The sequence below is a fragment of the Dipteris shenzhenensis genome, chromosome 3 (assembly GCF_047967505.1).
Source record: "Dipteris shenzhenensis isolate YYH24624 ecotype China chromosome 3, Dip_SZ_1.0, whole genome shotgun sequence".
NCBI classification, from domain to species: domain Eukaryota; kingdom Viridiplantae; phylum Streptophyta; class Polypodiopsida; order Gleicheniales; family Dipteridaceae; genus Dipteris; species Dipteris shenzhenensis.
The window spans coordinates 18,567,303-18,633,058 of record NC_141598.1 but is presented as its reverse complement, the minus strand read 5'-3'; the positions used below and the strand labels follow the sequence as shown (position 1 = coordinate 18,633,058).

The following is a 65,756-nucleotide window of genomic DNA, read 5'->3' as shown; positions in this document are numbered from 1 at the left end:
CAGCAGAAAAGTTTGGGTGCATTTTATGAAAAAGAAAAGTGAAGCGTTTGGGCATTTCAAAGCTTTTAAAGCTATGGCTGAAAAAGAAACAGGCCTGCAAATAAAATGCCTAAGGTCAGATGGAGGGGGAGAGTACCTCTCAAATGAGTTTGCAAATTTCCTACAAGAGCATGGCATAAAGCAGCAATATTCATGCAGTCATACCCCATAGCAAAATGGACTTGCAGAAAGGAAAAATAGGCATATTGGAGAGGTATCTCGGGCCATGCTAAATGAAAAAGACCTACCAGATTATTATTGGGCTGAAGCAGTTGCTACAACAGTTTACATAATGAACAGGACTCCCACTACAGAAATACATGGCATGACGCCAGAGGAGATGTATACTGGTAGGAAACCAGATATTTCTCATTTGAAAATTTTTGGTTGCATTGCCTATGTTCATGTGCCAGATGAGTTGAGGTCCAAGTTGGATCCAAAAGCTGAGAAGTGCATCTTTATTGGTTATTCTCTGCAGCAGAAAGGGTATAGATGCTATAACCCTTCTATTCGTAAGTTTACAGTAAGTAGAGATGTTGTTTTTTATGAGATGAGCAGCTGGTATAAACCAGTAAATGTGATTGGTGATATAGATGCACAAAATGGTAATGCTGCATAGAATTCACAGCATCAATCACAAAATATTAGTGGACCTGCAGTGTCCTCTAACAGTGGTTCACATACTTTGCCATGGACAGGCAGATTGAGATCAGGAGAATCTCCTCAAAGCAATGCAGATAGTGGTATGCAGGTATCACGAAAAGAAAAAGAGAAGTTAGATCAGCCCATGTTTGATGTGAATGTAGGTCACTCTTATGTGGATGGTGAATCCAGTGGCTCAGAACAGATTATTGATGATGAGTTGGGTATTCCTTCTATTGTTACACCTGGAGTAAGGAAGACCAAGGATGTTTTGAGAGCACCTAGAAGTGAGCCTATTTTGCGCAGGTCTACCAGAGTTAGGTATCCTGTGGATAGGCTGAAATATGATGGATTTACAGCCATTCACTATGCCTATATGGTCAAAGTGATACAGGAACCAGAACCCACTTCTTTTGAGCAAGCAATGGGAAAAGAAAAATGGGAGAAAGCCATGGATGAAGAAATGGATGCCTTGGAAGCAAATGCTACATGGGAATTGATGCCTTGCCTAAAGACAAGAATGCAATTGGCTGTAAGTGGGTTTATAAGGTGAAGCACAATGCAGATGGTTCTGTGAACAGATACAAGGCAAGATTAGTTGTCAAGGGGTATGCACAGAAATATGGCATTGATTATGAAGAAACATTCAGTCCAGTTGCAAGGATGGCAGCCATAAGAGCAGTCATTGCTATGGCTGCATCAAAGGGATGGTCTTTACATCAGATGGATGTAAAGAATGCCTTCTTGCATGGTGATTTGCAAGAAGAGGTCTTTGTCGAGCAGCCACTAGGTTATGTTCATGCTGTTCATCCTAAGTTTGTTTGCAGGTTGAAGAAAGACTTGTATGGCTTGAAGCAAGCACCTAGAGCATGGTCTAACAAGATAGGACAATATCTTGTCACTATTGGCTTTCAGATTTCCAAGGCAGATTTCTCAGTTTATGTGAGAAAAACAGAGAAAGGTATTATGCTGCTTGTCATTTATGTTGATGATTTGATCATCACAGGTGATAGTGATGAAGATATCCTTCATGTAAAAATGCTATTGAAGCAGAAGTTTGAGATGAAGGATTTGGGAGAGCTGTGTTATTTCTTGGGCATTGAGGTGATTAGATCACCAAGTGGGATACGGCTCTTGCAGAGGCAGCATGGATTGGACATGCTGTCCAAATATGGGATGACAGGCTGTAAGCCTATTTCAGTTCCTTTGGAGCAGAATGTGAAGTTGAGCGCAGATGCAGGTGAGCTTCTAGAAGACCCTACTATGTACAGGCGCATAGTAGGAAGTTTGATTTATATGACTATTACCAGGCCAGATTTGAGCTATGCTGTTGGATTGGTAAGTCAGTTTATGCAAGCTCCAAGGAAACCGCATTTGGATGCCGCCAGAGGCATACTCAGGTATGTGAAGTCCACATTGCAGTATGGACTATTTTATGAGGCTGGGGTTTAGATACAGTTGCATGGATACATTGATGCTGATTGGGCTAGTAGTATTTCTAATAGACGATCTACCAGTGGATATGTGTTCTCTTTTGGGAGTGCTGCAGTCACTTGGAGCAGCAAAAAACAACCTACAATTGCCTTGTCGAGCACAGAAGCTGAGTACAGGGGTGCAGCAATGGCTACATGTGAGGTAGCTTGGTTGCATAAGCTACTTTATGATATGCATCAGTCTACAGATGGGCCAGTTGTCATTTATTGTGACAACATGAGTAGTATAAACTTGGCAAATAACCCAGTTTATCATGCTAGAACAAAGCACATTGAGGTGCATTATCACTATGTGTGGGAGAAGGTTTTACTAGGTCTTATTGATCTAGTTTATGTCAGCACAGAGGATCAGGTAGCTGACATATTCACGAAGGCATTGGGCGCAGAGAAGCTGTGCAAGTTTAGAGACCTGCTTGGTGTACAGGAATTGGGATTGAGCTCAAGGGGGAGTGTTGAGATATCGAGCTCCACTCGTGATATGCCAGGTTGACCATTGTGCATTTATGTCACCGACTTGTTAGCTGCAGATGCAGTTGGTACACCGCCCATGAATAATAGTTGGATGATAGCTATCCTTATGTACTCTAGTTCGTGGCTCAATTAGTATGCCACCTTAGTTAGCTGAGTTTGGTTTGAGACCCACATATAGGGTTCTTCTATTTCTTTGTACTAGAGTTCTTTTGGCTTTCACAACTAAGAAGAGGAAAACTGTTTTCAGCCTCCACATTTGTGTGTATTCCCCCATTGTGTATGTGAGAAAGCCGCAAGTGAGACTCCTTCCTTCTCTCCCACTATCTTCACATAATCATCTCATTCAAGATGCCAATCGTGTGATGGTTTGATCTCAGATTCAAGTTCAAAATGTGTACATTAGCTTAAACACAAAGTTTGCCAAATTCTATTGAGCAATTCATAAGTCACAAATTGAGCACTTTATCCATATGCAATATATTGGCTACACCCAATGATGTTGTGGCCCTACAATGGTACTAAATAATTGTTTTTTTCTCCTATCTCATAAGTTTGATGTCCTCAAAGAGGGAATAAATATTGAAACAATAGATTAAAGGCCATTCAAATATGTAAAATGTATATGATTCAAAGAAACATTCCATTGTCTTATTAAAGTAGGCCCCCCCACTAGTGGAGGTGAGATTTATGTTCATTGAATAATTGATGACACTTTAGAATCATGAAATATAAAGTAAGGAAAATAATGTCTAGTGTAAAGAGACTTACTTTAGGTTGATGAGGCAATATGAAGCATGGGATAATAGAATGGAATTTTAAAAGAGATTCTAGAAGATTTGATTTGGTTCTTAAGGAAATTCACAAGTACAAATGGTGGTGGGATATCAACTTTGATTTGTTGTATTGGTGCTAAGATTGCTCATTTTTGAGACATGTAAAGAGCAATATGCATCAATATCATATTAAAGTGATGATACTTGATGCACATGCGCCTGCACATGCATGTGCATGTGCATGTGTATTTATGTATGTATATATGTATGCATGTGTGTGTGTGTGTGTGTGTGTGTGTGTGTGTGTGTGTGTGTGTGTTTGCTCATTTTTGAGACATGTAAATTGCAATATGCATCAGTATCCTATTAAAGTGATGATACTTGATCCACATGCACCTGCACTGCACGTGCATGTGTATTTATGAATGTATATATGTATGTGTGTGTGTGTCTGTGTGAGAGAGATGCATGGTTGGAATTTTTCCAGTGGGAGTGAAATTGGCTCAAAGAAGGATTGCCTCTCCTCTTTGTCCAAGATATCATCATGCTCTTGAGAGTATTTAGCACTTATTGTGGTTTTGTTCATATTCCAAGGACCTTTTGGACAGGATCACCTATTTTTTATTTCTCAGATTTCCAGCAACAGGTTCTCGAGGTTTTTCTAGATGTTTGGCAGATTACTAGCTCCTTTGTCCTAGTACTCTCTTTTCTTTCATTGGATCAGACACTGGGCGCTATGGACCCTTTGGCTTCAGCAAAATCACGCATTTTTGGCTTCATCTCTTCAACACCCTTATGAGTTCTTCCGGGCCTCATTGCGACAGTCCTTATATGAAGCCTTGCATGAGGAGGATTTGGATGTCTCTTGCATTGAGCTTTTCTTTTACTATTTATGATAGATACGGTTTGGCTCTTTTCTAGAGCCCTGCCCTATTGTAAAATGGTTATTTCATAATATAATGTTCATAATTTCACGAAAAAAATATGTGTGTGTGTGTGTGTGTGTGTGTGTGTACACATGTACACATACAGATAGGGTGGGTTACGGCATGCTGTTATTTGCCTTAAATGTTTTTCCCAAAGATTGATAATGTCGGTTTCTTTTATTTTTAAGTGTCAAAATTACCCCATCAATATAAACATTGGTAAAAGAATAGAACAAACTCATTTTGACTCTAATTTTGGTAACCTATTTTAATGTTTCTAAAGACCCTAATCCCTTTGACAAAAAAACCTTGATGTGATGATAATTTGGGAAGTTAATTAATGTAACTTGGGGCTTTATGTTAGCATGTAAGATTCATGACTTGATTTAGATTGTGCCAATGTTCTTACCATATGAAGCAAGAGCTATATAAAAGATGTTGACACATGTTCATGCCGCTTTTTAAGGATTATTAAGGGTCAAGGTGTGCCCTTTAAATTATTTTAGGTGCAATTGTATTGCATAGTTATCTTGGTCTTGTCTTCCAACTTTTAGACCTATTTATAAGTTTGATGTGCTCAAGGAGGAAATCAATAAATATGTAAAATGTATATGATCCAAATAATTGCTCCATTGTCTTGTTAAAGTGGGGTCCTCGATGAACTTTACTAGTCATTGAATAATTCATGACATTTTATAATAATGAAATTTCAAGTAAATAAATTAATCTCTAGTGTAAAGAGTCTTTTGAGTTGTTTTTCTAGGTTGGTGAGGCCATATGAAGCATGGGATAATGGACTAGAATTTAAAAGATACTCTAGAAGATTTGATCTGGTTCATGAGGAGTAAATGATAAATTGAGTAGTGTATATGGTGGTTGGATATCAACTTTCATATCTTCTATTGGTGCTAAGCTTGCTCATTTTAGACACACATAAAGGGCAATATGCATCACCATATTGAAGTGATGATAATTGAGTAAGCGAAAGAGCATGGCTTTCATATATGCAAAAGAGGAGTTCATGTGTAAAGTAGGCCTTGTGAAAGGACGGGGTGGTGTGGCGGGGCATATTATCTTATTTTATGGAAAGAAAGAAGACAAAGCATATGCCAAGGTAGATTTCGATAAGGGAAGAATATTATGAAATCGATATGCCAAGATAGAATTTTATAAGGGAAGAATATTATGAAAGAATATGTAGAAGGTTGGGAATCATCACCTTTAGTGCTTGCGCTTGTAATTGGTTTCTTTTATGAGGAAGATTCCAATCATTTCCATATTTTCATACTTTATGGCATCCCCATTACTTGTACAAAATGAGTTTAGAAGGTCTATTTTGAACATGATTTTGTAAGAAGGGAATTCTTTAAGCAAGCAATTTCTATGCCACTCTAGGTGGCAATTTTGTATATTCTCCCACTAATTTTCTTCCCATCTCTACCGCCACACCAACTTGAAGGTGCCACTAAATACACAACGAAAAATTTTGTATACGTGGCCAACTAAATATGCTAAGATTAAGACAAGTTATGACAACTATACATTCTTATTGGAGACCTAGGCATTTATTGTAAGTACGCTTAATGTTCTTTATATAAATAAATGAAGAAGACAAACATATCATGATGCTTAAAATTTGTTAGGTAAAGTAACTATGGACCTCTTTCCATGGAAAATGGGTTGTTTCAAATCTCTTAAGAAAGGTTACATCCACATATGATTTAGTTAAATCTCCTAATGCCTTGCAAAGAATGCTTGTAAAAAATTTCTTCTAAGTAGCATTTCCACCACTAGAAATTATGCTAAATGTCTTTAAGTATTTGTAATTTCTAGGGAATTTGAGGGTGACGATCAACTCAACATTAAACAACATGGTGAATTAGAATGTCCACATGCTTACTTCAAACTAGACTCTTAGACTGCTAGTTAAACATTTTATGGTTTCACATGCTTGCTTCAAACTAGGCAATTAGACTGCTAGTTAAAAAGCTCTTGAAAGGAATAAGTCCTTTCACAACTAAAGAAGGTTGGGATATGACACTTGGGATCATTGTGACTGAATTAGTCAAGGTTAAAAGCTTTTCTCCACGAAGGAACATGGCATGCATATTTTAGAGATCCCTTAATCCTCTTCCCCATGCATATTTTAGAGATCCCTTAATCCTCTTCCCATTTCTAGCTGGAAGAGTTTGCTTTGCCAATTGGTTTTCCCTTTACCATCTTCCAATTTTTGCTAGAAGAGTTTGCTTTGTCAATTGGTGTACCCTTTATTGTGAGCTTCCATTTTTTAGAGATCCCTTAATCCTCTTCCCATTTCTAGGTGGAAGAGTTTGCTTTGCCAATTGGTTTTCCCTTTACCATCTTCCAATTTTCGCTAGAAAGAGTTTGCTTTGTCAATTGGTGTACCCTTTATTGTGAGCTTCCATTTCTTGCGAGAAGACATTGCTTTGCCAAGTGGTTTTTCCTTAGCTTAAGATATGAGGAAACTTGGTATTTACTTAAGTTCAATCGATATCTAAAAAATGAGCTCTTCGCCTTCCTGTCTGATGGTATGCATTCGTTTTTATCGTCGTCGTCTTCTTCAGCGTTTCGTATTCCTTCATCGTCTTCTTGAGCGTCTCTATTCAACCACTTCTCGATTCTTGTGGCCAAAGAGAGCTGCCGAAGCTCTCCATCTTCCTCCAATTCATTCATTCTTTCACGTAGTAAGTCCCTCCATCTTCCTAGAGCTTTCTCCTCCGTCATCTTGGGTGGCATTGTTTCCCCACTGTGCTTTTTGTCACGTTCTTTTTTGGGTCGTTGCTTGATTAGCCCTCTAAGAATCGCAGGTTCATCTGCTCCCTCGAATTCTCACCTTGTGCCTTTCTGGGTTTGTTTCCTGAATCGACTAGGTGACCCTGGCCGCTCTCGTCTTCTTCTTGAGGTCCTGCTTTTGGGTGCAGATAATCAAAACTAAGATTTCGAGGTTGGTTTGTATTCCCTTCTTTGATAAACACACTTTTGTCAGTTTGGGCGCTAACAAAAGCTGTTGTGCAGCTCTCTGCACCACATGCTTCCCATAAAGAGAGGCGCTGGGGGAGAACTGGGGAACGGCTCGAAGAAACTGTATCCCGAAGATGCCGCAGCAGCAGCAGGCGACGTCATTATGGCAGCTGATGGCAGTCCATCGGACATAGAGATCGATGAAGATTTGCACAGTCGTCAGCTGGCTGTTTACGGCAGGGAGACTATGCGCCGTCTCTTCGGTGCAAACGTTCTGATCTCTGGCCTTGGCGGTCTTGGGGTTGAAACAGGTATAGATTTATTCTTCTGTACGTGTTTCATTCAAAGAGTAATTCCCTCCGAGTTTTTTTTGGCCATAAAAGATAGCTGCAAGTATGAGCTTAGGTGGTTATTCTCGTAATTATTAAAGCACAAATATTTCCATCAACCAATACAGACTGAAGATGTTTGAGACGTTGATCCCACTATATTTATTTCGTCGTCGTGAATCTACTGTTGACTTTTGTCAAACTTAAAGTAGGGACCAACGTGGGGGCTTTTATTGCCTTCCAGGCAGCGCACTGCCTTCCATGCAGTGCTCTAGGTACACTTTTGTTAAAAAGTGTCTACACACTTTGTTGCCACGTGGCCCCTTGTATTTTGGTTCTTTCTCTCTCACACACGCACTCACACACACTTTCTTTTTGGCCTTCCCTGGGGAAAGGGAAGGTCTTAGTGAAGGGTGCGTTTCCTTTGAGATGGGAAAATGCTAATTTTGGAGTGGGTGCATGGTGTCGTCTGATCGTTGGGCCCGAGTGCGATTGCATATTTCCACTTTTTTTGGGATTGGTCCATGTCCCAAGATTCTATTTTTAGTCCCTATTTTTTCTCCCTTCCATTCTACTTACTATTTTACCCACAGGGCAGGCCATTTGAATGACGAAAGTCAATGAACTTGTTTTAAGAACTCTCTCTCTCTCTCTCTCTCTCTCTCACACTTTTTTTTTTTTGTGGGAAGAAATCTTTTATTGATGTAGAAAAATTACATTCATAGTTACTTCAAAAAAACGAAGTAACTACTACTCAACTGAAGATCTCAGTATAAGCTGTATATACATCCTGATCAATCAAACGAGTCTGAAGACAATCATAAAAAGATTGTTGCAGAGATCGTTTGAAAAAAAGAAAAGATGAAAAAAGTGGATCACCAAAGACTCTATGATTTCTGTCCATCCATAAAGTCCATAGTGTCCAATAGCGCACCCATACAAAAAATAAATCAAAACCTTGTCTCTCTGGATGAAAGCCAAACAACCAGAAAAATCTGCCAAAAGTAACAGTAGGAAATCGCTGTCGAAGCCTCTGTCTGATAAGAGCAATGAGATCAGAAGTGTTTGGACAGGACCAAAAGATATGAAACATTGATTCAGTAGAGTGCTGACATCGGTGACAAACAGCTGAAGCTATATGTCTGTGTGCGAGTAACTGTCCGGATGGAAAAATGCCAAGAAGAACTCGCCATAGGAAAAGCTGTTGTCGTAGAGGGACTTTGTAATGCCAAAGAAGACGCAGCCTTTTTCTCCACCACTTCATTGGGCGATCTATATGCCAAACAGTATTTGCTTTGTGGGAAATCCAAGGCGGAGGTAATAACACTTTATACAGTGATGACACTGATATGTGAGAGCTTCATAGGACGGGCATATAAGGAAGGAGAGCGTAAGATCCAATCCTCAAGCCGATTCTGAAGTTCCAAATGGGGTACCGGCAAGTACGGTTGGAGCATTGTTGATATTCGATGCCATAAAGGGCGATAATGAGCTCCCAAGCCATATTTGCGAGCAGCCATAGAAAAAGATAAGATTGTGCCATCATCCCGAAGTACATCCGCCACAGATGAAATGCCTTTGAAGGAGAGAAAATAAGAACGTCGGGGTTCTTGTATGGCCAAAGGGGGGTGGAAAACTTTAGACCAAAAAATATTCTCTACCCTCAAGGAGTTGCCCGAGAGAGAGTCCCTGCCATGCCATTCCAAATGGGATAGAATATGTTTCCAATCAAGAAGCAGACGAGAGACAAAAGGGCATCCTCTGATCTTGCCTTGGATAGAGCCAAATAAAAAATCCCACTGAGTAAGCTGCCAATGCCCAAAGGCAGGTGTATGAAGATGTAATAAGAGAGAACGAATCATGTAAGCCCAAGGCTGATCTCCTTGCATAAACTGTATCATCATTTTCCCTCTGTGAGCAAGTAAATGCATTTGAATATCAAGAATGTTCAGACCTCCGTGCATCTTGGGAGAACAGAGACGATGCATAGAGAGTAATCTGAGACTTTTCTTGCCATGTTTTGAACGCCAGAAAATTTCCATGATAGCTGACATAAATGAAACCAGATCTGCCTTAGTGAACATGGTGAGAGGCAGATAAAATTGTATGTATGCTATCAAAATGGATTGCGTGATTCGCAGGCGAACATGTAATGGCCAAGTTGCAAGCTTCCAATATTCAAGTTTTGCCCTTAATTTTGCTAGCACCCAATCAGTTTGTTGTGAGCGGGTGAGTCCCCAGCCTAGAGGATAACCAAGATGTCGAATAAAATGAGAAGTGGGGACAATTTCTCCAGGCCACAGAAGGTTGTGCCATTCCTGTGCATGTAATGGCAGCAATTTTGATTTCTGAAAATTGACCCGAAGGCCAGCAGCCAAACCATATGTAGTAAGAGTATGCATAATCATGGACAAATCAGCCCGAGTATTTTTTGGAGTAAAGAATGAATCATCAGCATATGCCTGAGCAATCATGCTGCGACTACCAAGAATCTCCAAACCGTGTAACTGATCAGTGTCCAAAAGGTGATCCAAATATTGAAGCAGTGGATGGGTGGCTATAGCAAAAAGTAAAGCACTCAGGGGACATCCTTGCCTGACAGAGCAAGAAAGAGTCCAGGATGGGGAAATATCTCCTGAGAGTATACAGGCAGCTTTACTATCTTGATATAGCCAAGTGATGAGCTGCTGCATTTTTGTGCCAAAACCCAATGCTTGCAGAGTCGATGAAATAAAATCCCATTGAATAGTATCAAATGCTTTGGCAATATCAATTTGCAGTAACAAAACATCCTGCTGTGTATATTTAGCATATTCAATCCCAATGTAGGCATTAGCAATGTTATCGGTGATGTGCCTGCGCGGGACAAAGCCATATTGAGCAGGATGCAACCCATCATGTAAAATCCCCTTTAGCCGATCAACAACCATTTTGGTGGTGACTTTGTAAATTACAGGCATAAGAGTGATAGGTCTCCAATCTGCCAAAGACTCACAAATTTGTTTTTTGGGAAGGAGCTTAACAAGACCTCTCTTCCATGTGTCTGGCATTTTCTGATTTTGCCCATTCACCATACATAACAAAGAATGCTTCAAAATAGGCCAGTAGTCTAGAAAAAACTCTACTGTTAAACCATCCCATCCAGGGGATTTCCATCTGCCACATGATTTGATCGCATCTGACAGTTCCCTCTCAGTAAAAGGTTCCTCCAATTCCAAAGCTTTAGGAGGGGAAATGATAGGAGAAACATGTTGCAACAGTAAATTTCGTGCATGTAAAATCTGTTGCGAGAGAGGAGCTGCAGAGCCAAATTGCTGCGAGAAGTGATGCACACAAAAGGAAGCAAGCTGTGACCGTGAGGTAGTCCATGATCCATCAGGCATAAGCACTCTGCAAATTTCTGTTTTGATTCTCTTCTGATGTAAACTTTTGAAAAATTCTTTGGAAGAGCAACCTTTATCTGTAAAGGCTCTTTGTCTTGCTCTAGTCTCCCATTTTGCCAGTTTCCTTTGATCATTTAGTTTTAGACAATGTCTGGCCTGGCATAGTGTTGTTTGCTCATGCAAGGACAAAGAACGGTGATGACTGAGTTCAGTGAGGTCTTGACAAGTAGATTTGGCCTGAGCAATGGTTTCCCTCAGAGTCTTCATGTAAGACTTGCCATAAACTCTAATCACCACTTGCATTTTAGAAATAAAAGTATCCCAGGCAACATCAACATTTAGATGGCTGCTGGAGGAAAGACAATGAGCTGCTTCAATAACCATTGCCTTGAAATCAGCATGTTGCAAATAACTATTGTTGATGATGAGATGTCTTCTGTGTGGCAATCTATCATCTGGCATGTTATGAAAAGATAACCGTAACCATAGTGGTGCATGGTCTGAATGCACAAAGGCATAGTCAATCCACATTTTGCATGTGAACTCCCCATTTTGTTGGGGTGCAACACTATACCATCGATCCAGACGTGCCTGATAGGCTGAAAGAGCATTATGTTGAAAAGTGTAGCCCGGTGACAAAGGCTGCAATTCCTTCCAAAGGTCAACCAGATCCAGATGTAGAAGTAGTTGAGACCATGCATGCCTTTCAGGAGATAACATATGATCATGTCTGGAGGTGTTGTCTCCTTGTTGTGGAGCATTATTGAAATCACCACATATGTAGGCACGATATCTCCACGGATATTGTTGCATGGCATCCCAAATTGCAGTTCTTTCTCTAGAGGACTGAGGTGCATAAACTGAAGCAAATTCAAACACCTCTCCTCTAATAAGGCATTGGAGAACGAGCCATCTGCCTTTATTGTCATTTAATGCAATGACAGGTTGAAGCTCATGTTTGATCAGAAAGACAACCCCTGAGAAAGAGTGCTCCCCAGCATAAAAAATATCATATCCACAGTAGTGTCCTGTCTTGCCTGCATACATATGTTGGTTGTGTTCTTGTAAAGCCACTATGTCAGGCTGAAATCTGTTGATGTACAGCCACACAGATTTCCATTTCCTACTGTCACACATGCCCTGGACATTGAGTGTGAAACATTTGATGTGAGCAGTCATATATACAGGTATTTATAGTAATGTAACAACTATGTACAGCAGCAAAATTTATGAGGTCAGCCTTGCATTTCTATCTCAGGGTCGAGACCTCGCGCCTGAGAAGAAGTAGCCGCCTGAGAAGTAGACAGCAACGCAGCAACCTCTTCTTCAGGGAAGAGTGTTCTGCTGGCTGTTACTGCAGCCCATGTAATCCCAATTCCTGTGTTTATCTCTGGGGTATTCCCGCTAGAAGAGGCACCAGTCCAAGTGCGGGGGGGTGGAATTCTTCTAGCAGAAATAACTTTTCTTGGACTCTGCCAGCCATCAGTTGAAGGTTGCTGTCCTTTGGTCGAGGATTGAATGACAGGAGGTGAAAGTGATGTGAGATTCCCATTGGGAGCCACTGGAGCTTTGCCTTTATCCTGACTCCCAGCAGGCTGTCTACTGCTTTTATTTTTGCTGACCACTGGAGAAGGAACATCTTTAGTGGGCATAGAAACTGACAAAGTGGCACGAGGCATTTTATGTAGATTCATTGGACACTGTGAAGCCATGTGTCCAAACTTTTTGCATTCAAAACAGGCCCCTGCAAATAAACCCCATTTGAGTTTATAGAAAGCACTTCCCATGTTCACATTATTCACCGTGACTGAATAAGAGTCCGGTGTGGGATTATCAGTATCCCAGAGAATGCAAAATCGGTTTGAGTTTCCATTTGGCCGTGGTGGGCAAACCACTTTACCTAAAGATGCTGCAATTTTAGGCAAAAGCGAGGCCATACATTGGGCGAAATCAACAACTTCGACCCAAACCGGGCATTTGTGTCGAATTAAAGCCTGATAGTCTCTTGTAGGAGACCATGGCAAGACATGCACCATTTGCTGCCCAAAAAAAAGAGGTGAGTGTTCCAAAAGCATTTGTTTGTGGATCTCATCCACCATGATCACCTCAAAAAAGCCTCAAAATCTATATATCTAAAAAACTTCAAGATATATGCAAGAAAAGTACAATTTGAAAAAACCATCAAATTATAAATGCTAGTTACAAATAAAAACCAAATTAACCAAAACCCAGTCAATTTAATAACAAGACAATTTAGAACATAATTCATATAAAATTGGGGAACTTCTTGAACTAAAAGTGGTTCAAGAATCCACTCGAGTCAAAATAATTGGGTGTCGATCAAAACTGAGGATCTCAGAGTCTTTTAAATAACTTGGAAGCGACACAAAGACTCTAAAACATGCTGTCTACATTTAGAACAGCACGAGCCTTCTTCAATATACTTCTGGTTTTGTAGTAGTGAAGGGCTGCCTAGAGTTCATCCATCAAGGAATCCATCTCTTGAAGCAGGTCATAAGGTCTACGAGGAATGATCCTAGATGTAGCCTCGTCCTCCATCTCAATAAAACAGTAATCAAGTGAAGGTGCCTGGTTATTTTGATGTCCTTCCATGGCTGGGAAACAACTCACAAAGGAGAGAAGCTGAGAAGAAAAAAGTAGCTGCGTCCAAACTCATGTGCCTCACGTAAGCAAGAGGAAATCTGGTGCTGCGTGGAATAAGGAAGAAGGCGAGTAGACGACAGTAGGAAAGATGGTGGAATCTGGTAGGCTGATCTTAGACGAAAAGAGGGTGGGAAATTCACCTTCATGCGCTGAAGTGATGAAGTGAGAGAGAGAGAGGAATCCCGAGTATATAAATAGCCAGGAAGGGCCATCAAAAGCTCGACCACCCACAGCGTACATGGCACAATTCCTTCTGGATTTGACAAGGCTACCTTAGAAGGCCTCGAACGTTCAATGATACTGAAAGAAAAACTTCCACGAACTACTGCAGCACTAAATCAGCCATCACGAGCATCCACAAGCTCTTCATATCCTTTTAAATCTCTGAGCAAGAAGGGTTGGTACACAAGAGACCGCACTAAGCCGGGAAACGACTCTTGGTCCTAGTAGAAAGCAATAGCCACATGGAACATCGAGTGTCCCCATCTCCGGCCTAATCAGAATCACAATACCCGAAAAATCAGTCCTTATGTGGTATCTGATCCCGTGTCTTGAGGTACCCTTTAAGTACCGTAACACACACAAGCAAGCTTGCCAATGATTCTCTTAGGGTTTTGATGAGAACTGGTGAAGTAGTCGCACTAAGAATGCAATATCAGGATGAATGTTTGTGAGGTAAAACAAGATCTCTACAAGTTCTCGATACTTGGTCGAATCCACCAGCTCAGAAGCATCTTCTTTGCTAAGTTTGTTTCTAACTTCCATGGATGACATCGCCTTCTTGCACACTTTTATTTGGAACCACTTTAGGATCTCCTAGCAATAGTTTTCTTGAGAGATGAAAGTCTTCTCTTCCTCCTGCCATATCTCTATCCTAGTCATAATAAACTCTTCGTGCAAGAGAATGTTTACCTTATCTTGCTGGTATGATCCCCCATCAGGATAAGATCATCGATGTAGAGAATCACCCTCATTCTCCTGTCCCCCTCTGAATGGAGGTACAAGTTTGCATTTGATGACTCCAACTATGAGTGGCCAATGTACTCTTGTGTAGTCAAGTCGCTTCTCTAGCTACGAGTGGCCAGTGTACTAGCTTGACACGATAGGGCAACATGCGTAGTAGTAGGGAGAGTGGTGGGGGATGCATGGCACAGTACTTTGGGGGGGGGTAGTGGTGGGGGCGGGGATGATTCAGATAATGAAGACGTGCCACAGGGTGATGGTACGATCTTCTATGCTCCACAGACTTCCTCCTCCAAGTCTCCATTGAGGAAGGGAGACTTCACATTTATGGGCCACTTGTGGTGGGCATCTAGTGCTATCAGTGTCCGAATTGTTTCCATCTAGGCCGGACATTGTTTCCATCTAGGCCGTTGGTGCAAAAGTCCCGTTGTATTCTAGACCTTCAATCTATTCGTAAATTGGCCACCAATGTACTTGTCGAGTCTACTGTCTGGCTTGTACTTGGCTTTGTAGATCCACTTGGTTCCAATCACCTTTTGCTTGGCGGGCCTTGATACTAGGTCCTAAGTGTAGTTCTTCTCAATGGCAGCCATCTCAACCTCCATTGCTTTCTACCACTTAGGGATGTCCTCCGCTTCCTTTAAGATCTTGGCTCATGAATCATCGTGATTTGAGCCAATAGGGCGTAGTTCACTATGAGAGCTTTCTGGTTCCTTCGAGACCTTCTCCCTCCATCTGAACTTGCTTCACGGATATCGGTCACCCCTGAGTCTTCCAGGGTCTTCATGTACCACCGAGGTAGTCTCTTCTCTGTGGTAGGGTTCTTCTCTAGCTCTTCTGATTCTGAATGTGAACTTGCCAAACTTGCTTCTGCTTCCTTTGGTTTGATTTGAGACACCACTGGGAGTAGTGCAGGTGCTAGAGGTTGTTTCATTGTCGAGATAAGGCCGAGTCTCTTGGAAGACTATGTCCCTACTGACCAACACCTTCTTTGTTTGATTGTCGTAGTGGTGATAAGCCTTCGACTCATCACTATATTCGATGAACATGTCTTGAAGGAATTATTAAGAATTCCATAGCATGCTTTGTCATCTTCTATCATCACCTTAGATTCTAGATCAGCATCATTTTTACAAGCATTAGCACTTCAAGGTCTCCATATCATAAGGAATACCATTATGAAATTCATATCGTTGGCCCATGTGACTTGGTTCATCAATAGCTATTGTGGACAGATCAACACTTTTATAGTTCCATGTACTTGTTTCAACTGCCAAGATTTCAAGATCTTGTTTAACAAACAAGGATGAAACTCCATCAAGAATATGATCCAAGCTATCACCCTCTTGATCCACATGATTTGATGCACTTGTTGTGAGAAAGTTTTCCATATTCATCTCTCACTTTACATTCATATGTCCATCAATAATATCCATGATTTGACGCACGGGTTGTAAATGAGAGAGCTTTCCATATTCATCTCTCACTTCACATTCGTATGTGTCAACCATCAAGATTGGAATGGAGGGAGAGGTATTCTTACCCCAAGCATGGCAATGAATGGATTTTTAACTCCCACCAATTTAAGATTGCATCATGTATCTCAAGAGGGGAGGATCTAAACCCAATCAAGAATTTATCTTTTGCTGGGATGACCTTCACAACTGTAGGTTGCTCTATGACCTTTTCCTCATGACTCTTGATGGATAGGCGGCTCATGTCCTGACAACACATTGTATCATCCTCTTTCGAAGATGTTCTTTCCCTCTGAGGAGTAGAAGGCACAACTTTACTATGTTTTGCTTCAAGATCTTCCAAATCCTTGCTTTTTCATGTTCTTTTCTCCCATTATAATACCTTTCTCTTTCCATCATTGCTTCGTCCAAGGACACTCAATGCGATAGTGCCCCTTTCATGGCATTCATGGCAAGTGATCCCACTTATATATCAAAGAACCTCCTCACCTCTATTAGGTATTCGTGCATCAACCAAATGCAATTTTAAATATGCAAACTTAGACATTAATTGAGCAATATTATGATCCAAGATAGGAGATTTTGATACGTGAGCCACTACTACCTATGAAGAAGATGTACCTTTTATCAAGACATTCATGAATGATGACTTGATTTGTAAAATTGTCTCTTTCTTTGTTGTAATGCAAAGTGCCTCCATGTATGACATAGGGTCTTTGCTCATCACTTTTGAGGAAAGATGAGGCTCCAAAGACATCTCAAACGTACTCATCTTGATGTGCGCCATCCCAAAAGACTTTGAGGGCTAGTGATGAAGATTCCATTGCTCGCATAACTATCCCAATACTAATACAGGGACTGTCTCACCCTTCCCTTGACAGTGAAATTGATCCAGCTGTAACAACAAAGCATTTGGTGACTCCACTATCCCAAATCTCAGCTTCATTGTAGCCACCACTTGGTCCCAGTTCTTCTTGGTAGAGCATGATAAGGCCTCATGCTTAAGAAATCAAGCAATATCTCTACCCGATCCTTAAGAAATCAAGCAATATCTCTGCCCGATTCTTCATGGACCACTAATCAAGTCGGCATCCTTAAACAAAATCTCGAAGATAAGACTCTGAGCCTTCCCCTTGGGTCCCTTGGAACACTTGAATCTTCACCATGAGAAGAAAACAAAAATAACCACACAAAATCTCCAAAATTCCCTACTTGAATTTCGCCACTTAGTAGCTCAATTTAGTATACAAAGTCACCTCTTCAAAGGTTCCCACAATATGATCTTCTACTAAGTCATCAAATATGAGAATGCAATCAAGTATAACTCTTCTCATAATAGGTAGTACACATAATAACTTTAAGGGATTGTACCCTTCATTGAATGCATAACAAAAGAAATGGAAGGCATTAAGTATTACCACCTCACTGTCATAATTAAAGATCACACAATGGTCTGACTTCTCTTTACACCATGTTGCTAATGCATGAAGTAAATCCCAACTTATCATCATATTGCATGGCTTTGTCAGTTTATCAATATATTCAAGAGTGCAAACATATCAAGCATGCAAAGATAGATGATATGATCGTAATAAGAGTGCGAATGGTTTGAGCATCACCTTTAAAATCTTCTAATGTCACAGATGTGCTGCGATCTCTTTTAATGGGGTTCTTCCAGTATCCTTTTTACCAAATAAGAAAACACATGTCCATACTAGGCACAACATGCAATTAACTATGCTCAAGATTTAGTAAGTCAGGATGAATCCAAGGCTAAACATACCCGATGTTTTCACCAATCAAAAGATGTGACATGAAAGTGGGAGTAATAAACTTCATGCACTTCTTAGCCTCCCGCTTCTTTGAGCTCAATAATAGGGAACCTTTTACATGACAAGAAGAAAAAAAATAAGATTTATGCAAGGGGAGCAATAACACATCTTACTTCTTCGCTTCTCTTAGATAAGACTAAATATGCTGACATCCAAGTCACATTATACTCTAGAACGGACAAAAGAAAAGGATCAAGGGAGGCCTTGATTTCATCTGGTCGATCTGTGTCAAAGAGAAGGACAATGCGTTATTGAAAGAAGATCTTGTGGCTTAACATGACATGAAGTGAGACAGATCGAGAGGTGACATGGATTGAGATATATTTAGAAGCGTGAAGAGGTTGATTTGGTTGGATGGGCAAATCTCAACAAAAGATGAGGAAGCTCTAAGATGACACATGAAGAAGCTGAACCTTGCAAGCTTCCGTTGGACAACATAGGCCTGCAATTTTTTTGTAGAAGCATTAGACTAGAAATGTGAAATGATGTAAAGATTCATATTGAAGAGAGATTTACGGTGATATAAGTAGCTTATAGAGTAACGATCGGCAAGTTACAAGCATTTTAGTGAAAGGGGATCGAAACTACCTTGGCAACATATTGTCATACATAGAGCATCATAAATTTAACTAAAAGTCCCAAATTTAAAACTGAGAATACGAGCAGATGTGACATGAAGAGCGCTTTGTAATGATGTAAGTTTCATAAAAATCCGACCACTGAATGAAGAGTTATGAGCATTTTACTAGCTGTGGGTCAAACTGTCATAGAAATTGCCCTCCACTCATGCTGATTTCGCTTGGCAAGAGTGCTCTCTCAAAGCTCCACCTTTATCAAAGATGCAAGGCCCATGACGTTCGCCTAGAAGCAAAGGATATACACTCATAACAGCTCTAGAAAATATTGACCCATGTGGTTGCATTGACCTTCGAACAAATACATTTTTAGGCTCCTCCAAAACGAAATGGAGTAAGGGAAGAAAGACGAGAGAAAACCTCGAGAGACATGACATGAATTGATCTTCCATGGAGGATGAAAATACACTCAATACAATCTAAATCTGCTCATATAATGAGAGAAATAGGAGCTTCATTCCCTCTAGGAAAAGAGAGAGAGAGAGAGAGAGAGAGAGAGAGAGCTCCAAGATTTCTCATAAAAGAAGGATCACCTACAGAGACGTAGACTCAAGAGTCTATACAAGAGGGAGAGAGAAGAATCATGGAAGAGCCTTGAGGAGATAAGAGCTACAAAAACATGTGGCCTAAGGGTGGGAAGACATGTTAAACAAGGGAGAGAAGGGCTTCTTTTATAGATACTTTGTTACCCTCCTTCACCCATGTACAATGTTGCTTGTAGATTCATTTTTCCATCAATCACATAAGCTAGTCTGTCCGGAGGCACTCTTCCTTCTCTTCTTGAATTGCTTGGAGGCGCTCTTCTTTTTCTCTTGTGTTGCTTGAAAGTGCACTTCTCTAGCCTCCTAGGTAGCTTCTTTTGCTTCTTGGGCTGTTGGGAGACATTCTTCTGTGGCCCCCCTAGGCAGCCTGCTTCCAATCCTCCCTCAGCTCTTGCAATTGGAGCATCTGAGTGAAAATATTTTTTGAATGTGAACCTGTATGGCCCTCATCATAGTGAGTGTTATATCCATAATTGAGATAACTAGGACCAAATCAAGACCAGATTGTGTAGGGTCAAGGCCAAGATCTTGGATTGGATCTAGATTCTAGATTATTCTAACGTTTGGATTAATCTGAGGTTGAGACTAGAGCTAGCATTGGATGAGGTTTAGATCCAATGGACGAGAGCTAATCCCCATGAAAGGCAAAGCTAAAGAAAGCTATTATGGCTAAAAGAAAATGCAGAGTCGTTTATGAAAAGTAAAGCTACTTTATGCATGAGAGCCTAAAGTTAAGGCTAACTGCTAAAGATAGCCAGGCTAGGCTTACAAATACAAGCCTAGGACTTCGTATAAATGATGCTTTCAGATCTCGAGAGCATGACAACTACCAATAATAATCTGTATGCAACTAAACTTGGTTTCATAAAAATAATGCTTTCAAAGATTGGGAGCATGCACAATTGCTAATAACTTTTTCTCATAAGTGCTATAGTTTAGTTCAACACATTGGAGTTTATGACTTCCAAAAGCTATTTAATGAACAACTTGCATTAAGACATCTGTAATACATTGACTGCTTGCATAAGTATAAACTATGAAGAAGTGTCTAAGATAAAAAAGAATTAAGATTGGGGTAGAGAATATCTCAAACATTTATGGATGCATCTCATTTCGAGAATAAACATATTGTGTGTTCAAAAGATTAGTCAATGGAGAAGCTCGCTTTGCAAAATTACGAATGAGTGTTCTATAGTAGCTACACATGCCCAATCATACTAAACCCACATATATCATTAAAGAAGACCACTACAAATTTAGTGAGGTATAAGAAAGCTTTCGGTGCGGCGCCTCCTTGTACTCAACAAAGTGTTTCTTTGGTACTGCCTCATCGCTCGTCACCAGCTGTACGTCCCACACAGGCTGCCCCTTGCTGGGTTTAGGTTAGAGTTAGGGTCCCTGTACCTCACTCAGATCAAGAGGAGCCTTATCACATCCCGGACCCTGTCCCTATGGGGGCTTCTGACATTTCGGATTCTAGTCGCAACTTGCCTTTCTTTTTCAGTTGAGTGGTAGAGATGTTTGGTTTGATGATGCCTTTCACACTCTGTCTTAGTCACTTTTGTATTCATGGTTGAATAGGAGAATGCCGATGCCTATTCATGCACCCATTGATAGATTTTATGTTGATGATTGGGCATTGTATAGAGCTGGCTTGTTATGCATTGCTCCAAAGTTTTCCTTCTTGGATCATTTTTTGCGGGTTTTGACGGTTTTTGTCCCCACTTGAGACGACACGCGACTAGTATCAGGAGTCCAGATGCCTTTTATGCTGAGGAGGGTCTCACAGAGGCAACTTTGCAGATTTGGGTTTCTCATTTGTAGGGAAGAGTGCCATCTTCCTTATTCGTGGCAACAGCCCTTTCTGATATTAGTGATTTCTATCATTCGATCGCTAGTTAGTAGTACCAAGAGATGTGAGATTCTCAGAAAAGAGGTTGGTGTTCGCCAAGCCCTACAAAGAGAGGAGCAAAAACTCCTACTGATGCTTGGATTTAGGAGTGCCTTGGTGCAGCAAGGACTCATCAGTAGTTATTGTTAGATCAGAGAGCAGAGTATGCCTTTTATACACGGGAGTCATTTTGGACTTAGATGGGAGGTAGAGTCAATAAACACTTTTTCTCTACTTTGGGCCCAAGACATAGTAGGGAGAGTGTTTCACAATTGATTGACTTGGATGGGGTTTTACAGTCAGATCCCGATGCCATCTTGCATATAGCTACTGATTTTTATGCCTTCTTGCTGTCAACAGATCGTGACGTAGTGGCTAGAGATGATGCCAGATATGCTATATGGTAGTGTATTCCCGTTTCGGTGAAACCAGACATAGCTTTCACCAATACGGAATTCAGTTTTGCACTTTTTGCTCTTCATAAGAGGGCAAGTGTTCGAGTTCAGATGGGCTTACACCTTCCTCTTTTATTGCTTTTTGGGATATGATTGGGGACCATGTTACCTCAGCCTTGCAGGACGTTTGGTACTTTGGAGTTATGCCTAATTTACTAACAGAGGGTCTCATACATCTTATTTTAAAGGGAGGTTGCAGAACTTTGGTGTCACAGTGAAGGCCTATCACTCTTTTGGGCACTTGCTACAAACTCTAGGACAAAGTATATATAGCTTACATTTGCAGCCCATTCTTCCAGATTCTATTCATGATACATAGGCAGGCTTTGTGCATGGCAGGAGCATTATTTATAGTTATTTTTAATTTTGGGAAGCTTCGAACGATACAAAGCATTTAGTCATTCTACTCTTGGACTTTGAGAAAGCATATGGCATGCTTCTTTGCTTTGGTTTTTCACATGCATGGATTAAAGGGGTTGTTCATTAGAGGAGTAAGGAGAGAGAGATTTCAGATTTCTAGATTAGTCTGTCAAGGATGCCCTCTAGTCCCCCTTTTTTTTTTGTTTGAGGCTGAAGCTATCAGTATCTTTCTTAGATCTCACGCTCGTATTTTTGGGCTGAGACTCCCCTTGAGACAAGAGGAAGAACTCTTAGACAGTGAGTTGGCGGATGACATTACGGTCTTCTTGGATGCCACTCCTCAGACTCTCACCTCCTTCAGGACAGCCTTGGATTTATTTTGTACTGCAATAGGACACATTAATTGGAATAAATCCAATGGCTTTTGGATTAGTGATGAGGACACTCTAGATTGGGGAGCCGATATTGGTTCAGAGGGGTCCACCGTAGATACTTACGATGTCAAGATGGAATGGGCATCTCTCCATCACACCAATTTGCTCCCATGTAGGAGAGTATTAGGAGAAAGCTCCTTTTTTGGAGCTCATTTAAACATGACCTTGCTTCTAGGGTAGTTGTTGTTAACTAGGGTTCTACTAGCCACAGCATGGTTTGTTTGTTCTTGTTGGTGTCACTCTAGGATTGCATCACTTAACTTAAGAGACCTGTAAGGAATTTTGTATGGAGTGGACTAGATGGTACATCAAATGCTTTAGCTAGGGTGGCTTGGGAGACCTCGATTATGGTAGGACAAGAGCCATGGAAGGATTTCTTTATTCGCTACATATGGTCCTATATGCCTTCCTCAGGGTGGAGACTAGATAAATAGTACCAAATGGATCTTTACTTCAGCCCATCTCAGATCTCTCTCCTCTCCTCTCATCACTGCTATCCTTAAGGCTTGGTCCAGCTTCTGGAATACTCTTTAGAGAATTTCCCCTTCCTCTCTGGAAGAGATTGACATGCAGCCCATCATGTAGAATGATAGCGTACTGGATGAGCATGGTAGACCACTTGGCATGTCTCATTATATGCAGTGGTCTAGATGGGAGAGAGGCATTGCCTCCTCTATGGGATCCTGTAAACTTTCATAAAACTTTTAGAGGAACGCAAATTACAATTGGTAAGTCACCTAAGAGGAAGTACAACGAGAATTCAACAATTTAATGCAGCCATACCCATGGATTGGGTTGACACAGATGATAGGTATGTTTCTTGCTGTACTTGTATGGATGGGGGCTTTCTCGAGGACAAGGGCAGGCTATCTAGATCTTCACATGACTTTTTGTTGGAGAAGCTCTGCAGGGCTTTGGGAGCAGAGCATCCCATTCTTTCATTACACTGTCGGTAATGCCAGAAGATTTCAGCTGATTTGTAGAGGTTGGACAATGGAGGCCCTCCATAGCTCCTCATTGGGAGAATTTTCAGATTTCTGCTGATTTGCAGAAAGTGTTTTGGAGGAGACGCTGGAAATCCCTCAGGAATAGGAAAATTACGCTTTTCTTTTGCCTTTCTATTCATGGAGGGATTGCAGTGAACTTATGGGGGTCTAGGTTCGAGGCGGACTCCACTTATCCTCGTTGCCGTTCTACTATGGAGACTGAAGTCATGTAAAGAGAGACAAATGGAATGGATATCCATGGAATTGTGAGGGTTTGGTACAAAGATGTCTGTCTATCATATGAAATTTTTTGGATCTATAGCCGATGTTCATATTCAGGAGGATCAAAGAATGAAGGCTGATGTAAATAATATAAATAGATATAAAGACCTATTCAGTCTGACAGAAACTCCAAGAGCAAAGCTCAAGGGAGAAGTACATCACGCAAGGCATGAGGAAACAAACACTCTAGTAGGGAAAAATCAAGCTCCCGTAAGAGAGCTAGAAAATATCCAAGGTTGAGGCTAAAAGTGCCTCCTCAACTCTGCGGGGGACTCCAAGAAGAACAGGGGAGCCACTCCACTACTTGAGAAAAACACATCTCCTAGTAAAGGCTGCCTTGGAAGATCTGCTTTGTGAAATGGCTGCCAAGTTGTGTTTAGTATCTGTCCGAATATTGACCAATATGTGTGCATACTTTACTTGGAAACTATCCAAGGCCTCTATGCATTTGATCTCCAAATATGCCACGCCGCTATGCTTGCTAGAATCTCCCATAAAATATCCACAAAGGCATGTGTAGGTCTAGCAGGAGAGCGAAGAACGTCGTCCAGAGATATGACTCAACTTGTTGAACCGAAAGGGCCCAAGACGAGTCTAGATTTTTTATTTCTGAGGGATTTCTAGAGTCTCTTCCAAAAGGATTTTTACAAGTCAGGAGAAAGCTGAAAATTCTCCCAATGAGGAGCTTTGGTGGGCTCCAAGGGAAAATAGTCATAAACAAAGATGCCGTTTTTTAGAACTATCTAAAGAGATTAACCATCATCATGAAAAGGAGTGCTTTAAAATCAAAATTTGAGGGCATGATATAAAATGTTTTGAAAAATACAGAGGCTATATTAGTGAAGAGATGAGTCAAGAAAACATACCAACAACCTTAACAAGTTCATGTCCTACGTTGTTCACAAACTTCATTTCAGAATGGAGAGGTGAGGACACACAAGGAACAACCACCAAGAAATTCCAATCCACACTCCAAATGGGTGAAAATATTATGTGAAGAAGTAGAGTTCTCAAGAGAACATTAAAGAATTTATTGTGTTGCCTAATGTCAAATGCGAAGGAGACATCAAATTTTGAGCAAGCATTTTACCTACAACGTAGAATGAATGCAATGGGGATACAAACAACTAATAATGATAAAGTACTAGGACTTGTTGGGACGACAAGGAAATAAAAGTGCTGCGGGAGGCACAAGATAAAACTCAAAGTAGCTGCCATGATGTCAAGATGCACAGCTAGATTACTAGTTAAGGATTATGGTTCACTAGGAAGAAACTTGTTCTTCGACATGCACTGTAAACTTACAATTAGATAAATGGATTTGAAATCAGCTGTTTTGAGTGATATGAAATCAAGATAGTGTTCACCTCAAACATATCGATTGGGTTGCAATCGACCTTCCTAGAGAAACTATTTATTATTCTTAATGTTGCCAGAAAGATGCGATGCTTCAAGAGCTGCAATTGAAATGCACCTAGCTGTTCCCTCAGGACCACAGAAACTTCAGATGCTCCCTTGCTATGTATGGTTCTATCACCTCTTAGGAGGGAATTAACAATTGGCTTGCTTCATTAGATCCATAGATCATGGATGTCAGATGAAACAAAGAGAGCGCTTGTTAAGCGCACACATTGTGCACATAGAGACTTGTCACCTTTTTCTGTCTATGAGGACCAGGATGAGGATAGTATAGGGCAGGCCCATCGACATGGGCGAGTAGAGGGGGACTAGTGCATGTACCACTTGTAACATGGTGAGATGCTCCCCGAGGAAGACATCTATCTGATAGAACAAAAACGTTGCTGGATATCTATTATCCAAGGTTAAATAGCATCAGTCAACCAACAATTACCCAACGATGTGGAGTCTCAAAAGCATGTCCATGTACAATTATTTTCCATATACAATTATTTTTATTCCAACCAATAGAACAAAGCATTGCTATATAAACTTCTTTGCAAGGTCAAAGGGCTTTGATGATTGGTTTGAAACCACGCCTAAAACACATAGCAGTTTGATTATACAACCAGTCACTTGAATTGTTATTTTTCACTAGCTGAGGCTGCCTTGCTGTGTTGGAGGCCTTGCTTTGTTGACCAATGCGATTAACTTGATCTTTGGCTGGACATGGTCTTCTTCTATGAGCTTCATTGAACGATGGTCATACAATATTTTCCTTAGTCCCCATGAACCGAATTAATTGGTCAATGCCCTTGCATGCCCATCCATTTCCCTTCCTCACATTGCAGGACATTGTGCAAGCTCCAAGCCCAGCTGCACCTGCTTAGTGACATCTTAACGGCTAGGTATTCAACACTAGAAACACATCCCCCCTTTGTGTCCATCTCTTTTGATGCCTTCCTTGGGCTACTTTACTCATAATGTAAATGCCACAGTGTTAGACTAAGTTAAGCTTACCTTAGAGTACATTGCTCATGTTCTAGCTAGCAGAAGAATCTAAAGAGGTTAGGATGGAGGGGCTGATGGTGGACTTCTGGTTGATACTTTATATGTATATTGTGTGTGTGTACTTGGATACGACTCGATGGTATTTTGTCCACAGTACGTGTTCAACAGTCCAAGTATGTGTAAGCATTTAATGGTGTTCAGATTAATGTATTTGAATTAATGAGCAGTTGCATTTCCAGAATATTCATCTTGCTATTTTATATCTTTCTCTTATGTTCTAGAATTTATTTGCATGTAGTGCATGCTACCTGTAGCTTTCATTTTCAGTGTATAGAAGGTGGATCCTTTGGTAGTCTACATCCCATGTTCTCTTTTCCCTGATGCTTATCAGGAGATGTCTCACTTCTGATCATGTTGGAATGCAGCAAAGAACATAATACTGGCTGGAGTCAGATCTGTGACACTGCATGACACAGGGGTGGTGGAGCCTTGGGACCTTGGAGCAAACTTCTGTTTCTCAGAATCTGACATAGGAAAAAACAAAGCTCTTGCCTGTGTTGATAAGTTACAACAGCTTAACACAACTGTATTGGTGTCAGCCCATACTTCCAAGATTGACAAAGAATTACTCTCCAATTATCAGGTAAGTCCTGCATGGTATTACTGGCTTTCTTAACCTGTCCAAGTTCTTTTGGGTCTTACAGGAGTGAAGAGATGTTTTCAGCTCAGTTTCAACTGTTATGGTGTTAAGTTAAAAGTCAACGTAACACTGTAGATCCAGACTTATTTAGCATTCATTTTTGGTCCCAGGCCGTTGTCTTCATGAATGTTAGCCTTGAAGAAGCTCTCAAATATGATGAAATCTGTCGCAATCATAAGCCACCAGTTGCTTTTATCAAGGCAGATATACATGGGCTCTTTGGTAGTGTGTTTTGTGACTTTGGGCCAGAGTTTATTGTGGTTGATGTTGATGGAGAAGAACCTCACACAGGTATTATTGCATCCATCAGCAATGACAATCCTGCCATGGTGTCATGTGTGGATGATGAAAAACTGGAATTCCAAGATGGTGATATGGTTGTTTTTATTGAAATTCATGGAATGACGGAGCTTAATGATGGAAGACCAAGGCGAATAAAGAATTGTAGACCATACTCCTTTCTTCTTGAAGAAGATACCTCTTCATTGGGAGCATATCAGAAGGGAGGGATAGTCACTCAAGTGAAGCAGCCCAAGTTATTAAAGTTTAAATCCTTGCATGAAGCTCTTCAAAGTCCTGGTGAATTCATTCTCAGTGATTTTGCCAAGATTGATCGACCCCCGTTGTTACATCTGGCTTTCCAGGCTCTTGATCAGTTCTGTGGTAAATTCGGTCGTTTTCCTGCTCCTGCTAGTGATGAAGATGCAATCAATCTCATAGAATTGGCAAAACAGATAAATATGGTAGCTGGGGATTCTAAGCTAGAAACTGTTGATGAAGATGTTCTTAGACATTTTTCCAGTGGCTCCCAGGCTGTTCTTAATCCAATGGCAGCCATGTTTGGAGGGATTGTTGGACAAGAAATAGTGAAGGCCTGTTCTGGCAAGTTTCATCCATTATTTCAGGTGAGTCTTCCTTTTACTCCTCTCTCTCTCTCTCTCTCTCTGACCACTTACTCCATCTGATCCCGTGGACTTTACCCTCCCCTGTGGGGTCTGCCCTTCCAGCTCCCTGGTCGTTGCTCCCCAGCCAGCTTGCTCCTATAATTTATCTAATATATTGAGTCTTCCAACCAAAAAACAACATAAGACACACATATAGGTCTGGAGACTCCATTGCAAGACCAGCTAGCCCGTGCTATAGTACTTATCTTCTACTGCCATTCTGCTTGCTTGCTACATTTGCTCAAGCCTTTCATTACACACACTTGCTCCCTTTCACCTTCCAAGCTCTTGCTTTGCCATTGTCACCTTCATACAACTGTTTACTTGAATGTTCATCTAAGACGATTCAAGGCCTAAATATTTCGAGCCCATAAATCCTCTGTAGAACTCTTCAACAGTAATCATCTAGAATCATATTTTTTCTTTTTAGAACTCTTCAGAGTATTTCGAGGCCATCCATCCTCTATAGGACTTTTCAGCAGTAATTGTCTATTCTCTTTAGAACTCTACAGCAGTAATGGTCTACAATCATATTTTTGCTTTGTTTTTTGAAGCTATCTAAGAAACTTAAGCACAATAATAACACTTTCCATGAAGTTTAGTTCTGCTCTAATTAAAATCTCAGAAAGAATTTAAGTGGTTGTTTTAAGGATAGCAAGATCGCAAGAGGTTCATTCATGGTATGCAAGGTTTTCAAAGTGATAACAAGGTTTCGTGGTTGCTCGTTTATTGAAAGGCAGCTTTATGAGTAAAGCTAGCATGTTATCAACTTATTCTTGTTTCAACTATTCATCTCTGAAGTAGTTTTCTGAAGGCCAAACTAAATGGAGAGGCTTCTATGTTGGTCTCATTGTCGGAAGCAGTGCATATGTTTTATGTGAAAGGTAAAAACGATTCATGCCAGGATCTAGAGACATTGTCCTCTCTCAGAAATGCCCGCCTTCATATTGTTTACCAATAGATACCTTGCTCTTGGAGGTAAGAGGGCTGAGCCGCCGTCTTCAGCCCTCTATGCTTGTTGTGTATACTGTCAATTACTTTGTTCTGTGCGTTTGTATTTGATTATCTTATGGTCATGCGATGTGGTTTAAGTCGAAGTAGATAGTTATAAATTGCCTATATGTCATGTTTCCTTCTCGTTGATGACTAGGAATAGACCTCGCTCAATTTGTCATCATCCCTTTTGGTAGGTTGGAAGTTTGCATGAGTTTTGGTGAGGTCCAATTGTAGTCTCTTTAATCGATTGGAGGACAGTTTATTGGTGGTTGCAATTAGTCTCATCAGAAAGTTCTGCATGTGCAGTTAGGTTTGAATTTGTCTAAATGAGTAGTGATACACTACTTGCTTATGCAATGTGCATCATTCGTGATCAGGGAATGAAGGCCTCGTTGTCTGCAAAGTAAACTACTTCCACACTTATGAAATCTTTATATACACCTTGAAATATCTTAGTCTTAAGGTGGTGCTTAGTGTGTCGACAGGCCAGCTGTTAGGCTAGTGCTTAGGATTCAAGTGTGTGTGTGTGCACGCGCTCGCCTACGTGAAGTTCAACTTAGTGCCTAGACATCGGAATTGTGGGATCGTTAAACGAAAGAGAGAGTGCAAGGTACAAAGAGTCTTGAGGATAGCAGCCGTCATGTCAACTAGTGTTATGAAAAAGAAGAACATAGTACTTGTACCTAGACCCTAGGACTAAGTGTCCTAGGTGTCACATAGGACTAAGTGTCCTATGTGGCATAAAGACCCTAGGACTAAGTGTCCTAGGTGTCACATAGGACTAAGTGTCCTATGTGGCATAAAAGGCACAAAATAAACTAAGTGCCTATACCTATGCCTACAAGGCACATACCAGGGCCCATAGCATCACTAGAACTGGGAGAAGATGGCCTACAAACCCCCCTCCATGGTATGGGCTGAAGTATTCTGGAAACGTCTCAGAATACCTGGTATTTTCTGATCATGGTGGCACATGTTCATCCAAAAGGATATAACCACCTATGAATGTACAAGGATATGTCAGATAACGTAACAAAGGGAACCAGGTGTAAGGCCTGGCGGAAGACTTCGAACTTGGGACGAGGAAGTGCCTTTGTAAACAGATCTGCTATGTTGTCCTCTGTGGAAAGATAGGACAACTCTATGTCTCCTGCTGACAACCGCTCTCGAACATAATGATAATGAACTTCAATGTGCTTGGTACGCGCATGAAACACTGGGTTACGTGCAATGGCCAAGGCACTTTGGCTGTCAGTGTAGACCATAGTGCAGGATGTCTGGCGAATACCAAGATCTGTAAGGAACTGTCGAAGCCAAACACACTCTATTGTAGTGGTTAAAGAGCATACCTTGTTTTCAGAATTAACAACCTCAAAGCCAAGAGGTTGTGTGACATAGACTTCTTCTTGCTGATCCTCATGAAGAAAGGCAGTCTTGATGTCAAGCTGGTGCACTTGCCAATGGTGATGGGCTGCAATGGCAATGACACATCTAATGGTAGTAATCCTGGATGTGGGAGCAAATGTCTCCTCAAAATCAATGCCTTGTTGTTGGGCATACCCTTTTGCAACAAGATGGGCTTTGTGTCGATCTATACTGCCATCAGATTTCCTTTTTAATTTGTAGACCCACCGGGTACCAATGGCATGCTTGCCGGGAGGGAGATCTACTAATTCCCATGTGTCATTTTTGGCAATGGATTGTAACTCAGCTCTCATTGCATCCATCCACTCTTTGCTGTCAAAAACATCTTTATGGCACAGAGGCTCTTCATTGCAAGCTGTAGCAAGGAGTGCAAACTCAAGAAAGTGACCATGCATCTGTCTATTCCCTGACCTTGTCCGGGCAGCAAAAGGCTGATCTTGTTTGCTGTCCCTCAATGTATCAAGAAGCCATCTGGGAACTTGCTTTTGCTGTCTATTGACAGCTCTTTCTTCAATCACTGCATCATGAATAGTGGGATCATTTTGTGCTGGAAGAGAAACCTGCAAATCAGCATGGGATACTGGCTGATCATTGCTTGTTGGAGGGCCTGCAGGAGGCTCATGTTGCTGGTCAAAGTCCTCTTTTGAGGGTGGCAGAGGTAACCAAGATTCAAAGGCATCAAACATGTCAACTTCTGGTTTAACTTTGCAGTCCACAAGAGGAGAAGCCGAATGTTCAGCAAAAATGACATCTCTACTGACAATAATCTTCCCAGTATTTGGTTGGTATAACCTATACCCTCTGCTCTCCTGGCTGTAATCAATAAATATGCATTTGATTGCCTTATCATCAAGCTTATGTCTCAGTTGAGATGGTACATGAACATATGTAAGAGACCCAAAAACTCTCATGTGTGAAAGTGAAGGCCTCCTCATCCAAAAGACCTCCCTCTCCCCTTGGGTCTTACATATTATGAAAAATATGTATTGTAACAGTCTTTAATGCCCTTGTAGGTGATCTATTTAGCACATAATTCGCACACATTACTGCATCAAGCCAAAATTTATTGGGCAAGGACTTGGTCTTAAGCATGCATCTGGCCATCTCCATAGTGGACCCGTTTTTCCTTTCAAGAACAGGATTATGCTGAGGAGTGTAAGGAGTAGTGCATGAATGGACAATGCCCCGTGAAGAAAAAAAAGCATCAAACTCCTTTGACATGGGTGACAAGCTTGCATCCTGATTCATTCTCAACCATATTCAGCCGCCTCTGAAAGCATGAGAACACTTCAGATTTAGCTTTTAAAGCATATACCCAGCAATATCTTGTGAAGTCATCAATGAGAGTCATGAAATATTTGTACCCTCCAATGGAAGTTGTTTTCATTGGGCCATAGACATCACTGTGTACTAGCTGCAATTTCCTTTGTGAGAGTTTTGGACAATTCTTTTGAAAAGGAAATCGATGCATCTTACCCAAGAGACAACCCTCACGCACATGTTTGGAAACTGTGTGAGTTTGAGGCACATCATTTGCCATCTACTGTGAATGTAGCTTGGCAAGAGCTCTATAATTGAGATGACCCATTCTCTCATGCCAAAGATGAGTTTCAGCAAGTTGTGAATCTGAAATAGCAAATGCTTCAATAGAAAGTGCAGCTGAGTGATGATCAAGGTGATAAAGTCCCTTTTGCAAAGTGCGAGTGAGAACTATGGCATTGTCATCACGAAGATCATATACTAGGCATCTGTATCCATCAAAAATCACTCTGAAACCTGAAGTGGCAATTGCTGAAATTGAAATCAAGTTGACTTCAATTCCAGGCACAAAAATAACATTTGTCAAAGTGACAGGATGGCTTGAAATGGATGTGAGCTGCACATCTCCAATTCCTTTTACAGCATAGAAAGCATTATTAGCACATGTGACAGTTCTTCCTTGAGGTGCATCAGCTAAGGAATGAAACAACTGTCTCCATGATGTGACGTGCTTGGAAGCACCACTATCAAAATACCAAGACTGAGCATCATTAGCAGTAAAGAGTGCATCAACTTTGGAGGGATCAAATGAACAATGGACAGCCCATGCCCAATCATCCTGGAGAGCATGTGCATGTGAAGCATCTGCTGGCTCGTGGGATTCAATTGCATGTGAGGCATTAACTGTCAATTCTGCTTTCTTTTTCTCCGAAGCAATGCGCTTCTTGCATTCTGAAATGTCATGTACAGGCTTGCGACAATAGTTGCATCTTTTCTTCTTTGACTTATCTGCTGTATTTTTAGATGCATTGGAGGAATTGCCACTGCTATGTGCACACTTAGGCTTGCCCATAGGCTTGGAAGCCTTGCCTCTTACTGTCTGCTGTGAAGCAAATGCATGATCAGGAATAATGGCTTGTCTATTAGCACGACTTTGCTTTTCCTGCAAAAGCAAAGTAATACCTGATCAAAATAGTGGTGGTCTGGATTACCCATGGCCACTAACCGAAGGGTTGTAGCAAACCCTTGATATGAATCTGGCAATCCATTCAATGTGGTATTGACAAGCTGAGAATTTGGCACCACCTCATCAATATTGGCAAGTTGTTCCATGAGGTCCTTCACCTTTGTCAGATATGCATCCATGGAATCACCTTCATTCACACTGACTTTTGCAATTGTCTTCTTAAAAATGCAACACGTGCCTCATTGCGAATCTGATAAAGAGAAGCCAATTTGTCCCAAGCATCCTTTGCTGTTCTGCAAGACCGGATGTGTGGAATAATGATTCTCTTGCATGATAAAGCAATACATGAATGTGCATTTGTATCTCTTGCATCCCATCTTGATTGTTCCTGAGTTGGGGGAGCATTAGTAGAGGTGCTAGAAAAAAAGGCATCAGGAAGAGTACCCTCTGCAGAGGGACCAGCAGTAGATGCAACCACTGTAGCATTGACTGGCCTCAGATCAACCCCAGAAACAATATTCCAGAAATGCCTTGCAACAAGAATATGTTTCCTGAGATAAGACAACATCGGATAGTTGGTGCCATCCAACTTATCATCTTCACGAAGAATGCCAAATAGATCATGATTGTTCCCAGCCATTGCAAATGGGATACCCTGAAAAAGACCTGAAAATCCAAAAGTCTCAAGGCTATCACTGCAAAGAGCTGGCTGTCCAAAAAAGACAGCAAACATTTGCAAATAAATGTTCTGCAAATTTCCAACCCAAATCAAAGGGCAAATGCAGATTTGACCCAAATGTGATTGTGTCAGGCAATGTTCACTGCAAAAAACAGCAAATCTGGCAAAAGCCCCAAATTTAATGAGGGCAAATAGGCCAAAAAGAGGGCAAATGCAGAAAAGCCCCAAATTTTGCTGAGATTTTTTGCTAAAGTGACCCAATGTATGATAATCTGACTCAATGTCCTGCAAAAGTGACTCAATGTCCTGCAATCTGACCCAATGTACTGCAATCAAACAAGAGATTGCAGACCAAATCCCAAAGCCCCAATGTTCTTACAATAATTTGCAACCAAAGAAGGCGAAAAGAACTGAAAGCCCCAAAATTGCCAATGTCCTGATTCACAGCCAATGCCAAAACAAGTACGGATTCTGACAACAATTTCGCATGTGTGAAACTGTACAGAATACCTGGAGTAGGTACAAGTTGTACGGAATATCAGGAGCGGGTATCTTGTACGGAACATGTACAACGTACGATTGTACGGAAGTACGGCGCAATGGAGCACGACGGAAGAAGTACAACATACGGAACACAAGTACGGAGGAGTAACAAAACCTTCTGTACGGGCTGTACGGAAGATGTACGGCACAATACTTCTGTTGTACGGTAGCCTGGTGTACAGAATCACAAGTAGTCTCCAACTTTGTACGACAAATCTTCACACAGCTGTAGGGCAGTGCAGGTACGTTTCCACGTGGTTGTACGGCGGCACAGGTACGAAATGCAGTACTGAGCAGTACGGAACAGGTACAGAATGTTCTGTAGGTGTCTAGTGTGCAGGCTGTTTGTACGGTCGTCCACGGACTGTACGGATGAAGGAGCATGTAGGATGAGGGGAGCTGGTGCAAATCCAGGAGCAAGAGACGAGTGATACCACTGTAGGATCGTTAAACGAAAGAGAGAGTGCAAGGTACAAAGAGTCTTGAGAATAGCAGCCGTCACATCAACTAGTGTTATGAAAAAGAAGTACGTAGTACTTGTACCTAGACCCTAGGACTAAGTGTCCTAGGTGTCACATAGGACTAAGTGTCCTATGTGGCATAAAAGGCACAAAATAAACTAAGGGCCTATACCTATGCCTACAAGGCACATACCAAGGCCCATAGGGCATCACTAGAACTGGGAGAAGATGGCCTACAAGAATACCCCTAGGTCTTAGCCTTTATTGTGTACGCACTGTCAAGACCTCTTGGTTTCCCCCTATACTGGGGTCCTGGTATTATAGTTGATATAGCAACATGTTACTTCTAATATTATCAAGATAGCCTGCATACAGATAACAACATATACAAATATATTTCATATAATATATCTAGTAACCCTTGTAGTCATAGACACCCAAATACTTGCAAACAATGATCTTTGGTCTGCAAGGAACAATCTAATCTAGAGAGCCTGCTACAGATGCGTTTTGTAGACAATCTTCTCTCTTAGTAGATGATCCATCATATTACGGCACACGATTATCCAGTTCAGATACAAGCTTTCGCCTCCCACAATCTTTTGCTAGTCACAGTCACATCGAAACATTTCACTAAAATGGTTTCATTGATTCAAAAACATTCAAGGCTTCTTTCCCAATGAATTCTCTATGCGATCACACACACACACATTTTTTTTGTGTGGTAAAATCCCGATAATGATATTAAAAGAAGTTGTCTCCAAGAAGGAGAGCAATTACAGCTTTAAAAATCTTGCATATATGCCTGGTACTAAGACAATCCAATTGGCCGGCATGCAGTCAATCAGAAAAGGACTACAGGGACGGTCGGAAAAAGAAGAACTTGTTTAGAAAAGGATCACCAAAAACCCAATGGTTTCGGTCCTTCCAAAGAGTCCATAAGGCCCAATATTGAACCCAGGGGAAAAAAAGATCATATCCCTGCCGATCAGGGTGTAATCCAAATATTCAAAATAGCCTGCTAAAGATAGCTATTGCTGAAAAGCGAGCCTGCAAGCGAATCCTGGCAATGCCAAAATACATGAGCCACCGATTCCTGAGTAGCTAAGCATCGATGACACGTAGCTAGCCCAATATGCAGTCGAGCCAGAGTATGCCAGAAGGAAACAAGTATTCGCCAAAGAAAAACCTGTTGGCGAAGAGGGAGTTTGCAATTCCAGAGTTGACGCAGTCTACCCCTCCACCACCTTGCATTATGCCTCATAGACCACACATCGTTTGCCCGAGCTGTACTCCAAGGAGAGGCAAGAGAACCCTATATTTACTGGCAACCGTCAGAGAAGTCAAAGGAAGAGGACGCCAAGCAGTGAAGTCCGAAACAAGCACCTAGTCGCGTAGGCGATCTTGAAGCTGAAGGGGAGGTATTGGCCACACACTTTTTTGTGAGAAGAAATCTTTATTTCTATAGAATAATTACATTCATAGCTGCTTCAAAAGCGAAGTAGCTGCTACTCAAGAAAAGATCTCAGTATAGGCTATATACACATTTTGATCAATCAAACGAGTCTGAAAACAATCGTAGAATGATTGTTGCAGAGATCGTTTGAAAACAAGGAAGGATGAAAATAGTGGATCACCAAAGACTCTATGATTTCTATCCATCCATAAAGTCCATAGGGTCCAATATCGCACCCATACGAAAAATAAATCAAAACCCTGTCTCTGGGGATGAAATCCAAACAACCAGAAAAATCTGCCAAAGGTAACAGTAGGAAATCGCTGTCGAAGTCTCTGTCTGATGAGAGCAATGAGATCAGAAGTATTTGGACAGGACCAAAAGATGTGGATCACTGATTCAGTAGAGTGCGAGCATCTGTGACAAACAGTTGAAGCAATATGTCTGTGTGCGAGTAACTGTCCAGATGGAAAAATGCCAAGGAGAACTCGCCATAGGAAAAGCTGTTGTCGAAGAGGGACTTTGTAATGCCAAAGGACCTTCACCACTTCATTGGACGATCCATATGCCAAACAGTATTTGCTCTGTTGGAAATCCAAGGTGGAGGTAATAACACTCTATACAATGATGACACTGTGATATGTGAAAGCTTCAAAGGACGGACATATGAGGAAGGAGAGCGTAAAATCCAATCCTCGAGCCGATGCTGAATTTCTAAATGAGGTACCGGCAAGTACGGTTGGAGCATTGCTGAAATTTTATGCCATAAAGGACGATAATGAGCTCCCAAGCCATATTTGCGAGCAGCCAAAGAAAAAGATAGAATTGTGCCATCATCTTGAAGTACATCTGCCACAGATGAAATGCCTTTGAAGGAGAGAAAATATGAACGTCGGGGTTCTTGTATGGCCAAAGGTGGGTGGAATACTTTAGACCAAAAGAGATTCTCCTCCCTCAAAGAGTTGCCCGAGAGAGAGTCCCTGCCTTTCCATTCCAAGTGGGAAAGAATGTGTTTCCAATCAAGAAGCAGAGAAGAGACAAAAGGGCATCCTCTGATCTTGCCTTGGATAGAGCCAAATAAAAATTCCCACTGAGTAGGCTGCCAATTCCCAAAAGCAGATGTATGAAGATGTAATAAGAGAGAGCGAATCATAAAAGCCCAAGGCTGATCTCCTTGTAGAAATTGCATCATCATTTTCCCCCTGTGAGCAAGTAAATGCATTTGAATATTTAGAATGTTCAGACCCCCGTGCATCTTTGGAGAACAGAGACGATGCATGGAGAGTAATCTGAGACTTTTCTTGCCATGTTTTGAACGCCAGAAAATTTCCATGATAGCTGACATAAATGAAACCAAATCTGCCTTAGTGAACATACTAAGAGGCAGATAAAATTGTATGTATGCTATTAAAATGGATTGTGTAATTCGCAGACAAACATGTAATGGCCAAGTTGCAAGCTTCCAATATTCAAGTTTTGCCCTCAACTTTACTAGCACCCAATCAGTTTGTTGTGAACGGGTGAGTCCCCAGCCTAAAGGATAACCAAGATGTCGAATGAATTGAGAAGCAGGGACAATTTCCCCAGGCCACAAAAGGTTGTGCCAGTCCTGTGCATGTAAAGGCAACAATTTTGATTTTTGAAAATTTACCCGAAGGCCAGCAGCCAATCCATATGTAGAAAGAGCATGCATGATCATGGACAGATCAGCCCGATTATTTTTTGGAGTAAAGAATGAATCATCAGCATATGCTTGAGCAATCATGCTGCGACTGCTAAGGATCTCCAAACCGTGCAGCTGGTCAGTGTCCAAGAGGTGATCCAGATATTGAAGCAGTGGATGAGTGGCTATGGCAAAAAGTAAAGCACTCAGTGGACATCCTTGTCTGATAGAACAAGCAAGAGTCCAGGATGGAGAAATATCTCCTGAAAGTATGCAGGCAGCTTCACTATCTTGATATAGCCAATTAATGAGTTGCTGCATTTTTGTGCCAAAACCCAAAGCCTGCATAGTCAATGAAATAAAATCCCACTGAACTGTATCAAAAGCTTTGGCAATATCAACTTGCAATAACAAAACATCCTGCTGTGTGTATTGGCATATTCAATTCCAATGTAGGCATTAGCAATGTTATCGGTGATATGCCTACGCGGGACAAAGCCATATTGCGCAGGATGCAACCCATCATGTAAAAATCCCTTTAGCCGAGCAACAATCATTTTGGTAGTGACTTTGTAAATTACGGGCATAAGAGTGATAGGTCTTCAGTCTGCCAAAGACTCACAAATTTGTTTTTTAGGAAGGAGTTTAACAAGACCTCTCTTTTATGTGTCTGGCATTTTCTGATGTTGCCATGCAGCATTCACCATAGATAGTAATGGATGCTTCAAAATAGGCCAGTATGCGAGAAAAAACTCGACTGTTAAGCCATCCCATCCAGGGGATTTCCATCTGCCACATGATTTGATGGCATCTGACAGTTCCCTCTCAGTAAAGGGTTCCTCCAATTCCAAAGCTTGAGTAGGGGAAATGATTGGAGAAACATTTTGCAACAGTAAATTTCGTGCAAGGAAAACCTGTTGCGAGGGAGGAGCTACAGAGCCAAATTGCTGAGAGAAGTGATGCACACAAACAGAGGCAAGCTGTGACCATGAAGTAGTCCATGATCCATCAGGCATTAGCACTCTGCAAATTTCTGTTTGGATTCTCCTCTGATGCAAACTCTTGAAAAATTCTTTGGAAGAGCAACCTTTATCTGTGAAGGCTCTTTGTCTTGCTCTAGTCTCCCATTTTGCCAGTTTCCTGTGATCATTTAGTTTAAGACAATGTCTGGCCTGACATAATGTGGTTTGCTCATGCATGGACAACGAACGATGATGACTGAGTTCAGTGAGGTCTTGACAAGTAGACTTGGCCTGAGCAATGGTTTCCCTCGGAGTCTTCATGTAAGACTTGCCATAAGCTCTAATCACCATTTGTATTTTAGAAATAAAAGAAGCCCAGGCATCATCAACATGAAGATGGCTGTTAGATGAAAGACAATGAGCTGCTTCAGTAACCATTGCCTTGAATTCAGCATGTTGCAAATAACTGTTGTTGATGATTAGATGTCGCCTTTGTGGCAATCTATCATCTGGCATCTTATGAAAAGATAACCGCAGCCATAGTGGTGCATGGTCTGAATGCACAAAGGCATAGTCAATCCACATTTTGCATGCGAAATCCCCATTTTGTTGTGGAGCAACACTATACCAACGATCCAGTCGTGCCTTATAAGCGGAAAGAGCATTATGTTGAAAAGTGTAGCTTGGTGACAGAGGCTGCAATTCCTTCCAGAGGACAACTAGATCCAAATGCAAAAGTAGTTGAGACCAGGCATGCCTTTCAGGAGATAACATATGATCGTGGCTGGAAGTATTGTCTCCCTGTTGTGGAGCATTATTGAAATCCCCACATATGTAGGCATGAGATCTCCACGGGTATTGTTGCATAGCATCCCAAATTACAGTTCTGTCTCGAGATGACTGAGGTGCATAAACTGAAGCAAATTCAAACACCTCTCCTCTTATAATGCATTGGAGAACAAGCCATCTGCCTTTGTTGTCATTTAATGCAATGACTGGTTGATGCTCATGTTTGATCAGAAGGACAACCCCTGAGAAAGAGTGCTCCCCAGCATAGAAAATGTCATACCCGCAGTAGTGTCCTGTCTTGCCTGCATAAATATGCTGGTTGTGCTCTTGTAATGCCACTATGTGAGGCTGAAATCTGTTGATGTACAGCCACACAGATTTCCATTTCCTACTGTCACATATGCCCTGGACATTGAGTGTAAAAGAGGTGATGTGAGCAGTCATATATACAGATATTTATAGTAATGTAACAACTATGTACAGCAGCAAAATGTATGAGGTCAGCCTTGCATCTCTATCTCAGGGTCGAGGCCTCGCCCCTGAGAAGAAGTAGTCGCCTGAGAAGTGGACAGCAAAGCAGCAACCTCTTCTTCAGGGAAGAGTGTTCTGCTGGCTGTTACTGCAGCCCATGTAATTCCAATTCCTGTATTGATCTTTGGGGTGTTTCCGCTAGAAGAGGCACCATTCCAAGTGCGGGGGGGTGGAATTCTTCGAGCAGAAATAACCTTTCTTGGGCTCTGCTAGCCATCAGTTGAAGGTTGCTTTCCTTTGGGCAAGGATTGAAAAGCAGGAGGTGAATGTGAAGTAAGATTCGCATTGGTAGCTACTGAATCTTTGCCTTTATCCTGACTCCCAGAATGCTGTTTACTGCTTTTATTTTTGTTGGCAACTGGAGTAGGAGCATCTTTAATGGGCATGTGGACTGGCAAGGTAACATGATGCATTTTATGTTGGTTCAGTGGACACTATGAAGCCATGTGTCCAAACTTTTTGCATTCAAAACAGGCCCCTGCAAATAAACCCCATTTGAGTTTATAAAATGCACTCCCCATGTTCACATTATTCACCGTGACTGAGTAAGAGTCCGGTGTGGGATTATCAGTATCCCAGAGAATGCAAAATCTGTTTGAATTACCATTTGGCCGTGGTGGGCAGACCACTTTACCTAAAGAGGCTGCAATTTTAGGCAAAAGTGAGACCATGCATTGGGGAAAATCAACAACTTCAACCCAGACTGGGCATCTGTGTCGGATTAAAGCCTGAAAGTCCCTTGTGGGAGACCACGGCAAGACATGCACCATTTGCTACCGAAAAAAGAGAGGTGAATGTTCCAAAAGCATTTGTTTGTTGATCTCATCCACCATGATAACCTCGAAAAAGCCCCTGGCTGCATAATGTACTTTACGAACAAAAGAGCCAGCCAATGTGCGTGTCAGCCAGTTGCCTATTTCTGCAGCAGGTGGCATCCGGCCTGGAAAAAATAATATGACTGCATTCTTGGCATACTCTCTGACTGGATCCACAATTTCATCGACCTCAACCATGAGGCCAACTGAAGGAACCGAGTCTTTCCACTCTTTTCTCGTATCTGCAAATCCTTCATGCATTACATCATATACTAGTTGAGCCTCAATCGTGTCATGCATCGGGTCATGTTGACCCTCAACCTGCTTTTGTTTCTTGCAGGGAGCCGAACGCTCCTTTTGAAATGTTTTTTCATATGAATACTCTGCCATGACTCGGTAGGAAAAGGAGCTCGAGGATGAAGTACCTGTATAAGGGTGGTAAAAGCCAAAAAAGCCAGTCCCAAAGAAAGATCAGAAGAAGCCCGCAAGAGAGAAGAGGAAGTGTAGAACTGGTAAGGAAAGAGCAAAAGGATAGGTAGGAGTTGGCTGAAAAACCAGGTAGGGAAAACTCCGGTTGAAAGCCCCAAAAGTATACGAAAGCTGGACTTGTACGGAAAGGTACGGAATGTACGGACGTCGTACGGTGGCCGTACAGACGTACGGAAGAGGATTGGTGTAGGGTTACGGGTGAGAGACGAGATGCTGATGGAAAATGGAACTGAAACGAAACGAAGCCTATAGATGCAGATATCGACGCACACACACGAGGGCTGGAGCGAATTCACGCAGGATGCGTAGGCAGAAACACGGGGAAGTACCGTACTGACGTACGGCACCTGTACGGCAGCCGTACAGGTGTACGGTCAGACGGGGGAAGCTGAACGGGGCTCTGGCGATCTGTTCTCCGCTCACGCTCTCTCTCACACACACACGGTATTGGCCACACACACACACACACACACACACGTATACGTATACATAGTATATCCACACTATGTGTGTGTGTGTGTGTGTGAGAGAGAGAGAGAGAGAGAGAGAGAGAGAGAGAGAGAGAGAGATGTATACATGTATACGTATATATGCTTAGGGTTCCAAGGACTGAACCCTGTAGAGGAATGTTTTCTATCATTGTAGGCAAATTCTAACAATGGTAACCACTTGTCCCATGTATGTTGCCTCAATGACACATATGCTCTAAGCATATCCTCTAAAATTTGGTTGATTCTTTCCGTCTGACCATCCGTTTCTGGATGATCCCCACTACTCATTCCCAACTCAGTCCTTAGTGTCTCAAACACCGCAGTCCAAAAATGACTGGTAAATTTGACATCCCTGTCTGACACTATGGATTTGGGTAATCCATTCAAACGAAATATATGTCTAATAAACAAATCCGCTACTTGCGGCACACCAATTAGCAAAGAAACTTTGGGTAGAGGATGATTAGACGTCTATCAAAGAATTGGCAGTCTATCAGGCAGAACCAGAAGACGGTCAGGAATTAACCGGGGCACTTTTAGATGGGGGCTGAGGAGTAAACATCTTGCTGCAATTCCCATATGAATGATTGGGTCTGTCCGGTTTGGATCCAATGCTGTTTCAGGTGAAGATGGCGAACCAAAGAGGAGAAGGAAATTGGAGAACAGAAAAAAACCGGGGAAATTGTACATATTTTGGAATTACAAACGGATATGGAGCAAGAAAATGACTATAATTAGTGGAACGAAGATGTAATTAAAAAGGCAGAAGCCGCTTATGAGGGACTCATGCAGACTCTCTCATAGGCCAAGGAAAATGACCTTGAGGAGCTGAATTTTGGTACGGAAGAACACCCTACACTGATATGAAGGAAGTTGATCCGAGTGTGTGCGTGCACTAGATTAATCTCAAGAAGGATGCAGTTCCAGTGGTACAACAACGTTACAGAATGAAACCAAACTTTGCCAAATAGGTGAAGCTGGAGAATAAGTGAAGCTATGTTGATGAAGTACCGAACGTGAGGTGTTGAAAATCATAACCTTGGTCTTGCCAAGCTTGAAACTCAGATTCATGTACTCACTTGAGAAGGTGAGTTGGTTGTCACACATTGTGGTAGTTCCAAAGAAAAACAGAAAGCTTCAGATCGGCGTGGATTAGTGGAAGCTGAATGGAGCCATTATAACAAATCTATTTCCGTTGCCTTTCTATGATACAATATTGGATGTTTATGGCCGGACTGTTATTGACCTCGGAAAGTGGAGCAATACAGGATGCGAAGGCACCAAAGAACATCAAAGAGCTAATGGATTTTCTAGGCCAAGTGAAATGTAATAGGTTTGTAAGGTATCTCTGCTACATATGCCAGCCACTTACAAGGCTCACTTAAAAAAGGCACATTGTATCTCTGGATGGAAGAACGGGATTGAGCTTTCAGATTGCTGAAGAAGATGTTGGCGATAGCTTCAATTCTATAGGCACTAGATTGGACATTCGACTTTCATGTCTTTGTTGATGACTCTTACATTGCAGTGGGCGCAGCCTTCATGCTAATAAAAGAGTAAGGATGGTATCAGTCAATTTAGTGGTTGTTTGGTTTTCACCCGGTCAGGCAGGGATATGATCTTCTTTGTTATTGGGGACCATGGACCCTATGGAAAGACCGCAACCATTGGGTCATTGGGGATTCCTCTCTTGCTAAATACCTTTACGGCAATCATTTTATGATTGTCTACATGTGCGAGATCTAGATTATCATGCCTTCTATTCATATAATGATACCTTCTAATGCTTGTAAAACTGGCATTGACCTCGGAAAGTGGAGCAATACAGGATGCGAAGGCACCAAAGAACATCAAAGAGCTAATGGATTTTCTAGGCCAAGTGAAATGGCACAATAGGTTTGTAAGGTATCTCTGCTACATATGCCAGCCACTTACAAGGCTCACTAAAAAAGGCACATTGTATCTCTGGATGGAAGAACGGGATTGAGCTTTCAGATTGCTGAAGAAGATGTTGGCGATAGCTTCAATTCTATAGGCACTAGATTGGACATTCGACTTTCATGTCTTTGTTGATGACTCTTACATTGCAGTGGGCGCAGCCTTCATGCTAATAAAAGAGTAAGGATGGTATCAGTCAATTTACTGGTTGTTTGGTTTTCACCCGGTCAGGCAGGGATATGATCTTCTTTGTTATTGGGGACCATCGACCCTATGGAAAGACCGCAACCATTGGGTCATTGGGGATTCCTCTCTTGCTAAATACCTTTACGGCAATCATTTTATGATTGTCTACATGTGCGAGATCTAGATTATCATGCCTTATATTCATATAATGATATCTTCTAATGCTTGTAAAACTGGCTGTCCCTTTCTTTGGGACTGTTTATTGTAATATAATGACAAATAGATTTCACCCAAACAAAAAGAAAAGTGCATCTCATGTCGGTGGGTGTGAAGGTGGGGTGTGTGGGTGTGGGTGTGGGTGGATGTGTGTGAGCGTGGGGGTGTGTGTTGGGGATGGGGATGGGGATGGGGTGGGTGTGGGTGTGGGTTTGGTATGGGGTGCATGTAGGTGGATGCATACGTGTGCTCGTGCGCACAGATAGCGCTTAAAATAATACATATAGCAAGGAAAGTAATGAAAACACTCGTGAAAGGCATCCATGGGAGGGAGAGTAAAGTAAGGGAGTTTGCGAGGGAGGGGTGTAAGAAAAGAATGGAGTGGGATCTCAAGCATAATAAGAATTCAGGGCATCTTTGTATATGTTAAGGGATGTCATGGTAGTTTGGAGATAACTGTTTTTGTAAATAAGAGCTGTTTGATACACATTCCTCATCTCAGAGAGGACGACTTTGCCTGACATTGCAGCCTCTTTGATGGACTTTAAAAACATTGTTTTGTTGTGCTTTAATACATATTAGTCTATTGGTTCTTTTTAATGGAAACCTGGCTAGTCTATGTTGGCAACTGTATCTTATTTTGGTATGATTGTTCATGGTGTACGTTTACACAGTTTTTTTACTTCGATTCATTGGAGTCTCTTCCAGCTCAGCCACTTCAAGGAGATGATGTTATAACGTCAAAGAACAGGTATGATGCACAGGTTTCTGTGATTGGGCATCAACTACAGCAGAAACTGCACGATACAAAGGTGTTCATTGTAGGTGCTGGTGCACTTGGTTGTGAATTTCTGAAGAACTTGGCTTTGATGGGGGTAGCCTGTGGAGGCAAGGGCAAGTTGATAATTACAGATGATGATGTCATTGAAAAGAGCAATTTAAGCAGGCAGTTCTTGTTTCGTGATTGGAATATTGGGCAGGCCAAATCTACTGTGGCTGCTTCTGCAGCCTTAGCTATCAATCCAAGCCTGAGAGTTCAAGCTCTGCAGAATAGGGTTAGCCCAGAAACCGAAAGTGTCTTTGATGATGCATTTTGGGAAAGTATAGATGTTGTAATTAATGCATTGGACAATGTCAACGCAAGACTGTATGTGGATTCTCGGTGTGCATACTTCCAGAAGCCTCTATTAGAGTCTGGCACATTAGGGACCAAGTGCAATACTCAGATGGTTATCCCTCATCTGACTGAAAATTATGGGGCCTCTCGTGATCCTCCTGAGAAGGAGGCTCCAATGTGCACTCTACATTCATTCCCTCATAACATTGATCACTGTCTTACTTGGGCACGATCAGAATTTGAGGGTCTATTTGAGAAGACTCCTTCTGAGGCAAACACATTTCTTTCTAAGCCAGAAGAATACAAGGCATCGATGAAGGCAGCAGGAGATGCTCAGGCTCGTGAATTGCTTGACAGAGTCATTGAGTGCTTAGTCACAGAAAGATGTGTTACTTTTGATGATTGCTTATTATGGGCTCGGAAAAGGTACGGTTTTTAGCTCCTATGTGTGTGATGTTGGCTCTCTCTCTCTCTCTCTCTCTCTCTCTATGTGTGTGTGCGCGCGCGCGCGTGCGTGCGTGCTACTTGGGCATCCTTCGGCAGAGTTTGCGATTGAGATTTCCTCAGGCTTCTTTTGGCAAGCTTTTCTGGGTGTTTGGGATCTATCCTCGACGGCCGGATTTCGCACATGTAGACAATTTTTTTTTTGTAGAACCATTTCATAAAGAAAAATGTATAGTCATAGCTGTCCCAAAGCAGAACAGCTACTACTAAAGAAATCAAACATGTACACACACACACACACACATTCCTCTGGCTATCAAAAGCGACCTTTCAAGCTGCCTTTCGATTCCAAGGGTTTTACTTAATAAATGAATTTCTGGGATGACGTGGGGGTGTCTCTTGCACATGTAACAATAAGGGTTGCCTTTTATTTGAATTCGCTACTTCTAGTTTCAACATAATTGATAAGAGGCTTGTCATGCTGTGAACATAGGCAAATAAGTCAGTCTGAACAAGAAATCTGATTCTGTGTATGTAGCTCATGGGCTGAATGGGAGATGAACTTGTCCTTAACCAATACATTTTGTATCAGGTTTGAAGACTATTTTGTAAACAGAGTGAAGCAGTTGATTTACACATTCCCAGAGGATGCCACAACAAGCACTGGTGCACTGTTTTGGTCAGCTCCAAAGAGATTTCCTAAGCCTCTTGTTTTCAACTCTCAGGATCCTTCGTGTCTCTCTTTTATAGCTGCAGCTTCTTTGCTGAGGGCACAGACATATGGCATTTCAATCCCTGATTGGGCTTTTAATGCCAAGAAGCTAGCAGAGGCAGTAGATAAAATCGAGCTGCCTCAGTTCCAACCAAAGCAAGGAGTGAAGATTGCAACTGATGAGAACGCTACAAGTCTAAGCACCCCAGCATCTGACGACTCTCTGGCTATAGCTCAGTCGATTAAAAGATTGGAGGAGGGGGCCTGCACTTTGCCTCCAGGGTTCCGAATGACTCCTATACAGTTTGAGAAGGCATGTAGTTTTTGGTAATTTCTTTTAGGGAAGAAAGCAATGCAAAGGCTATGTTGTTCTCAAACTAAGCATTTTTGTCTGCTTAATGGCAGGATGACGACACAAACCATCACATGGATCTGATTGCTGGCCTTGCCAATATGCGGGCTAGAAATTATGGTATAGCAGAGGTTGACAAGCTTAAAGCAAAGTTGATTGCTGGACGTATCATTCCGGCCATTGCAACAACCACCTCGATGGCAACTGGCCTTGTGTGCTTAGAACTTTACAAGGTTCTCCTCGGACACAAGATTGAGAAGTATCGCAACACCTTTGCCAACCTAGCCTTGCCTCTTTTTTCCATGGCGGAGCCTGTTCCACCAAAGATATTTAAGCATAGAGGATTGAGCTGGTCCGTATGGGACCGGTGGCGCATAGAGCAAAACTTGACACTCCGTGAATTACTGCAGTGGTTCCAAGAAAAGGGACTGACAGCATATAGCATATCATGTGGGCAGAGCTTACTGTACAATAGTATTTTTCCGAAGCATAAAGAGAGGTTGGATAGAAAAGTTGTCGAACTAGCCAAAGAGGTTGCAAAATTGGAGATTCCGCCAACCCGCCATCACTTTGATATAGTGGTTGCTTGTGAAGATGATGGTGGCAATGATGTAGATGTGCCTCTGGTATCTATTTACTTTGACAAAATCTAGACATATATTGACATCAATATAATGTGATGTGATTTTTAGATTTGTCTATCTTAATGAGCGATTACTTTTCAGGACTTAAACATCACGTTCAACAAAGCGTGTTTGTCTATTTAGGTTTAAGGTGGGAACGGTATGAAATTGAAAGTGGTAGCAGTGTCACAAGGCATTGACACTAGTAATGTGAAAATTTTATATCTTATACAATCTGAATGAGCCACGGGACTTAAAAATCATGTTCAATTAAAAGTAGAAACAATATAAAATTGACAGTGGTGGCATTGTAACAAGCATAAATGAAAGGAGAGAAAATAGGAGGGAGAGAACTACTCCAAGGTGCATCATGTCTATGCTTTGCTTAAGGCCTTGAACTTTCTCTTGTCGTGATCTTGAATCTCAGGCTTGGGGATGGTTATGGTTTTTAGAACCTTGTTGAGCCGCTAGCTTCCTTCAGAGTTGAATGGTCAATTTATCAGCTTGTAGCTGTGTCTTGGAATTCGTGCTACAAAATGTTTGCTTCAGGTCATAATTTGTCAACAACCTTTATAGCAAATAGCAGACTTTGGTGTGGATAGCATTTTGGTTTGCTAGAATCACTACTTAATAGTGATAGGCTGAAGCTTTAATTCTTCTTGATTAGTGCGAAATGGAAGAAGATAATGGTAGAGATTCTATGTGAGGGAGGGTGAAGAAATGATGCAATGACTAGATTAGGAATTTAGTTATTTATTGAGCCTTTGCCTTTGAAAATAAATTGAGCTTAAACCTTGAAAAGCGTATATTATATGGATAGAGTCTCCTTTCATCGTCTTCTTGGACTCTTGCTTTGAGAACTAGCATTTATTAATGCTTTTTGTGTAAAATCTATATATTTTTTTAAGAAGGGTATTGCTACGTAGTAAAACTAACCACACCATTAAAGGTAAAGATTAATCTCTGTTAACAAACCCTTAATCTCTACCTTGCAACAATATGGCCATGTCCATCAAGAACTGATTCAAACCCACCAGAACATTGAATGCAAACCAACATCCGTGTCAAACAACGGCTTCTTTTAGACACTCCAAATAGCTTGGAGCCCACACACCCAGGTAAGGCCATGGAGTCATTGTACTTGAAGTAAAACCATGAGCATCAATTGTTAACACCACCCTCGAGTAAGCTAGCTTCTTCCTGCTCGTCGCACTACCTTTCCCTCCTGCCCCTTCCTTACTTCTCCTCGCCTCTTCTCTTGCTCATCCCACCCATTAGTCGTTCAATTTTTGTCCTGCCTTTGATAGCTGGAGGCCGACCTGTAGTTCATAGGAGTTGACGCCTACCTGGAGAGCTTAGAGCTAGTTTGCGTCTGGCGTGTTTGCCCTCTTGGTGAGCACGGCTATTGGTTGCAGCCCCCGAACGGTATTTTGAAGTTAGAGAGGGGAGCAGCAGCTCACGCATTCGGCCTTTTGGAGTTCATGTAGGTGGGAGCAGAGTTTGGCTTGGGCCTGCTCGCGGCTGTTTCTCTGTTCTTCTCTTGGCCCGAGGTCTAGTCGCTGGCCCTGGATAGCACTTTGGAGGCCAGCATTGGCTGCTTGGAGCTCTCTTTGGTAATTTCTTTGAGAAAACTCCCATTGAAGCTTCGTCTCAGCTCTCTCTTGGTTCTAGAGGGCTCAAGAAACTTCACGAACGCCGTCGGAGTTTTTGCAGCTGCTATGACTATTTGGAGAGTAGTCCTTTCAGCCCCGAACTACCCACAGCCTAGCTGTTTCTTGTCAAGTCATTTGGCACTCTTGTTGTGCTTGGTCCTTCCAGTCAGTTTTCTGGGTCCTCCTTTCCCTCGCATTTTTCCCCTTTTTTGGCAGTGCACTGTTTGTGCTTGTCTTTCTGAGGTCAAATCTTGGTGGCTACCCTTGGTTCTAGCAAGAGGAGCTCCCCTGGCACCTTCATCGATTCCCCCACCCATTAAGGTTCTCCTTTTCCCACACCACAAACACTAGATGAACAAGATGAATTATATTCAACTGGCCTCACCCAAGGTCGTCGTCCTTATTGTCGTGTAGATGATAGAGTGGTCGGACCATTACACGTAATTTGTCCCTTGGTTGAAGCAGCTGATTCGGTTCTCATCTACCCAGATGTGGTCTATGGTTGAGCCATTGATTGTTGTTAGGTCGTTGATCAATTGTGTCATGTTGTGAATTTGCATGAATGCTCTTAGTCGAGCCAGGGAGGAACCTTGTTTGCGAAAGCATATATTGAAGTCGCCGACGGTAAGCGTTGGAGTGTTCGTATTTTTTCAACGAAGCATCTTCTTGAGGGCATTTAGCAAGGAGGCTCTGGGAGTTCGTGGGTGTTTGTAGACGTTGATAATGGCTATGTTTGATTGGCACGGTGCACGTAGGATAGTGAGAAGACATTCCGCGCCATTCTCTGATGTTGACTCTTGATATTGAAGTGCCATGTGTTGTTTGTAGTATGTTGCGATGCCAAGACCTAGTGATCCACGAGTGGTTAAATTCGAGTATGTCAATGTATTCATTGGTGTTTGTGTGGAGCTCCTAAAAGCATAGAATTGATGAATTACGCATGCTCTGGCAGGCCATAATGTCTTCACAATGTGCATTGAATGATCTAGTGTTGTGTGACTACAGTGAATACTCTTTAGGGGCTTCTTGAGTGAAATATCTTTGGGTGGTTTTCCATGACCTAGTTGTTTTGAGCCGCTCGATCTCGGCTAGCACAGCGAAGTCTAGCTTGATGTGCTTTGTCTCCAAAGGGCAGAGCAAGTGCAGCAATGCTAGCTCATGAATTCTTGAGAGAGCTGTGTATTCGAGCCCGTGCGCTTTCACATTTGTTGGATCGAGTGCGAGGGCGTCCATTGACAGCCCTTGTGCATGGTGGATTGTTCGTGCAGCTATCGGTTGGATTGGGAATTGCTTTCTGCAGATGGTGTTGAGGTGATTTTTCCCCACCTAGAATTCTCTTAATATTTGCATGATCGTTGTCCATTGCTTGTCAATGCCAGTATAGTGTGAGGTGTGAAGCTCGTGTGTGGTCGCCGGTGCCTGTGCTCGAGAACTGGACCCATAGCACCGGTGTTTTGTTGGCCAAGGTAGCTGTTTTGAAAATACCATCTGCGTCGCCGTCAGCTATGTCCAGATTGCCTGAGCAAATCTCTACAATGCTTTCTTATTTCAGGTTGAGTTCTGAGTGCAACCCTCCCATCAGCCTCACGTCTAGTGGAATTCGTATTGTTTTGCTGCATGTACAATGCCTTGTGTCTGTTGCCTTGATTGTGAAAGTTGTTGTCTTGAGTGCTTCAAAAACTATCTGGTTGTGCTTATCCTTTGCGCGTTTGTGTAGAAGAGATGAGGTGTTGTTTCTCTTGCTACAAGTTGTCTATGGCAGAGGGCATTCAAGTGTGCGATGTCATTTTCAGTTTGTTGTCCTATCCTGATTCGATTAAGAATTTGCAAGAAGACAGGATTTGCCTGCGGCATTGGTTCGCCTAGCTCATAGTACATCACATTGTCTTGCCATACAGATGGTGAAAGTGCTAGCGTTGCCCCTTTGCTAGAGAAAACCCATGCGTCTTTTGTAGGGCTGGCTTGGCCAAGGTCGCCACAAAATATGACATCAATACCACCAAATGGTTGTGCATGGTTGTGCTTGATCTCCCACATTCGCATGTCGCATGCTATGAATGTGTTGATTCCAACCAAAGATTTTTCGTCAATCACGATGAGCTTCACTTCTTTGTATGCTTGGGACAAGGTTTGTAGAAGGTCTACTGAAGCTTTTGTATGTGCTCAGCAACAAAGGCAGGTGCAATGCGGAGTGTATAGTTGTGCCCCCTATATTGTATGCTGCTTTTCCTGTGTATGCTAGTAGCAGCACCCTTGGCAATGTTGTGTCGGTTGTCGCACCATGGGAATAGTGCCTTAGAAGTGCTTGGACCAATAGAAGCAACGTGAACGTTTTCTCGGTACCTGCATTGCGGAAGAGGAACAACGAAAGAACGAATTGATCATCTAACCTTTTTCTCAAGAGAATATCTTCTAGAACATGCGTTGTTCTTTGTTTAACTAACGCAGTTGTTCATGGTACACGTGATTGGGCATGACATGGTACGTGAAATGTGTGCCAACGTTGGGCTTTGCATGTGTGTCAAGCTCCCTTTGGAGATCAAACTCTGTTGCACCCTTCGGAGGAGGCTCATTTGAATGGGCTGTTGCAGATGAAGTTGTGGAGAGTTGTTGGCGTGCCGGTGGCAGCAACTGCTTCGTGAATTTGGACGTGTTGCTCTCAATAGTTTGTGCATGTAGTCCATAGAAGTCGTGCCATGTTGGACAATCATCTTGCTGGCAATGTTCGTGAACGTTGAAGGGCATGTAAAGGAGGCACAACTCACGGTAGTAGTTCTTGGGGTCCTTCTTCTAGCTGTAGCTAATGAAACGTATTATCTTTAAGCGTTTTCATTTCTTTGCTTTCGCTCCATTGGTTGTGTATGTGCTCACAAATTCCACTAGGCATAAGGAGTGCAGTGCATTGTCACGTCTCAAGTACTTGGCAACAATGTCGTTGAAGAAAACATCGTGGCTCAAAGGCTCTAGCTTCTCAAGCTGTATCCGACGCTTGCTAGCATTTTTTCATGGAGCACACTGTTTGAATCCAAATCAAGGAAAGGCATCTCGAATTGCAGCAAGCTGTCAACCTGTGAACCACGGATTTGTATGGAGAAGTCTTACCCTTCATGAGGGATAATGCGTGCTTTTAGAAGTAGAACTTTGACAGCATGATGAGGAAACTTGCATGTATAGCAAAATGGGTTGTACGGGTCACGGCTCACACGCAAACTGCCACATACCGCACACACGTACTCCACCAACTGAGCATTTAGATTTGTAAATTGTAACACACCAAACACCTAGCAAGTATACAGCAAAGGAGTTACAATACTTGTATTAGGAGATGTGAAGGAAAAAAACTTGGTTAGCCATACCTTTTGACCGTAGCCAAGGTTTGAAACTTCGCACATGAAAGCGTCTTCAAGTTCCTCCCATCAATCTCCATCTCGAACATCCGCAAGGATAGTGAAGTCATAGATTTCCAACGTGTTCTTCGTTTTGTCATGTAGGAGTAGTTTTGCATGGTGTACATGACAAGCCCTTTGTCATTGTACTCTTGGACTAGACGTGTCAAGACTTGCGCTCACCCACAAATGAAAGCTGCAAGAGCTGAATATTTATGAGATTGCACGTGTATGTCTAGAACAAAAACAAGAAAAGAAGACACTAAATGCTTACGATTGCGCGATCCTCGTTGCATGGTCCATTGGAGATGACTAGCTGCCTGATCAGTACTACCGTCAAGATCAACTTTGATAACAACAAAGCTAATAGTTGCGACAATAGTGGATATTGTTCCCTTCTTAAGAGTGAACATCTCGATCACTTTTGGAACAAAATCGGTAATGTGGTGCTTGTTTAAAACGGATTGTTCCTTCGAATGTTCTGCTTTCAAGATTATGGTCGTTGCATCAACATGCAATGAGACTGATGAGCTACCTCCCTCACCAGACGCTCTTTACCGTGCAACAGCACCTTCCACTCGATAGTACAACTCAGGGATAAGAATGTCTTTGTATTGATCCACGGGTGTGCAGTACAACCAATGTTATGATTTGGCAATTATGATAATCAGTGAAGTCTCCTAGCAATTTTGTGGCATACTTTGGATTCTTTGCCTTGAAAGTTCCATATTTCACTAATAGCTTCCCCTCAAATGCAAACCTATGTGGAATAACATATGTAATCATCTCGATCTTGAGCAAAGGCAAAGAATTTGCTCCTACACATCATGGTTCGATTGGAACTAGGCCTTTCAATTGACACAAGTCTAAATCACCTTTGCCTTGTTCAAATTCCTCTTTGGGAAGAACATTGTCGCCCTCACTGTGTTGGCTTTCCTTATGAAATGAAGATTTGCTTGCTACATGAGTGAATAATGCATTTTCGCTGGTTAGATTAGAACCTAGTACCTTACAATGCAATTGTATTAAGCTTAATGTTTTGAATGTTTGATTTGAATTATTGCAAATCAATATCATTGCTATGTTTCAAACAAAACAACGCTTGTAAATTTGATGCACAATAGTATTTCCTATAATTCAAACTAACAACACCTTCTAATTTTAAAACAAGCAAGCCTTGTAAATATGATGCACAATAGTATTTAGTATATTTGAAGCTAAGAACACCTTGTAAATCCAACCAATCAAAACTTTACAGAGCTGTGATGTGAGACAAAGGGTGCACGGTTCCTAATCTAGGGAAAAGGAAAAAGGAATCCAGTCTCAGACTTGAGAGTAATGGCATAGGAGAGACAAAAGCCAAAAGGAAAGAGTCAAGAACACGGAGCTGAGAAGAAGTGAAAGGGTTGCGCTTTTGGAGCTGCTGCTGTCAAACAGTCGGTCAACGGGGCATGCAAGTCTTGAGAGCCAGAAGATTGTTTCGGTTGATTAGATGGGATAGCAGAGATGAAAAAGAAGAGAAAGAATGAAGAAAATGCGAGCTGAGAAGAAACAAAAACATTGCGGTTTTGGAGCTGCTACTGTGAATAGTCCATCAACAGGGCATAGAAGTCCTCAGAGCCAAAAAATGGAGTTGATGCGTGAAGCGGCTGGGATGCAGTCATTTAGAGATACAATCAATATGACATACAAAATGCAAGGTTGAAGTCCAATCATGGAGAGGGACGCAGACAAACGAATAGAAATCGTGCTCTGGAACATGCGTTTTCTCATACAAACAAAGAACATTAGGGGAGAATTGGGGTCTCAAAAGGGCCTCCAATTAGTGTTTCCTAATTTCAAGGGATTAGAGAGTGATTTGAGGTGCACCAATGAGAGTGCTAGAAGGTGTGGGGCAATGGTATGTTGAGGTGGAGGGTGGGCAGGCCTGCAAAGAGCCCCTATTGGTTGCTCCCCTTAAACTAGGGACCACCCAAACCATCCCCCCCCTTCTTAACCCATGTTTGACCCTCCTACTGGGTGCACCTCCCCCACATGAGCCGAAAACCACCTTCCCTCCCTCCCTCTTTCTAGGGCCCCTGCCCCCCACTGTTCTGGTCCAACCTGCCAAATCACTCCATTTGAACCAAATCCCACGCATTTTCCCTCTTCCCCCTCTTTCTCTGTTCCCTCCTGCTTTGGCCTGCCTGCTGCAGCTCCTCTCTCTCTCTCTCTCTCTCTCTCTCTCTCTCTCTCTCTCTCTCTCTCTCTCTCTCTCCCCCCCCTCCCTCTCTTGTGCCTCTATTGGAGCTGCTCCTATCCCTCTCCTTCTCCCTCTCATGTGCCTCTATTGCTGTCGCTCTGTCCCTCTCCTTCTTCCTATTTTGTGCCTCTGTTGGAGATGCTCTGTCCCTCTCCTATGCCTTTGTTGTTGCGGCTCTGTCCCTCTCCTTCTCCCTCTTTTGTGCCTCTATTGGAGCTGCATTGCCCTGTGTAGGAGTCCCATTCTTGCTATTGGAACCTCTGCAAGCATGGTGAGGACCAAGGCTACAAGATCACGCAATGCTGTGACCTCTTGTGTCTTCCACAACACCAGAAATGCATTGGATGAGTGGATCCCTTGCACCTACAGCTTAAATGACTGGATAGTGATGAAAGGATCGGCAAAGGTCCACATAAGCTTCCCAAGAGCAAGAGAGGTGACATCTTGCATGATTGGAAGGGGCGCATCTTGAAGTTCAAGTTTGGGAAGAAAGGATGGCTCGCAAAAGTGCAACATGTTTACATGGGAAAAGATATGTGGCTTCCTCCATCATTCAATCAATCTAGGATACCATCACACTGTGAGCCTTTCTATCTATGTACCTTTTTCACCTGTAAGTGTAATGAGTCCATTTGGAAATTTTGTGTTTGGTTTCTAAGAGCTCTTATTCATGGTGGCAGATGTTTTCCCTTCGAACTTCGAGGAGTGGGAACCAGTTGAATCATTCATAGGCAAGTTCACTACGATTCATGAGGATTTAGGTAAGCAAATGCATGCCGTGGAGAAGTTGGCCTCCTTGCGAATGAAGAATGTGTATTGGTATAATGCAACATACATCACTCCAATAACATCATCAAGCCATGGCCATTTGCAAACCATTGCACCACCACAACTTCAAGACATGGATTGCAGCAATGTGGACTCGAGGACATTGCAATCATACAAGGACAAGATTGCAAAGGATGTGGGCATGGCCATGAAGTTTACATTTGGATCCAAATGGGTAAGGTTATCTTGGTTTATGCCTCTACACATTTTTACTTCTTTATCTTAGAATATACATATGCATAGAACAAAAACTATGTGGTCCTACAAGCGTGTAGATGAAAATGCTCTTGAAGATTTACTTGGGATGAATTGGGGAACCAGGTCAGGCGACCAAAAGGGTGATGTGTTTCAATGTCATGCTGTAAAGACAATGTGGTTATTAGATACCATTTGTCACACCAAATGTTGTATTTAGCTTTTCAGTACAGGCGCTGGAAGAAAACAAATGGCTGGTGGCTTCCCCTAGACTCTAATGATGAAGACAATACAGGGGTAAGTTTGTCTATTGATGTTGAAGAGGGAGATGTCAAGAATGTGAATGTCACATCGCAATGGACTCTAAGGGATGTGCGAGAACACCTATTGGTCATGGAGGATGGCATGTTAGAGTCCTTCTACTTTACCTTAAATTGTGGTAAGATTAGCCGCTACTTTCATGGGAGATGACATTCATCTTCCTTCTCCAAGAAGGAAATTTAGAGGAATAAGCCTCATCATCTAGCACCCCCTCTAGTAGAACTGCTGATCTGGTCGTCCCTAGACTAGACTCGGACATCTACATGGAAGAGAGTCTCGACAATCCAACAGAGGAGATGGAAGCAGCTCAAGCATTGAGCCTACTTCAAGAGCCCCCAGTAGAGCAAGAATCTACATCAAAGACTACTGACCCAGACTTAGAATTATGGTCCTTGTCCCCCCTCATCATCGATGGAGAAGAGACATATTCCTCCATGACATAGTTGACATAAGTGTCAAAGATCTCGGGGTTTTAGGTACCGAAGACCAAACAATGGAAGACTTTCTCTTGACGATGCTGGTTTCAATGAGGGATGCAGACATGTCTGTATATGATGCACAACCCTCTCATGCAGAAGCTTCGATCTCCAACATAGGTCAGGAGAAAGCATCCACCTCCCAAATGGAACATCACACAACACCTGGTTCCATCAACATTGCAAATGAGGAAGGGATACAAGCCGACGATGCTGTAGTGGTAAGTTCGAACAATATTTTTTATTTTGATGTTCTTTCAGTATAATTTGTTTTGTCGGTCTTCTAATGTTTGTTGAATTGTTGCAGGATGCATTTGAGCTTGATGAATTCTCATCTCAATGGGGTAATGTTCGCAGCGCATTTGGGTGAGATTATTCTTTGGCCCATTACCTTGGCAAAGTCGCAGAGCATATCGTGGTCTTTCACAGCAAATTTTCTCCTCGAGGTCCTTCGGAGCTGCTAAAGTGCAAGGCATTGTCACGTGCTATTGGATACTCCAACATTACTCGAAATGCTGACAAAGTCATTTTGGTACATCGCCTGGCTACTATCAATGCCTTTGGATCGAACATTCATGGCAGGGCATTGACGGCAATGGCTATGTCTTTGGCAGCAGGAGAGGAGGATGTTAGTGCTGTTGTGGCAGCTAGATTTATATCCACTAGGGGATTCAAAGACCCCTATTCTCGATGTACTCGAACTAGCCAAGAAGAAAGATAGCTTGTGAGGCCTTTTGTATATATAAAAATATATTTAAATGGATATTTCAATGGATACATGACTACATGTCTTTATTATTTGTTTTAAGTTATCACTGCTCGTCATGAATTCCATTGTATTTTGTTTAAGTCGTCGATGATATGTTTTCTCCATCATTTTAATTGTTTTAATTTAATACATTTCTAGCCGATTTAGTATCATTTTCACCAATTCTCAGTATCGAAAGTTCATTTTTATCAAATCCTGAAGGAATTTCACCGTCGTGTAGAAGGGAAAAGTGTCCAGCACACCACCAGGATCCATGGATTTTGGACTTGCCAGAATGCCCAAATTCGTGCCGTGGCGGGTTTTGGGCTTTTTGGGGTCCTGGCGATGTGCCGAACACTTTTCCCTTCTACACGACAGTGAAATTCCTTCAAGATTTGACAAAATTCAAAACTTACATTAAAATGATCAGTTATACTACAGTCATAGAAATGGAAAATACACAACAATGCGATAGTGTAGAGAATATCGATATATTTTATTAAAAAAGATCGGTCCTTGGGCCTTAGATACAAGATAGTACCTTCAAGGGCAGGGGGTGGTCTAAGTCCTAAGAGTGGGCTACAAGAGAATCTAGGGCTTCAAACTTGGGTCACTCCATAGCCGCTTTGCCAGAGCCATGTCCTTGTCCATGACCGTGACGCACTTTGCATGGATGGCACACAAGTTGGTGTCCTTGAATAGAGTGGTGGTCACTTGCTCCATAGCCTCCTAGAGCGCCCCCATAGCTCCTGTGTTGAATCGCACGTCGTCCTTGTATCCCCGTGCTATCTCCCGTACCACGCATTGGAAGGCAGCACACGAGATCAGGTTGTTAGTGGTCTTCTTCATTTGCCTGATCTCCCTTAGGGCCCACGATCCTGGCTTTGCTCTGTACAGCTTCCTAACTCTAAGAGGGGGTGGTCTAAGTCCTAAGAGTGGGCTGCAAGAGAATCTAGGGCTTCAAACTTGGGTCACTCCGTAGCCGCTTTGCCAAAGCCATGTCCTTGTCCATGACCGTGATGCACTTTGCATGGATGGCACACAAGTTGGCGTCCTCGAATAGAGTGGTGGTCACTTGCTCCGTAGCCTCCTAAAGTGCCCCCATAGCTCCTGTGTTGAATCGCACGTGTTGTTGAATCGCACGTCGTCCTTGTATCCCCATGCTATCTCCCGTACCACACATTGGAAGGGAGCACATGAGATTAGGTTGTTAGTGGTCTTCTTCATTTGCCTGATCTCCCTTAGGGCCCACGATCCTGGCTTTGCTCTGTACAGCTTCCTGACTCTTGGTGGAGGCTTACAGGTACCCGAACACGATCCCACGGCCTCATGTTTGCCTTGAATTTCTTCCACTGCTCTTATCTACGTTGATCCTCCTCTGAGTCCTCTCGCGGACGTCTTGAGCTTTGTCCTTCTTTGGGATGGGGCTTCCTCAGCGTCTGCTTTACCCTCTTCATGGGCACAGGGATCATCTCTACGATGGGTTGTATCACCAGGAGAGGGAAGATGATGCTCTTCCTGGCAGTCTGTTGGCCCTCAAGAAGCCTCTCTATGCCCGGAGGTTATCAAACACATTTTGTTCGATTGGGAGAGGGCTCTCATGGGGAGGGGAAGGCCGAGGGGAAGGTTGAGGGGAAGGCTGAGGGGAAGGTTGAGGGTTAGAGGTTGAGGCTGAGGGGAAAGTTGAGGCTAAGAGGAAGGCTGAGGGGAAGGTTGAGGGTCAGGCTAAGGCTGAGGCTGAGGGGAAGGCGGAGGCTGAGGAAAAGGCTAGGGGGAAGGCTGAGGGGAAGGCTCATGCTCTTGGGGCAGGGGAGTGGGCTCACGAGACTGGGGAGTGGACTCACGGGACTTGGGAGGAGGAGAAGGCTCATGAAACTGGGGAGTGGGCTTACGGGACTTGGGGGAGGGCTCACGAGAGTTGGGGGAGGGCTCATGAGAGTCCTGGGAGACCTCACAAGAGTTGGGGGAGGACTCACGAGAGTCGAGGGAGGTGCAACCAGACCCCGATAGGTTCGTGTGTGCAAATGCCATGGAGGTGGTAGAGCTAAAGGAGGAAGGGTGGAGGCGGCATCCAGTGGGTCTAGTAGTGTTCTTCACTGTTGCCATTGAATAATGAGAGTTAGGGTTTTTTTAATGTTTTATATGGGCCCATTATGTTTTGACATCCCTTTTAATTACATTTAGGGTTTCATCGTGCCCCCTGCCCCCGCCCTAACCCCCCCACCCTCGTCGCCCTCACCCTACTTGCCCCGTGCACACCCGTCGCCCTCCCCCATCCCCCCCTCCCCCCACCCTTGCTACCACTCCACCCCTCCCCTTGCCCCACCCCATGCCCCTCTCTTCTCTCCCCCCTCCTTCACCATGTCCCCACTTTCAAATATGAGCTTTCCATTGCAATCTGTACAACAAAAGAGAAAATTTGTTAGGATAAACATGATATAGGAAATGAACTAAGTAAAGTGCAATGCTATAATGGATTTCCTCTTACCATCTTCTCTCATGCCATAGAATTTGACCATTGATTGTTGCAGTTTCTCAACATCTAAGTAGACATTGTTGAAAGCATTCATCTCAAAGGTTTGCAAGCCAAATTTCTTTTTACTCTTCCAAGTCATTGTGCCCCTTACGCAATGGTACCCTCCAAGCATTTCTCTTGCACATTGGTTTGTTTCTCGCCGTGCATGTCTCACAGACCAAGGTGTGGGTAGGGGCACTGTAGACTTCTTATACTTTCCCAAAATAGCAAACTTGAAATTTTTAAAAACAGATGTGTAAGCTTCACGACTTACACCGGTAGTATCACAAGCTGCAAGCATCTCCTTTGCATCCACAATATCCTTGAAGTCCTTCATCACCTCTTCAGCAACTTGCACATGTAGGCGCTTGTGTCTTGGGTCCCTTAGTATCCCAATGACATCGCTTGACTTCAATAAACTAGCTAGAGTATATGAACAATCAATATCATCCCCGACCGTTCTTCCCATCACATCTTCCATGAAGTTCCTAAAGAAGAACACAATAAAAACTTAGTCACAAACAGTGTAGCACAAAAGAGTGTAATCTCATTGGAACATTTGATAACCAACCTTGTAGCCTGGACTCTCCTCTTTCTAGCACCACCAGTGGGTGCCAATGCATCCATGTTATGTAAGTACCTTCTTTTCCTCTCCTTCAATCCCAAAGGTGTTTCTTTCATCGTTTGCACTTGTTCTTCTGCCTTCTCTCGTTCCTTCTCTACGGCTCGTCGAACTTGATTGTATATAGATCTTTCCAAGCCTTTTTTAAACTCAACTAGCTTATAGAGTGACTCTTCTAATTTATGTCGCTCGAAGTCCAATGCATTTTGCTCCAAGTCCAATGCTTTGGTTTTATCATCATGAAGATCCTGGTTCTTCCTTTGAAGATCCTTCATAGAGTTGTGCATTACAACAATGGTGCTATTTCCTAAATGTGCTAGCATCTCTTCTTAGGCTCTGCGCATCTCGCTTGCTTGCATAGCCATTGACTGAGCATTGTTTAACCGATTGCAATAACCAAGCAACCCCGCATGTCCATTTCCAACAAACCGAACTAGCTCATGCATTGTATGGAAAGGAGGGCTCTTTTGGTTGGTAGGATCCAAAGGATACAAGTATCCTTCTACCCAAAGGTCGAGATGCTTCTTTCCTTGCAAAGGAAGACTGTGAATTTTGGAAGCTCCCCTCAATCCTAGACTACATGTGCTTGCATATTCAGCCTCCAACTCTAAGTGAACCTGGTACTTGTTGGAGATGTCCTCGAATGATGCCATGACTAAAGGAGTGTAGAGAAGAAGAAGGTGTGGAGATACAGGCTTGAAGGTGCAGCACACAGGAAGAGGGAGGGCGAGGAGGAGGAGGGATGGGGGAGGGAGGACCAGTAGTTGAAGAGGAGGAAAGGGGGGCAGACCAGTAGGTGTGGAGGGTGAGGAGGAGTAGGCATGGAGGAGGAGGGAGGGAGGAGCAGGAGGGAGGGGGGAGGAGGAGCAGTGGTGGAGGAGGAGGGAGGGGAAGGGGAGGAGGAGCAGGAGTGGAGGAGGGAGGGAGGGGGAGGGCAGGAGGAACAGGCGTGGAGGAGGGAGGGAGGGAGGGGGAGGAGGAGGAAGGGTGAGGAGGGAGTGAGGAGGGGGAGGGGAAGGGGAGGAGAGGGGAGGGGGAGGAGGGAGGGAGGAGGGAGGGGGAGGAGGGACTGAGGAGGGGGACTGAGGGAGGGGGAGGGAGGAGGGGGAGGGAGGGAGGGAGGGAGGAGAGAGGAGGGAGGGAATTCAAAATTTGAATTTTGAATTTTGAATTTTTTGGTTCCCACCTAGGAGTAAGAGTTGTGTAAGAGGTGGGGTCACTTTTGGGCTTAACCCACCTAGGTGAGGGGGGTTAGGACTTTTTGGGACCTACCTTGGCCCTTTCATTAGGACTAATTTATTTCTTAATCCATTCCTTATGAGGCCCTTTTGAGACCCCAATTCTCCCCTAATGAAACGAACAAACTTTTATCTCACTCCATCCGAAATACACAGATTAAGGCATGGTAGCAGCTCAAAAATGGAACAACTTCAAAAGAACAATTGTTCATCTCTATATCCAGTAAGTAGAGATACCATGGTAGGCATATAATTTACTAGAAAGCCTCAACATGAAGAACATTCGGTCAGAAGCCCACAAGGTGTATAGTAAACAATTCCAAGTATACTAAACAATTCGAAGAGCCACCTTCTGTGTAAACTTGTTGTGCAGCGACTTCAAAAGATTTCTTTAAATCTCTCCTTGCACCCTTCTTAATCATGGTATTCTTTGTCAGCAGACCTTACTTGGGAGGCGCAGTAGAACATGCAAGCATCATAGGTGAACTAATGAATGTAGAAGACTTTCCTTTCAGTTTCTCGCCAGTCGGTGCACTAGTGGTTCGATACTTTGCCCGTACAAAGAATTACTACAATACACAGGGAATTTCAAGGAAACAAACTGTCATTTCTACAAAGTGGAGTACTCATCATTCATCGTGTTGTGTTATCTATGTTATTGGCAAAGACTCTTTTCACCATTTCTGTAGTAGATTACACAGTTGTTAAACAAAGGTACAAACAAAGAACATCAAAATGAAAAAGAAATGAATGAAAAGAAGTCGAAAAGAAAGAACGTCGATGCACCACGATGGAACGTGTTATCATCAGTGTCCATTGACTCTGCAGAGACCGCATGACCCATGAAGTTACTGCTTCCCTCATAGTTTGCCATTGCATAGGAAGAAAACCAAAACACAAGCGTCGAATGACCTTCAAAGTATGTGTCCCATATAGTCTTCATCAAGGAGGAGGCAGTAGAAGTCTTGCTCAGAGGCGATGACAAATCAGCCTGCAATGGCATTTTGGGAGTATCGTAATTCCTCTATAGTAGTCTTGTCCACTTCCACCACTTCTTGCCCCTCCCCTAGCCTAGCCTAGACACCAAGCCCTCGGGCAATGGCATGACTGAGTTCTCCTCCCTGCTTGCCAAGCTGCGGCTTCCTTATGTTAGTCATAGCTTGCTCCTTTGTGCAAGATGCTACCTCCTCCAAGAAGCCAAGATCAAGCAACTTATGTCTCCCCAATTCCAATTTCGATGCTTTGCCATGGGCAACCCTTGTCGAGGGAGTTCTAGAGGATAGACCGTGGAGCGACTAGGAGATTTTGGATGAGTTTCCTCTTGCCCTAGAGATGACAATGATGTTCTTGCAGCCCCAGAAGGGGGGATCTGTTAAAGTGATTGGTTCCTGCACTAGTCCTTTCATGGCTTCTACTTTGCCTCACCCCCTCTTTATTTGATTATATGATGCAAGAGTAGCTGACTTGCATAAGAGAGCAATGGATGGGTCCCCAAGGGATGGATTTTTGGCTTACCCATGGCAACTTAGCTATTTTTTAGCTCGAGTTAAGGAGAGGTCGGGTACATGCATAGCAATGGGGGTGATTCATTTGGGGCGAGAGGTGCAACACACTCCGGCTACATATTGGATGCTCCATTAGTGTGCTGCTCAGATTGGGATAGATGTTTCCTTCATGATGCAGTGGGCTCTAACATAGGCATAGAGTCTATCAAGCCTCAGGTATGCCCCCGCATAGATGCAGAGTATGCTTCTTCCAAATGTCCCTCAAAGACACAAAAGCCCGAGGTGGTTGTGCAACCTCCCACTTATAAGCGAGCCTTGATTTCTCATGTTTCATCCCCATGAGTTGGACCTTAGTGAGTTGGAATGTGCACAGGCTCCACAACCATGCGTGATGGTAGCCACATCATTTGATACTTTGTAGAGGGTTTTTGTGGGCCTATTAGTAGATTTTCTTTTGATTTAGAAGCATACATTTTTGGTAGCAGATATCAAATGATGGCATCATCTCCTCACAAGATAGGCCTTGAGGTGTGAACCCCCACAGTAGGTAGGATCGGAGGGGTTTGTATCTCGGTCTCACAAGTGGTGGCTCCAAATGTTTATGATCAGGTGGATCTTATCAGTATGGCATGGACGACTCCAAGATAGGCATTTTGAATGGATACACCTCGGCTTCTCCCAGTGTTTTAGAGGTCGTTGACCAAGAGCCTTACTGATGTGGACTCATGGATTGTTGGAGGTGATTTCAATAACCAAGAGTTTGTAGAGGGCAAGCAAGGGTGGACCCTCTTTCTTAAAGATGCGTACAATCAAGGAGCGCATGGCCAAGAACCCTTGGCAGGAGGTGGAGTCCTCCAAACTTTCTAGTAGCCTCTACTTTTCCTTTACACAATTGTGGCATGATGTACTCCTTGAGAGGTTGGATAGGCTCTATGTGGACAACTTAGCCATGCACAAGGGCAAAACCATTGGCATTCTAGCTGGTAGCATGATGTCTGAGCACTCTTCGATCATCTTGTAGTTTGAGCAGCCCCATCGAGGAGTCCCTAGAAAGGGGACTACATTCTATATACCTTGTTTGAGGAGGAGGAGGTACAAGCGTCTATCATAGATATTTGGCAACAGCTCAAGACGACCCCACTGGAGGGAGATTGGACCTTGTGGGGTAGCAAATGCAATTCAGAGGAGTAGTGATCCTCTCTATCATCGGCAACTACTATGGCAGGATTGTGAGAGAGTTTTGGGATGGGATTTGGCTTGCATAGAGCATCTTAGGGAGCAAGACTCAGGTTTTTCGTGGCTTGCAGATCGGTATGAGTGCACGAGGCTCAACCTCTGGGACATGGAGCTCTAACGATCAAATTTCTCTTAACATTTTTCCAAGGCGCATTGGGTTTAACAGGGTGACAATATGACCATATAGTTTTTTCACCGCCTCGATTAGCAACAAGGACACAGGTGTAGATATTGACAAATGTGGGTGGATAGATGTAATTAGACCTCGAGGAGATTCCAGGGATGCTTCTCATCTGACAAGACGAGCTATTGGATTTAGAGTTCCTAGATGACACAACACTTTATGTGGAGGGCTCGGCCATGAGTCTTGAGGCAGTAAGGAGGGCCCTGGATATCAACTGCAAGGCCTCTGCAGCTAGTGATTAATTGGACTAAATTAGTCTATTTTCTTAAAGAGATAGAGGAGGTCTGAGACCGGGGAGTTGCCCTTGGTTTTCGGTGGATTCCGTGGGGACAGACAATGAGATACTCGGATGCCAGGTGGGCATGGACATATCAATAGAGCAATAGATTGCTTTGCTATTAGAGTGTGTATAGCACTCTCTTTAGCAAGCATGGCCTTGATAGTAGCTAACCAGGTCCTCGTCACCATAGCTTGGTAAATAGCCTCTTGTTGTGCTTTCATAGGGGATGCATGGGGCAGCTAAGGCACTTGGTGTGCACCTTCTTATGGGCATGATCGGATGGCATGAGGAACACAAGAGCCAATGTTGCATGGCAAATAGTGATCATGTCGCCCCAAGCACAGGGTGGTTTGGGCATCATAGCCCCGGAGATGCAAAGCAAAGCCCTTTTGGGCAAGCTACTTGTGAGAGATCTTACCCTAGGCATAGAGCCTTAAAAGCTCCTCCATTAGCAGGGGCTTTTCTAGAATAACCCACACACTAGTGGCCAGTGGTAGTAGTCCTTTCTGTGATTTCTATGAGGCCCCCCTTATGGGGAAGGGATCCCCATTGATGCGAAATCTTTAGAAGATCTGGTAGTGGCAGCTACTAGGAGGACTCATTTGGGGATGCCCTCAATGCAAGGAGTTCGAGCGGTAGCCTCTAGGCTCTTATTTGGCACCTAGAGATTCAAATCAGTGGTGCTTTTGGTTTTGGGTGGGCTTCCCCCTTCGTGAGATCCAATGGGATCTAGGAGAGTGGTTTTTTTTGTCATGCCACTCCACGTGCATGGAGGAGGTGGTCCTTTCCTCTTACACAACATGCATAGATCGGCATCTTCAGCTAGAGGCGATGGCTTAACTCCTTCAAGAGAGGGACATTGGGTTGAGCAATAGATGCCCTAGGAGGTCAAATCTAGATTTAGATGCAGTTATGGTCCAGTTGATGACCATAGAAGATCTCATATTTCTTCTAGATGGTTATCCAAGGAGGTCTTCCCATCGGCCCATGGTTGGAGCAAATGCGTGTGGATGGCCAGTGCCACCAAATGCATGTGGATGGCTAGTGCCACACCAAAGCATTGACCAAGTTCTTGACATGGACGTATCATCTTGAAGATTGAGCTACATGAGGTGACTCGGCATCGTCCCCTCCCCTCCCTAGAGGACAGTGTGTGGGAGACAATGGCCAGCATTACAGCTAGTTGCGTGAACTTGTAGGTTGATGATGGGTGAGCACTTGATTTCACCCGCAACCACTCTATTCATCATTTGTCAAGATATGATCCACACCCTACATGCCACTTGGGAGCACATGACATCAAGATCTAGAGAGATCGCCAAAAGGCGGGAGCATTTGGGACTCCAAGTCCCTAGTCTTATTGAGAATGACTTGTGTGTTGACA

At 42.8% G+C, this 65,756-nt stretch overlaps 1 protein-coding gene across 1 annotated transcript; it reads left to right on the top strand.

Annotated features, from left to right (window-relative positions):
- The first annotated feature begins 6,868 nt into the window (after positions 1-6,868).
- Positions 6,869-47,180, top strand: LOC147903472 (ubiquitin-activating enzyme E1 2-like). Its single transcript, XM_087399210.1, has 8 exons — positions 6,869-7,049; positions 7,236-7,309; positions 7,381-7,637; positions 26,392-26,609; positions 26,777-27,571; positions 44,371-45,239; positions 45,850-46,282; positions 46,375-47,180. Exons 1-8 carry the CDS (start codon positions 6,891-6,893, stop codon positions 46,972-46,974), a joined length of 3,405 nt encoding a protein of 1,134 aa, XP_087255336.1. The 5' UTR covers positions 6,869-6,890; the 3' UTR covers positions 46,975-47,180.
- Positions 47,181-65,756: the final 18,576 nt, after the last annotated feature.

What these genes read in the sequence shown, in the direction of transcription:
- LOC147903472 (XM_087399210.1), top strand. Translation starts at nt 6,891, where the DNA reads ATGGTATGCATTCGTTTTTATCGTCGTCGTCTTCTTCAGCGTTTCGTA. An exon ending in AATTACTCTCCAATTATCAG is followed by an intron (nt 26,610 to 26,776) that starts GTAAGTCCTGCA and finishes TTTTGGTCCCAG; the next exon opens with GCCGTTGTCTTCATGAATGT. An exon ending in TTATTATGGGCTCGGAAAAG is followed by an intron (nt 45,240 to 45,849) that starts GTACGGTTTTTA and finishes ATTTTGTATCAG; the next exon opens with GTTTGAAGACTATTTTGTAA.